Genomic DNA, 72,089 nt, shown 5'->3' on the forward strand with positions numbered 1-72,089 from the left:
AAAATGCTTGGTTGGAACGTTTATGCTATCGTAGAATCCTTCATGTAATGGATCTAGCATAAAAAGCTTAACAGTCAATGATTCATCGCAAGAAACTCACACTTGTGGGTCTTCGCCTTTTAGCATTTAGGAGTGGGTTATATACGTATGACCAATTATAATACTTGCAATGACTACCTCGTCTCTATGGTTGTTCTGTATGAAATAGCACATTCTCCTAGTGTTGGTTTCATCGCATGAAGTTTTGTTATTCACTGCATCATTCCATAATGTCTGCCACTTTAAACATAACGACTTTCGATTCTAGATCTAAACAGATTATCCCAGATATGCAACAAGTTGTGTAACGGTCCCCGTCCTTCGACAATATGTTAACATCGCACCAGCTGGTTTAGATCGATAGAAATCTGCAAAAAAATGTCTTAAAATATAATGTGTACGAAAACATTAGACAGAAAAAAGTATTATCTTTTTGTTGAGACACGAAACAACGTAACTTTCAGCCAGAACAAATCTTGTAAATTTTAGATGTCATAAGTTCAAGTGAGACATAATACTTTTTGATAATAGGTCTAAGCAGATTGTTTCAGATATGCGACACGTTGTAACGGTCCCCGTCCTTCGACAATATGTTAACAGCGCTCTCCACTCCATCGAGCGATGTCAACAGTCTGCTGATGAAGTCCTTAGCGTGAGAACGAAAGCTTCAGGTTAGATTTTCTCCATGTTGTGTTTGTCGTTGGAAAATTAAACACATTGTCAAATATGTTATGGAAGATGGAAGGGCTTGTCTCAGATTTTGTCCATCATGTAGCGTAAAAAAGTACTTTTGGTTGCTCAAGTTGTCATCGAAGTTTTTCGGAGATGGACGTAGTCTAGATTTTTAAAAATAATTATATTGTTAAAGCTGGATGATACTCTAAGGCCAAAGTAAGGTATTGCGTGTGGTTTAGTTATTTCAACGTTTTCTATTTGGGTTTAAAACAGCCACAAAATGCATGGTTTGGATGGTTTAACCTTAATTTGAGAGCATACTGTATCAAAAGCATTTCTTTACGGTGTGATAAAGGTGGCTCGTTCGCTTCAGCGAAAAGGCTTTTCAGAGGTGATGTCGTAAATGCTCCCAGAGCGAGTCTTGCTTCTAGATGATGAATTGGGTCAAGTATCTTCAACAATGACTTTCTAGCTGAACCATAAACAATGCAACCATTGTCCAGTTTGGAGCGGATACATGTTTTTTTTTTAAACTTGAGGATGATTTTTCAATCAGCGACCCAGTCAGTGTGCGTTACCACCTTTAGTGATCTTGAGAGTTCAATCATTTAGCTGTCAAGTTCTTTCTGTGTGGTACGAAGGTTAGTTTTTGGCAAAGATAATACCTAGAAACATTGCTTACTCATTAGCTGGTATATTTGTTCCGTCCAGCGTGAGTTTCGGTCGTCATTGTGTCTTCGTTACTGAAACAAATGCATGCATACTGTTTTGATCAAGATCATTGACCCAAGTTTGAATCTTGTTTATATTTTGCTGTAGCTGTCTTTAAATTGCATGCATGTGCTTTGATCGATAACCTATTAGGAAATCATCAACGCAAAAAGAACAATACACACTAGGAGCACTTTGAAAAACTATTAATTTTGATTTTGAAAAGCATTACAGATAAAATACTGCCCTGAGGTGCATCCATCATTTGCATATCAAAGAGGGTGGAACCCACTAGGACCTTGAATTCACAATTTCAGAGAAAGTCCCATATAAAGATTCAGATGGCATTTTAGACCCAGATAGTGCAGGTCATTCAGTACTCTGTACTTCCATGCCGTATCATAGGCTTTTCCTAACTCAACGAAAACCTCTATTAAATGTACCCTTTTAAAAAAAAACATCGCGGATAAATATTTCCAGCCTATCTATGCGAGCATTAATTTTACAACATCTTTTGTGCCTCTCCCCGTTGTCTAATGACTTCTTTATATTCTTTAGTGAACCAAGGGTTTGGGTTTCCTTTAGAGTTCAGAGAGGACTGGGAATAGATTCTTCTCCAATGTCGATTAAAAAAGAAGTAAACTGTTTAATAGGGTCACTAACATTTAAAATATTATCCTTGTCACGCCTAGTGTGAGAAAGGGTTTATCCAGGCGGCCTTGTTTAAATTCCGTTACGGAAAAACTTCGACACTTGTAGAATTAATATTCCTAAGGGAGATTGGAAAGTGATCACTGCTGTTAAGGTCATCAGCGACCTTGCAATCATAGTCCAAAAGCAGAGAAAGAGACAAATTGTCTTTATTAACTCTCTCACCTTTTTTATCTTTCTCCTTGTATCACTCTTGATACCACCGTTGCCCCTATATTCTATTCCTTTATCTTTCCCTTTTCCAAGTCTTAGAAGACTTCCTAGAAGGCGATGACTTAACGGGTCAATCGGGGGGTAATTTTACCGACCCTAGAAATTGGCGACTTCAGGGTCAATCAAAGGTAATTTTATCAACTGAGTATGGCATCTGTGTATCCCTGGCACTTGAAAAGTGTCCCCTTGTTGGGTTCCTTGGTGGGCGGGGAGCACGGGTGCTGAATTTTAATTTAGCCAAAATGGATATTTCCAAAAAAATCAAAATAAACGTACGAAACCTTTATCTGACTCGGATGACGAACCATGTAGTGTGGACTCATTTCCACGCTTCATGGTGATACAGTCTAAAGATGCCACAAAATCCCTTGTTTCACTCTCTCCGTTTGTGATAGAGAAAACTATAACAGGATTGATTGGTGCGCCAAAAAGCGTAGAAAAGATGAAATCGGGTTGCCTTCTTGTGGAGTGTGAGCGACGAGGTCAGACAGACAATATCAAGAAAATAAAAACTTTCTTCGATATTCCAGTGACCTCATTCGCTCACACCACACTCAATACATCCAAAGGTGTAATTCGTTGTCGCGACTTGGCTGGAGTCAGCGACACAGATATCATTGAAGGAATGAAAAATGAAGGTGTCACTGCAGTACGCAGAATACGTATTAAACGTAATAACACCCTACAGGACACCAACACCATTGTTCTCACCTTCAACAAGCCAACAGTACCCAAAGTGGTCAAAGTTGGCTTCTTACAAGTGAAGGTTGAGATATACATTCCAAACCCCCTTCGATGTTATAAGTGTCAACAATACGGCCATCACGAAGACCGCTGCTCAAAAACCAAATATGTGGCCGATGCGGAGAAAATTCTCATCAGGAATCTGATTGTAGAGCAACTCCGCATTGTGTCAACTGTGGGAAAGAGCACCACGCAAATTCCAAGGATTGCGATACCTGGAAACAGGAGAAGGAAATTCAGAGGGTAAAATACATAAATATCCCCTATCCAGAAGCTAGAAAACTTGTACAGGCGAAAACAGCCCATCCTGGCCCATCCTTCTCCACTGTAGTGAAGAGCAATCCTAAAACAACGAAGGACGCTCAAACACAAACACAAGCACCCGATTCAACACCAAGCTCAAACACCCCTCATTACCAATCACAGAAAAACACGGCATCTACAAAAACTACTTTCAGCAATACCCAACAACCGAAATCACCAAAAAACAAAAACAAATCTCATGGAAACAGGTAACAAAAGGGGTCAGCTGACCCCATCAAACTTTATAACAGGTTTAGAGACATCGAGAGCATGGATGCAGAAGAAACTGCTCCATGCGCCCAAGGGAACTCCAGACCTACAAACAAAAAATTCACACCCGTACTTCCACCAGAGAAATAACCAACCAAATTCCCACTGCGAAAGGTCTAACCTAGCTCCACAATCTTTAATTTAAATTTATAATGAAAAACACTATCATACAATGGAATTGTCGAGGACTTAAAGCAAATTACAATGATATTCTCCTGCTTTTAAACGAACATGATCCTGCGGTACTATGCCTTCAAGAAACGTTCTTGAAAGATACGGACAATATCACATTTAAAAACTACTCCCTGTTTAACACCTGCTCTCCAAATGTTGATAGGTCATCAGGAGGAGTTTCTGTAATTGTGAACAACAGAGCTCCTCATAGCTTCATTTATTTAAACACCAATTTACAAGCCATTGCTATAATCGTCACTCTACATCGAGTGAATACATTTTGCTCTATTTACTTACCACCAAACACTAACCTAGTACCAAACGAACTCGACAATCTTGTTCAACAGCTTCCCGCACCCTTTGTTTTACTCGGGGATTTTAATGCCCATAACATTTTATGGGAATCAAATCATATAAGTGACAGAGGTCACAAAGTTGAAGACTTTATTTCTAGACACGATCTGTGTCTATATAACGCCAAAACACCGACATATGTACACCCAGGCACGGGCACATACACATGCATCGATTTGACAATTTGTTCTCCTTCGCTGCTTTTGGACTATGAATGGAAGGTCGCTGATGACCTTCACAGCAGCGATCACTTCCCAATCTCCCTTGTAAATCATACTCTACAATTGATGAAGTAATTCCACAATGGAATTTAAAGAAGGCCGACTGGGCCAAGTTCGAAACACTCTGTAAAACTAGGCTGAATGAGGATACAGTTTTCAATGTTAACGACCCCATTCAGCATTTTACATCTATTTTAACCGACATTGCAGGAAAATCTATCCCCAAGTCCTCAAAAAACTGTAAAAGAACCCTAACACCTTGACTCACTAAGGAATGTAAGGAAGCCATACGGCAACGCCGAGAAGCCTTGAAAAAATTTAACAATCATCCGACGCCCGAGAATTTAAGTAAATATCGTATTCTCCGAGCCAAAGCTAGCCGCACAATCAAAGAAAGTAAACGAGCATCATGGATGAAATATGTTTCCTCTTTAAACTCTCGTTCCTCAATTAAGAAAGTTTGGGACACGATCCGCAAAATAAACGGAAAGAGAAAACACAATTCTTTCCGACATCTGAAACTGAACAATAACAATTTTAGCTCAAAACATGACATAGCAAATGTTCTTGCTGATACATTCTCTAAAAATTCCTCATCATCTAATTATTCCGAAGCCTTCCAAAAACTGAAAACTCAGAAAGAAAAGTCATGTTAAAAATTCACATCCAACAACTCGGAAAGCTACAACCAACTGTTTTCACTATCAGAACTTATGGAGGCTTTAGACAAGGCCCATGATACTTCCGCTGGGCCTGACAAAATACATTACCAGTTTTTAAAACATCTTCCAGAATTATCTTTAACATCTCTTTTGAAACTCTTCAATGATTTATGGATTACTGGTAATCTACCTAAAATATGGAAAGAAGCAACAGTAATATCAGTTCCCAAACCCGGTAAAGATAGCGAAGATCCTACCAACTATCGACCTATTCCACTCACAAGCTGCATGTGCAAAACAATGGAACGAATGATCAATTCTCGGCTTGTATGATACCTCGAAACTAACAATTTAATATCTCCTTTCCAAAGTGGCTTTCGTTACGGACGGAGCACCAACGATCATCTGGTTAGACTAGAAACATTCATTCGCGATGCATTTATCAAGAAAGAACATTTAGTAGCGGTTTTCTTTGATATAGAAAAGGCCTATGACACAACATGGAAGTACGGGATACTAAAAGACCTGCACGATCTAGGTCTAAACGGCCGTCTGCCCTCTTTCATATCCAACTTCCTCTCAGACAGAGAATTCAAGGTACGAGTGGGCTCTACTCTCTAAGATTTGCACGAGCAAGAGATGGGTGTGCCCCAGGGCAGTATTGTATCTGTGACTCTTTTCAATATCAAAATTAATAACATCACCAAGTGTTTGACTCCTGGTGTGGATTGCTCACTATTTGCTGATGATTTTCTCATATGTTATCGGTCAAAGCACATGCATACAATTGAAAGACAACTACAGCAAAATATCAACAAGATTCAAAATTGGGCTAGTACGAACGGCTTCAAATTCTCGAAATCAAAAACGGTATGCATGCATTTCTGTCAATTACGACGACACCACGATGAACCTAAACTCACGCTGGACGGAACACCTATTCCAGTTGGTGATGAAGCAAAATTTTGAGGTATTTTCTTTGACAGAAAACTGACTTTTATTCCACACCTAAAATACTTGAAAGCCAAATGCTTAAAAGCACTTGAGCTACTTAAAGTTGTAGCGCACACTGACTGGGGTGCTGATAGAAAAGTCATCCTGAATTTATATAGAACGTTTATTCGCTCCAAACTGGACTATGGTTGCGTTGTGCATGGTTCAGCCAGAAAATCGTATCTTAAAATGCTTGATCCAATTCATCACCAGGGAATAAGACTGGCTTTGGGAGCATTTAAAACATCCCCGTGTGAAAGCCTACTAGCTGAAGCGAACGAACCACTGTTATCGTTTCGCAGAGAAATGCTTTCCACACAGTATGCACTCAAATTAAAATCAAACCCTCTGAATCCTGCTTTTTCGGCTGTTTTTCAACCCAAATACAAAACCTTGTACGAAAATAAACCAAACGCCATACCTTCCTTTGGCATTAGAATATCATCCAGCCTTGACACTACAAATATAGATCTTTCTAAAATTCAGAAAACGTCTATCTCCGAAACACCACCCTGGCTAATTAAACAACCAAAACTACATTTTACGCTACACGATGGAAAAAAATCCGAAACAAACCCTTCTGTCTTCCACAACTCTTGCCATGAATTCCTCACCAAATTTAAAAACTACACAAGAATTTACACTGATGGATCAAAGGATGAGGAAAAGGCTGCTGCAGCCTTTGTTTGTGGAAATCACACAACGCAAGTTCGCTTACCAAATGGAGCCTCAATTTTTACAGCCGAAATCAGAGCAATAGACCTTGCTCTGCAACATATAGAAAAGAACCGTATTTCAAACTGTATCATCTTCTCCGACTCGCTGTCAGTACTCCAGCCACTACACAATAGAAAACTGGAGAACCCATTATTGAAAAACATACTCGTCAAAAATACCGAGTTGAGTGTCTCCCACAATATAATATAATGTTGGTTACCTAGCCATATTGGTATTAAAGGTAACGAAAAAGTAGATCGCGCTGCTAAAATGGCCCTTACTAGAGAACCATCTGATTTTAAAATACCGTATACTGATTTTAAACCTTGTATTAGAAAGTTCTTTCGTCAGAAGTGGCAGGCATCATGGAATGATGCCGTGAATAACAAACTTCATGCAATCAAGCCAACTCTAGGAGAATGGACTCCTTCCTACAGAACCATTCGTAGGGAGGAGATAGTCATTGCAAGAATCCGAATTGGTCATACTTATATCACCCACACCCACATACTAAAAGGTGAAGACCCACCAGAGTGCGTTTTTTGTAATGAACCATTCACTGTCAAGCACTTTATGATAGAGTGCTTTGACCTGCAACCTACGCGCGATCGTTATTACATTGTGCATGACATGAAAGAACTTTTTGATACTATAAACATCACTCGTATTATAGAGTTTCTAAAAGCAGTAAATATTTACTCTAAACTCTAACTTTTATGCTGTCACCTTGTGCAGTTTTATGCAATATATATACCGTCCCTTTTTAATACCTTTTCATCATTTTTCATTAACATACAACATTTACATCCCCCGTTGATCGGGAAGCTTTATTTTGCACCGTTACCATTTTACCGTTTTAATTTCAACTATTTGTGTTTTAATATCGCTGATAGATATGAGACTTATCATAATTTTTAAAAGATTATACATATAACATTTTGTTTGGCGCTAAATAGCCTTACAGTGCTGATGCGCCGTTAAAAATCAGATCAAATCAAATCAAATCTAGCTTGAACAGGCTTTATGGCCTCTGGATAGGGCAAGGGTGGGCAACTACGGCCCGCCAAGGGTTTTTATGCGGCCTAGGCACAAGTCATCATTCGCACTGACTCTGTTTATGTTACTCTGTTTATCAAATAAATGTGCTTCTTTTAAATTTTAAGTTTAAGTTTTCAAATATTAACAACATATTTACAACTGAAAATTAATTAGATGCTATTTAGAAAAACCTTTTGTTTTTGCTATTTCAAATATTAATTATTTTACTTAATGAACTATGCGGCCCGCGACAAGGTGTAAATTTGTGTATGCGGCACTTGCACTGGAAAGTTTGCACACCTCTGGGATAAGGGATGTTAGAATAGTAATTTGAACTTTTTATTTGCTTTTCTTGTTTGCACCTTTCACAATCCTTGGAACTGCCGTGGTGCTCCTTTCCACAACTGAAGCAATGCAGAATGACTCTACACTCGGATTCCCGATGGAAAGGATCTCGGCACCGTTCGCATACTTGGATTTTCAAACATCTGTTGTAATGAAGGCATTATTTCTGACACTTGAAGCATCGAAAAAGATTTAGTATGTATATCTCAACTTTGACGTATAAAAGTCAAATTTTGACCACTTTAGGTACTGTTGGTTAGTTGATGGTTGTGTATAATGGTGCTGGTGTCTTGCAAATTGTTGTTATGTTTGAAACAAATTCTACGAGTGGCAGTGACACCTTTATTTTGTATCCCTTCACTCATTTCGTTGCCACTGACTCCAGCTGAGGTGATTGCTGCGTTTTCTACAAAGAATCTGTATATTGTGCTCTTTGTAATTGTCTTGGGTATTCCTTTAGCAAACGTCCAGTGTTTTGCATCTGACACAGGGGCGTTGATGCTCGCATCCTCTGAACCAGGAATGGTTTGAAATAACCCACCGCATAGAAGTAAGGGGAAACATTTTGAGCTTGTTCCGGCGACGGGTCTGTCACTCAAACGCTTGTGACTATTGTGGGGAACCCAATAAAGTAATCATGTTCTCTCTAAATACATATACTGCACGTTTTTGTTACAAAGTTTGTTCTTAATCATTTTATGGCGAGAGGAGTCCCTTGAGTTGTGCATTCGTCAATTTGTTTTCAAATTATCTTTCAATTTTTACAACCATACCTTGCATAATTCCTTCTTATTTATGGGTTATTGTTACTTGACATAATTGTCTCTGCCCCCTTCGATAGGAAAAAACAACATCCCGTTTTGAAATCCTGCAATGTCGTCGGTTTTGTTCACTGCTAAAAGCCTTGATTTCCATAAATAAAGTTTTCATATAAAAACCGATGTAATAACCTAACCAACACAGCGGTGAAACGAACATTGACAGAAAAGATAATTCCTTAACCCACGCCTTTCTGTGATTGTAAAACAACGCAGTACCATAAATTAAATGTTACATTGTTACTTTCAAACATAATATTCCTCATACTAAAATAGCAACAGACTAAAAATATAATCCATCTGCACGGAGTTGATAAAGAAGTTATTGATGCTTTAAAATGAGTAAATCTCTTGTAAGCTTAAGATGCATTACAGAAATTGATGGAATATTAATCAAAAGAAAACTAATACCGAAAACCAAAATTAGGTAAACAAAGACCACAAAAGCTCTCAATTTTTTTCCTGTTTATTTGGGTGGATAACACAGAAATATTAAGTTTATATCCTTATCTGCGGACGGTCAGTTGACTGTTAAATAAGTTTTTTTTCTGCTTTATAACAACGAGCAGTGTAATGAATTGATTCTCAGAAAACGAAATAAAAAAAAAACATTCCAGTTGCAAAACAAAATAGAAAGCTCGTAGGATAAACGTAAAAACAAATCGAATTCAGTTTTATTCCTATTACCGTTACATCTGCCACCGAAATCTATAATTCTTAGAAGAATCGGAATCCCGTACACAGGCTTTGTCTGAGTAGATAGAATAAAAGCACACGCTATAAAGAATTGAAAGGTTACTTGGTGTTAAAAAATAATTTATAATCAAATCAGTTTGTTGTTATTAATAGTAGTTATTGCAATAGTCGTAGTAGATGTATAGGTAGTTGTACAATCACTCTGTCAACGGTCTATGATTCTTTATAAAAATGCAGACAAACAAAACATTTCCTCTGTCAGTGCGAGAAGGCAGAAAGTTTGAGGATGTCAGGTTAATTATCACGAATGTACTTTACCCAATAATCCATCTTTATTTGCTTATGCACACTTGCAAGCATACCTGTATTGTATTCGTTAAACAACGTTTGCTCTTTTCGTCTTCGCCGTTTACAATACTTGGATATCTAAGTACTTATATATCTGCACCAATTTAACCTTTACTGGATAATCTAGCTATACCACAATTATTGGACTAGTACATTGATTCGAAGAAGAACATAGAAAATATATTACGATGTCAACACACAAAACAAATTCAAGAAAAATTCAAATAAACAATTTTCACAAGAATAAACACATTTAGATACAAAACAAATTCCTTAATATTGTCATTGTTAAAACTTCCACAACGATCCAAGATTCTTCAAGAATTGGAATCACTTCATCAAAGGTTTTCTGAGGAATTGAATAAATAACCCGAATAAAATGCCACAATACCCAGCAACAACATAACGATAAACTTAATGTCCTAATAAAACAAATTCCTCACCATTATAATCATTAATAGTGGTTGTTATTGTAGTAGTACACCTGTGACAGTCATCTATGTTTCTTAACATAATTATAATCTCGTAAAAAGACTGATGAGAATGTAAGAGAAACCCACAACAAATACTCAGAAAAGAAACATAGCTATAAAAATGCGACAGAGATGTCTTGCGCTGGGGCATCATGCCGCAGACATGTAGCATGATGTCCTACCCGGTCACATTACCCTAACACCAGACCAACCAGTCCTAACACTAACCTCTTAATGCTGAGCGCCAAGCAAGGGAGCTGTTAGTACCATTGTTGTAAGTCTTTGGTATGACTCGGCCGAGGATCGAACCCACGACCTACCGCATCAGAGGCGGCGGATGACATTGGATTGGCAGTGCTAATTGTATACCCCATGGTGACACTGGGTACATAATCTGGGTCATTGGAACTGTCACTCTTCTTGCCTAAAATATATATATATATGAAAGTTTTATGTAAACAATAAGATGTAATAACTATGGACCATAACCCGTTGTCGTCGCCATCACGATCATCATGAACTCATTATGCAGAATAAGAGGGTGATTAAGTTGTTTCCAAATTTTACCATTGAACGTTACATCTCTACAAAATAGTATATGCATAAACAGCAAGAGACGGATTTGGCTGTACATATATCAAAACACAGCTTTTAAATATAGGGCTAGGTTTAATTATTGAAGTCGGGTTTCTGATGCACCTGTCGGGTTATAGAAAAACACTGTTGCATTGTCAACATACTAGAGTTCTTGTCGCTGTAAAATGACCCTGTTTGACTATGTATATTTATCCACTTTTCTGATTTGGACACAGGTGGACCAGCTGAGCTAGCTGACTACATCAACCCAGACCCGGAAAGTCGTACTTAAGATGTTTGACACTATCCATCACCGTTCAATAGCACTCGACCTGGGTGCATTTAGGACATCCGCGTGTGAAAGCCCTCTATTTAAGATCCAACCCTTTGAATCCTGCTTTTATGACTGTATTCCAGTCCAAATACGAAACATACCAAAACAAAATAAATGTCGTGACCACCTCTTGCATTAGAATATCTACCAGCTTTTACGACACAAAAATTGACTTTGCAAAAATTCAAAACATCTCCGTTTCCGAAAACCTCCCAGGTTACTTAAAACAACACAAAGTGCTATTAACGCTGCACAACGAAAAGAAATGCGAGATGAATCCTTCCACTTTCTATCCATTTTTCACAACTCAATATAAAGGACTCCTACACCGAATTTAAAAACAACACAACATATATTGATTTTAGCCCTAGTATCAAATGATAGTTATTTAGTAAATGGCAGGTATCATGCAATGAATCTGTGCATAATAAATTCCATGCGATCAAATCAACCCTAGGAGAACTGGCCTCCTTCCTACAGAACCATCCGTAGTGACGAGGTAGTCATTGCAATAATTAGCATTGGTCATTCTTATCTTACCCACTCCTATATATTAAAGGGTGAAAACCAATATGAATGCGTTTACTTTATGATAGATTGCTTCGATCTCCATTCCACACGATCAGTACAATGTGCATTATGTTTGATGCGGTAACTGTGTCTGGTATCTTCCCCCATGTGGGTCTGGGGCTGTATAATTGGCCCGACGTGTCCTCACTACGTGTCATAAGAGTCGATAAGTAGAGCAACCTGTTTGCCGTGGGTTGCAGCCTGTGTCGGGGGAGGAAAGGATCCTGGTAGTTGAGCAGAGGCCTTCCGATGCAATGCACTGCTTTGGCCTCTACTTCTTCTAGACAGGTGGTCGTGATGGGCTCGGTCTCGACTGATCGGCTGCTCACGCCGAGCCATACGAAGTCTTTATTTACTCGCTTACTTTCTTTATATTTCTCCTTTGTATCTCTCTTGATACCACCGTTGCCCCTACAGTCTATCACTTTAGCTTTCCCTTTCCCCAAGTCTTAGAAGACTTCTGAGATGGCGGTCGCATAACGGGAGGGAATTTTACCGACTGAGTATAACATCTGTGCATCCCTGACACTTGAAAAATGTTGCCTTGTTGGGCGCTATGGTAGGCGGGAAGCACGTGTGCTGAACTGTAAACAAGCCAACATGAAACACTTCAAAACAAATCAACACAAACGCATACAAATCTGGATGTGAGTCAAATGACGAACCATGTAGTGTGGAGTCATTTCCACGCTTCAAGGTTATACCATCTGATGTCTCAAAACCACTTGCCACACTCTGTCACTTTGTGATTGAAAAGACAATAACGGGATAGATCGGCGCACCAAAACGTATTAAAAAGTTGAAATCTGGTTGCCTTCTTGTTGAGTATAAGCGACGAGGTCAACCAGAAAATATCATGTGACCTCATTCGCTCACACAACAGCCAATGCGTTCAAAGGCGTGATTCGCTTTCGTGACTTGGCTATAGTCAGCGACACAGGTATCATTGAAGGAATGAAACACGAAGGTGTCACTGCAGTCCGTTGAATACGTATTAAACGTAACAACAATCTGCAGGACACCAACACCATTGTACTCACCTTCAACAAACCATCAGTACCTAAAGTGGTCAAAGTTGGATTCTTACAAGTCAAGGTTGAGGTATATATACCAAATCCCCTTCGATGCTTCAAATGTACAAAATACGGCCGTCATGAAGACCGATGCTCGAGAAACTAGTTATGTGGCCTATGCGGAGACCATTCTCATCGGGAATCCGAGTGCAGATCCACTACGCATTGCGTCAACTGTGGAAAGATCCACCATGTTAATTCAAAGGATTATGACACCTGGAAACAGGAGGAAGAAATACATGGGTTAAGTACACCTCCAACATCCCCTATCCAGAGGCTAGAAAGCTTGTACACGCTAGACCTTCCCTCCCAGGCCCGGCCTTCTCAACTGCAATTTAAAAAAAAGCAATCCAAAAGCAACGAAAGAGGCCAAACCCAAACAATCCCACTTGAATCCCCTTCCAGCTCAAACATTCCGCGTTATAAACCTCTGAAAAACTCAGTATCGACTCAAACAACATTCAACAACACTCCACCGCCAAAATCACCAAACATTTAAACAACCAAAAATTTAAATCCTGTTCTTCCTCCAGTCAAATAAACCGAATATTTATTCGCTTAAGGTCTAACCTAGGTACATCTACTCCGATTTAAAAAGATCCATAATGAAGAACAGCTGCATACAATGGATATGCCAATGACTTAAAACCAACTACATTGACACACTTCTGCTTTTAAACGAAAATGATTCTGCAGTGCTATGCCTGCAGGAAACCTTTTTAAATGACACGGACAACATCACTTAAAAATTACTCCCTTTTTAACACCTACTCAAAAACTGGTGACAGGGCCTCAGGAGGAGTTTTCGTTATTCTAAACAATAGGGCTCCTCATAGCGACATTCCCTTAAATACAAATTTACAGGCAAAAACATCCCTTCCAGGCCCATCCTTCTCAACTGTCGAAAAAACCAATCCCAAAACAAACCAGGACGCGCAAACACAGACTGATCCTCCCGATTCAGCATCAAGCTCTAGCACCCCAATTAGCAATCCCAGAAAAACATGCCATCTACTCAAACAACTTTCAATAATACCCAACTACCGAAATCACCAAGGAATATAAAAAAATCTCAACGAAATAGGCAGCAAATGGGGGTCAGATGACACATTCAAACTCTATAACAGGTTTGCAGACACTGAGAGCATGGATGCAGAAGAAACTGCTCCATGCCCTCAAGGTGACTCCAGACGTACCAACATAAAATACACCCACGTACTTCCTCCAGAGAAATAACCACAGAGATTGCCTCCGCGAAACGTCTAACCTAGCTCTACAATCTATAAGTTAAACTAATAATGGAGAACACCATCATACAATGGAACTGTCCAGCACTTAAAACCAACTCTTAGTGATATTTTCCCGCCTGAAAGACACTGATAATATCACACTTAACAACTACTCCTTGTTTAACACCTACTTTTAAAATGTTGACAGGGCCTCAGGAGCAGTTTCTTTTGTTGTGAATAGAGCCCCTCAAAGCGTCATCCCTTTAAACACAAATTTGTAAGTGATTGGTGTAAGCGTCACTCTACATCGAGTGATTACATTTTGTTATATTTACCTACAACCAAACACTAACCTATTACCAAACGAATTAGACAATCTTGTTCAACAACTTCCCTAGGCCTTGTCTTACTCGGGGATTTTAATGCCTATAACATTTTATGGGGATCAAATTACATAAGTGACAGAGGCCACAAAGTAGAAGACTTCATTTCTAGACACGATTTGTATCTATATAATACCAAATCACCGACATATCTACACCAAGGAACGGGTACATACAAGTTTATCTATTTGACAATTTGTTCTATTTCGTTGCTTTTGGACTATGAATGGAAGGTCGCTGATTACCTTCACAGCAATGATCACTTTCCAATCTAATTTGAAAATATTAACTCTACAACTGATGAAGCAATTCCACAATGGGAGATAATAAAAAAAAGGCCGACTGGGCTAAGTTTGAAATACGTGGTAAAACTCGGCTGAATCAGGATACAGTTTTCAACCTTAATAAACCTATTTAGCATTTTACTTCTATTTTAATCGAGATTGCAGAAGAATCCATTCCCAAGTCCTCACCGAACTGTAAAAGAACCCATAAACCGTTGGTCACTAAGGACTGTAACGAAGCCATCAGATAACGCCGAGAAGCATTAAAAAAATTAATAATCGTCCGACGCCCAAAAATATAAGTAAGTACCGTATTTTCCGGGCAAAGCTCGCCGCACAATCAACGAAAATAAACGAGCTGTACTTTATGGGTGCAGAGGAAATGTGTTCTAAGGGAAATGATTACATATCATAGGTACAGATATACTGTATTCTAAGGGAAAATACTGTGTTTAATATGTACAGAGACATAGACTCCAATGGGAAATTACTGTAATCTGTGAGTACAGAGGTATTGTGACCTAGGGTAATATACTGTACTTTATGGGTACAGAGGCACTGTGTTCTAAGGGAAATTAGAGCCCTTTATAGGTACAGAGGTGTTGTCTCCAATGGCAAACTACTGTCTTTATGGGTACATAGATACTGTGTCCCAAGGGAAATTTCAGTACTTGATGGGTACTTAGGCACGGTGTTCTAAGGAAAATTTCTGTATTTTATAGGTACGGAGGCATTGTCTCCTATGGCAAATTACTGTATTTTACGGGTACTGAGGCACTGTGCTTAAATGGAAATTACTTTTATGTATACAGAGGCATCATGTTCAAAGGGAACTTACGATATATTATGGGTACAGAGGCACTGAATTACAAGGGAAATTACAGTATTCCATGGGTACAGAGGCACTGTATTATAAGGGAAATTACTGAATTGTATGGCCACAGATGCAATGTCGAGGGGAAATTACATTATTTTACATTATTATACGAGTATAGAGAAACTGTGTCGTACAGGAAATTAATGTATTTTATGGGTACAGAGGCACTGTGGCTTAAGGAAAATTACTGTATTTTATGGGTACGGAGACACTGTGACCTAAGGATAATTACTGTATGTTATGGATAGAGACTTAATGTGTTCTAAGTGAAACTGCTAAGTTATGGGTACAGAAGCACTGTGGCCTAAGAAAAATTACTGTATTGTATGAGTACACAGAACTCTCCAATGGGAAATTACTGAATATTATGGGTACAAAGATACTGTGTCCTATGGGAAATTACTGCATTTTATAGGTACAGAGGTACTGTCTCCTATGGGAAATTACTGTATTTTATGGGTATTGAGGTAGTGTGTCCTGTGTGAAATTCCTATATTTTATGGGTGCAGAGATACTGTGTCCTAAGGGAAATTACTGTATTTTATGGATACAGAAGTACCTTCTCCTGTGGGAAATTACTATATTTTATGGGTACAGAGGTACTGTGTCCTATTGGAAATTACTGTATTTTATGGGTACTGAGTCCTATGGGAAATTACTGTATTATATGGGTATAGAGATACTGGGCCTAAGGAAATTACTGTATTTTATGGGTACATAGTTACTGTGTTCTAAGGGAAATTACAGTACTTCATGGGTACTGGGGCACTGTGTTCTAAAGGAAATGACAATATTTTCTCAAATTATTTATGCACCTCTAATCCATGCCAATTTTAATAAAATATTTTCCTGTCAATTCTGGAACAGAGAACTTGCACCTGAGATAAAGATATTCAATTTCTTTTACTTATAATGAATTTACACTTGAAAAAATAATGATTTTATATTTTTACAGGCAAATTCAGTATAACTGCATGAATGATATATCAATGAAAAAACCATCAGCACTAATAATGAGATTTATCTAATCTTTCTGCTTTAGAACAATAACAATAATAATAACAGTACACTCCCCCTAGATTTAGCATGCCCAGATAACTCAAAAACCTGCTTACAACATTGTGCAGGAGTAGTCCCAATTTTTCCTATAAAAATAAAAACAAAAAATTGGCCCTGTTTGTTAAATACGAATAAAACTGTGATTAAGATTGGAAAATTAAACCTTCATAGTCATTCATTTTATCATCAACAATTATGGTTAGTACTCACAAATTTGAATCAACATCCACAAATGAGCAAATTTTATTAAGCAATTATTTCTTTTGTTAAATATCGTTTCTAAAAATATTGTAATACACTGTAAACAATGATATACAATACTGATCAATTAAAATGTCAGATAAGCCTACTGGTGAGAGCAATTTAATAAATAAATGCCATTTAAACAATTCTTGTTGAATTTAATTCATATTCAAGCTTTTTCTTTCAAATCTGCATCAGTGCAATCATCATACATGTGATATGCTACATTGTATTCAAATGTCAAAAGTGTCAATCGATCATCAGTCATTCCAATTAGCATGTCTTTGAGAACTTAATTAAGTACCTTCTTTGTTTTGATGACCAATGATCTGTGTAACTATTTGTTGCATCTTTATTATCAGTTAAAAAGTATACCCACTTTATATTTTCACATTATGTCTTTTGTGTGTCAAATGAAGTATAAAAAATGTAGAATAACAAAGATAAAAAGCAGGCAAATCCTATCTGCAAAGGAACTAATTGTCATGGTCATGTGTCAAGTTAATTCATTTCAACTGAGCAATCAAAAATTATTTTAAATATTATTATGTAGGCAACTTAATTAAGTTATCTAATATCAACCAGTGGCTTAGCCTACTCATTCACAAATTTGATCAAGGCAGGTAATGGAACCGAGTTAGAGACATACCTGGAGCATGCAAACCTTAGTTTCACAGATAAAATGTGTCATGAAGAATCAAATTCTAAAGATTTTAGTGAACTAAACGTTTCTGAACACTCAAATTTTCTCAAAAATGAGTAGAAATTTAATGTTACTTGCAATGAAACATCATCAATATTTTACTCAAAAACACTTTAAAAAAATAGAGTTTCAAGATTGTTGTTTCTCAAAATAAATGGCCACTCTATTTTGAAGGGAAAAAAAAATCATTCTATTGCTAATGCTATTAATGATTTTTCAGAGATTTATTATCACGAAAATAAAGGTATCTGGACCAGAAAATGAACATCTTCATTAACAAAAGCAATTTATTGACACATATTTCGAATGCAATTATATAACAAATATTCAACCATTTCCCACCCACCCATCCCCACCTCCATATAATATCAATGTCCAGCCCATTCTTCATTTTTCCTAGTCCCTAAGTAACTCTCCCCTGCTTCTGCTGCCATCTAAATTTTTTGACCATAATGTGTGCAAGTTATCAAGGAGACATTTATATATGTACATATAGGGTACAATGGCAAAACATCATAATCCTGGCTATATAGAGTTTACTAAGCACAAGTATCATTAAGAAAAAGCCATACAAAACAAAGATAAATGCAACAAAAAAGTTTAAAATCCTTTTAATACAATGTCAAATTGTTTAACAAGCTGCTCTCTCTCTCTCTCTTTCTCTCTATCTCTCTCTCTCTCTCTGAAAAATCAAAGACCTTCTCAGCTGGAACATCATCATGTGAGGCATCTCAGAGCAAAAATGTCACACACACCACACCCCACCCCACCACACCCCACCCCCAATCAGCTGCCTCTCATGAAATGCAAGAGGGTACACAGGGCCTATTCTACATCCCTGCGCCCACAGATGGACAATAATGATTACAATAACAATGGTCAAGACAATGACAATGAATTCTCATGTCAAGACAGCAAGGTATCAACAACATCTGTTTTGGGTTATATTTATCTTAATTGGCATTCCCTTCTAATAAAATCCTAAATCAAGATCATGGTATGTCATCATTTTGTACGTCTTGACAAAAAATAATTATATTTAAAAATGTATAAAACAAATGTACACCAGTCAAGAAAGAAATGGGGAATCCAGGGAGTCCCTGCATCTATTGAGACAACACAAAATACAGTACACACATAATGTTGTATGGATTGCCCACTCTATCCAGTGGACATGTACAGAAGGGCAGGGGATTAAGTGGACACTATGAGTAGTAGAAGACGTTATCCACATAAATAAAGCTAAAACCAAATCGATGTACAAAAACCGGACACTACTTTTCATGTGCAGCAAATACAATCATATGTACTGCAGACACTCAAACTAAGTTTGATTAATAATCTGCATTTCGGTTTAATTGCAAAAAAAGAGGATGATATAAAAGATGTATAGGAGAAATTAACTGTACTGCAATTTCAGGGAAAAAAGTCCATCCGCACATATTTACTGGCCCCACCTTTCTTTTTATCATGTGTACCAGCATACCATCAGGCAGTTAACCTTTATTATTGCTTTTATTTGTACAAGTCCAATTTTTAAAATGTTTATTTTAGTTAAGTTTTGGTTAGCAAACATTCAGTGCCATTTGGGTGATTATGTGTATAATTTCTGAAAAATTTCACATAATGGCCTTATTGCTAAACCCTGTATAAATACACACTGGATCAATGTTCTTTGGAATAAATGCTTTATCTGTAACACAAACACTTTTTAACAAGGATAATTGGGTCAAAATGTAAAAATTTGTAACTAAACTGATAAACAATATTTGCTTGACATTTGGGGTACAGTTTGCAGTGTTTTTCATGTGTGTTGAAAGAATTTACTGTACCAAATAAACTGCACCTGGATTAGCAGAGAATAATATCTCCTATAACAAATATTTAAGTGATTACATTTTCTCATCACTTTCAACCATTATTTTTTTAATATTACATATAAACTCATCAGATGACCAAACCAGCAATCCTAAATATATTTAAGCTGTTGTTAAATAGAATGCAGCATCCCATGCTTCATTGAGTCCGCATAAAACAGATATGCAGAAAAAGTAAACATGTTTAGTTCCTGATAAAATGTGTCACAAAGACATGTATATTTGGGTCACAAGAACTTTACAGGCTGGACTAGCAGAAGTTGTATATTGGATATTGGTGTTAATATTCATTATGTAAGATCATCTTAAGCAAATAATGTAAAAGTGACTGGGAAAATAAAAAGGTAAAAAACTGCATTTCTTGTCTTCATTTATTTTAAAAACAGAATGAAACCCATTAATGCTTATGTGATTTATTTTAATTTTTTGTATGTTTAAATCGACTATCTCTCTCTCTTTCTCTCTCTCTTTAAAATTAGCTTGTATATTTTGTTAAGAGTCAACATAGCCTGCTTGCTTGGAAACTTATCTTTTATCTTTTGCAATACATGTAAATGCATTTTAGTGAGTGAATCTTTGAATATTAGATAGTATTATGTACAGCATTCTGCACTGTGTACTGTAGCTGAGCTGACAGGTAAGCTCCTCGTGATGAAGTAGACATCCATTATTACATAATTTTTTTGCTGTGATTTTCTGATTGAAGCAATAAAACTTAATCCATCCACTATCAGCTGTAATGTGGACAACCACTAGATCCAGTCCATGTTGGAAACAGCAAGTAACGATTAAGGTCTAAAGTGGGAACATGGATTTTCCATAAAATGAAATGTGTACTGTAAGCTAGGTTATAGGTTAATTTTGTGATGTTTATCATCACACAAAAAAAAAACATGTAAACAAATTGGCAAATTAGTTATCACTCCTCATTCAACTATTCACAGCCGATTTCATTAACAAGAGATTTTTTTCAAACATGTAGACCACATCCTCCCAATATCACAGAATAACTACTATACAATTTATGGCCAACTTGATGCCTGTTCTACCTCAAAAAGTGTATTTAGACCCAAGAAACCCAAAACTGTCATATTAAAAAAGTACATTTTTACAACCTGGTGAAAATATGTCTAATTTTCAAAACACTGGTGTCATTGTTAGTGACTGAGCTTATTTTTTGGTCACAAAAGAGTGACTTCTCCAAAATTACAGCTAAACTGAACAAGTTGGGCCAATCCTTATGGTAAGACAAACTGAAATGGATGATGTGGGTGTACGTTTTGATGGTAAGACAAACTATACAAGCAATACAAGCCAAAGAGGACAATCTGGGTTGATTTTTATGGTAAAACCAGCTGAACAGGACATTCTGGGTAGATTCGGACAGTAATACAAACTGAACAGGACAAACTGGCTGCATTCTGACAGTTATGCAAACTGAAAAGAACAATCTGAGTGGATTCTGACAGTAATACAAACTGAACAGGACAATCTGGGTGGATTCTGACAGTAATACAAACTGAAAAAACAATCTGAGTGGATTCTGACAGTAATACAAACTGAACAAGACAATCTGGCTGGATTCTGACAGTTATACAAACTGAACAGGACAATCTGGGTGGATTCTGTAGTGTAATACAAACTGAACAGGACAATCTGAGTGGATTCTGACAGTATACAAGTTGAACAGGACAATCTAGGTGGATTCTGTCGTGTAATACAAACTGAACAGGACAATCTGGGTGGATTCTGACAGAAACAGAAACTGAATAGGACAAACTATGTGGATCCTGTCAGTAATACAAGCCGAACAAGATAATCTGGGTGGATTCTGTCAGTAATACAATCTGAACAGGACAATCTGGCTGGATTCTGTCATTAATACAAACTGAACAGAACAATCTGGGTGGATTCTCTCAGTAACACAAGTTGAACAGAACAATCTGGCTGGATTCTGACAGTGATACAAGTTGAACAGGACAATCTCGCTGGATTCTGTCAGTAATACAAACAGAACAGGAAAATATGGCTGGATTCTGACAGTAATACAAACTGAACTGGACAATCTGGCTGGATTCTGACAGTAATACAAACTGAACAGGGCAATCTGGCTGGATTCTGACAGGAATACAAACTGAACAGGACAATCTGGATGGATTCTGACAGTAATACAAACTGAACAGGACAATCTGGGTAGATTCGGACAGTAATACAAACTAAACAGGACAATCTGGCTGCATTCTGTCAGTAATACGAACTGAACAGGACAATCTGGCTGCATTCTGTCAGTAATACAAGTTGAACATGACAATCAGGCTGCATTCTGTCAGTAATACGAACTGAACAGGACAATCTGGCTAGATTCTGTCAGTAATACAAACTGAACAGGACAGTCTGGGTGGATTCTGACACTAATACAAACTGAACAGGACAATCTGACTGGATTATGACAGTAATACAAACTGATCAGGACAATCTGGGTGGATTCTGTCAGTAATATGAACTGAACAGGACAATCTGGCTGGATTCTGTCAGTATAACAAACTGAACAGGACAGTCTGGGTGGATTCTGACAGTAATACAAACTGAACAGGACAATTTGGCTGGATTCTATCAGTAATAAAAACTGAACAGGACAATCTGCATGAAATCTGACAGTAATACAAGCTGAACAAGACAATCTGGCTGGATTAGGTCAGTAATACAAACTGAACAGGAAAATCTGGGTGGATTCTGTCAGTAATATGAACTGAACAGGACAATCTGGCTGGATTCTGTCAGTATAACAAACTGAACAGGGCAATCTGGCTGGATTAGGTCAGTAATACAAACTGAACAGGACAATCTGGGTGGAATCTGACAGTAATACAAACCGAACAGGACAATCTGGGTAGATTCGGACAGTAATACAAACTGAACAGGACAATCTGGCTGCATTCTGACAGTAATACAAACTGAACAGGACAATCTGGCTGCATTCTGACAGTAATACAAACTGAACAGGACAATCTGGCTGGATTCTGACAATAATACAAACTGAAAAGGACAGTCTGGCTAGATTCTGACAATAATACAAGGTGAACAGGACAGTCTGGCTGCATTCTGACAGTAATACTAGCTGAACAGGACATTCTGGATGGATTTTGTCAGTAATACAAACTGAACAAAACAATCTGGGTGGATTCTGACAGTAATAAAAACTGAACAGGGTAATGTGGGTTGACTTCCTCAGTAATACAAGCTGCAGTAAATCTGGGTTAATTCTGACAGTAGTACAAGTTGAACAGGGCAGTTTGACTGGATTCTGTCAGAAATACAAACTGAACAGGATAATCTGGAAAGATTTTGATAGTAATACAGGTGGAACAATCTCAGAGTTGGCTTTAAAAATAAGATAAATGTTTAAAATATGTTTAGCTCATCAAATTAATGCATGATTTGGGAAGAAAATTCATAAAATTACAAATCAATTAACAATATAAATTTGTAGAAACTGCTTCCAAAATCCATGTAATTTTCCACAGTTTTTTGAGAAAGTCTATCACGAAGGGAAGCAGGGACAGAAAGTGAGAATAAAATCAGAGAAAATTAATAAAGACTTGCAATAACTAAAGATTTGACAAAACTTTCATTGCAAAACTGCTTAAAATTACACATCACATGTTCACTGTAACACTGTATCACCCAACACTTCGTATACACTATATTACTCAATACTACACACATATATTGTATCAGTGTATCACTCAACACTTTACATGTACAATTTATCACCCAGCACTTCACATGTACACTTTATCACTCAACACTTCACATGTACACTGTATCACCCAACACTTCACATGTACACTTTATCACCCAACACTTCACATGTACACTTTATCACCCAACACTTCACATGTTCACTGCATCACTCAACACTTTACATGTATAATTTATCACCCAACACTATTCATCTACCATAAGGTACCAATTTGAATGTAAAATCATTCTCTCATAAATACAAACACAGATAAATGTCGAGTTGCTGCCTGGCTTCTTGCAGCACTAAAATCATAGATGCAGAATAATACAAGATCCAAGTGTTAATCTAGACTCAGCTAGGATGAATACACTGGTAATGGATGCCCTTCACTGTTAAAAACAAATCTATCCAGTGGTATTAAATTAGGATCATCACTAAACAGAAGATATAAATATTTCAGAGTTTCTGCCAAGAAAAAGCTTTCCAGTTTGTCTCTAAATCCAGGGCTTCCTGGATTTTTCACATTATTAATTGAGGAGAAACCGGCTCCTTCTACATTTGTGTGCTTCATAAAAGCTTGAAAAATTCTCCATCCCCACTCCCTGTATTTCTCGTCTTTAGTCAATCGGTACAGGTAAAATATACTTTCCACTGTCTTGGGGCGCAAAAGGTTGTGTGCATCCAAAGGCTGCAATGAAAATAAAATGTTATTAAAGTTATCAAATACTATAGTGTTAATAAAATTAAAACCTAGATACTTGCTTAATCACCCAACACTTGGTCTTGCATCATTGCTAATATATATTCTAAAACATAATTCTCTTCATCTTTCTCACCCTAAAACCTCAAACACAATCTGTGACCTTGAAGTTGTAACCCAAAATAAATTATATATGTGTCCTCCTTCAGGAAATGCATGTACAAACTATTATCAAATTGGTCGGTTTATTTTAGTGTCACTGAAATTCCAATTTTTTATATCTGAGCTATGACACCTGAAATTTACTCCATTCTCACAGACTGTCAGCAGATAGGCAACATATGTATAAATTTTGGTGATTTGCCACCCAGCAGTTTAGAAGGAGTGCTTACAGACAAATGGACAGACCAGACATTACTTCTTTGCTAGTGTGGATAAATTAATTTACAATAATTGAAATGTATTTAGCCAATTTAATGAGGCTGATTAGCACATAAAGTGGGACCACTTTATACTGAGGTGTTCTTATGGTAAGAGTCCAACGCATGCTAAGGCAATGTTAGATCTCTTTGCCAAATGATTCCAAGCAAAATAATGCAAATATAAACAATGTGGAATATTTGTAAAAAAAATATATTTTATGCATGAAAGAAACATTTTAACTAAATTATGTTTCTTTGAGAATACTTACCCAACCACATTAACATTAGTGACATAAGACTGCTATCTTCTGAATCCAGCCCTACTAAAAAGATGAAAATTCATCTTTTCCATTTCACATAAACAAGGGGCAATAACTCTTGTCAATTACCTCCATCAGATGTTGCTAGTTTTAAAGCTGAGTGATATACCAATGAGGAAGCTCACATGCCTTTGTGGTCTGGAGGGCATCTGTAGTAATCTTTCAGGTATGTATTCTCTAAGAAGCATAATTTACTTTAAAATTTGCTTACTACATCATATACATTTTCTGATCACATTAAAGTTAGGAGAATATGTATCATTAAGAACGAGTGCTAAGCATGCCTCAGGAATCATTCTATTGAAGATGGATTGTATTTAATATGTGAATGGTAACCCACTCTCCTACATAAAGCAACACAGAATATGCTGAGATGAACTCTGACCAATCTATCAGGTTAAGACGATTATAGAGATCTTCTTACTGAGAAAAAATCACTGGTCAATACAGTGAAGCAAAGAGGTTGTGTAGGTTTTACTGGGTCTGGTGGTCATCTTGGCCACAGAGATGGGACCCATCAGATATAGGTTTTGTCTCTACAAAGCTAAATCCCTGAGATAAACACTCAGGAAGGTTGATACTTCATGCCTGCCAAAAGCTTCTCTGTCTTTGATCAAAATGATGCATTTGAATGCAATGCTCAGAGAGATCACTTTTATTTCATCAGCTGAAAATTCTCATGAGGCAACTCTGATCTTTTGAGAATCTCAGTATGCCGATCATACAACCCACTTAAGCCACAAAGATTACGTTTCTGTGTGCTTCGCTTGAGGGTATTGTATGACCACTGCTTTCGATTTATCAACAGATGAGAGAAAGACGACTCTCCAACTACCACTGATGGTGATTGGTTCTTGGTGACATCTGATTGAGTCGAGAGGATCACCAAACCATCAAATCTGAATTAAACATAGTTTGGGTCAATTTAAAAGTCACTCAACCTGCATGTTGAAGTTAAAACTATCAGGCAACAAGTTAGTATAATAACAGATTCAGCCTACTTGCTCTTAAGAGCCTGTCCACAATCAAAGGTCTAAATTCTTTCTCTCGCATTGCTATACTAGCTGGAGACATGAAAGAGACAACAGTCTAGACAGGAATGTAACACTTGCAACCATGGTTGCTTTAAGAGATTCGGTTTGACCATAACATACCTAAGTAGGTTTATTAGAGAAGGGAAATTAAAATTATCTTGCAATTCTGACCACCTATACTGTTTTTTTCTTTCGAAGTGCATCCAAGCCCCAAGCATTGGGGTCCAGAATCCATAAGATAAGACGGAGGTGGCCCATTTGTGGTACCACCTTGTTGCAAAGGGTTGATGCCCCCAATCCGACAAATGAAGGAACCCTTTCTGTATGGACAAACTGACCCATTCTGGGGAGAATGTCTACTAGGAAAGTCAGCCGGGACATCGAGTCTGCTGGACATGGGTCTGATTAGTATGTTGATCTGAGGTCTGTAGCACAGACCAAGACACTACCAAACTAACATGCATAGGGCAGGCAATTTGGTGCCCGCACCCCAACTGGTTCAGGAAATAAGTCACCACTATGGAGCTGTCCAACATAACCAGAACGGACTTCTGAGTCTGTCCTTCTAGAAATGACAATCATTTGTGACAGCATTCATATGAAGGTTGATGGGAAGAGGCAATTCCCCCCATCTGCCTTTGCTGCTGACCATATTCAAAGCTTTAAAACAAGTGGGCCCACCAACCATATGTACTGACATCTGTACATACCATCACTTAAGGTTGGGGCTTCCAAGAGGAAATCCTGTTCTGAGTCAACAGTGGTTGAGAACTGACATGGGAATAATTATACTTCATTTATAACATTGATGTTTTGATTGAGTGGACTGGAAAAGGGTACCATTGGGCCAGCAAAGGCAACCTAGCAGAATAAAATCTACTGCCACATTGAACAATTTGAGGATTTGCAAGAACTCTCTCACTGAAATCTCCATCCTGTTGGAAATAACTGTACAAGTTTGACAATCCACATCTTGCAGATACGAGGGAAACATAAATGATCGAGAGTGGTTATAACCTCCATACCCAGCTGGACAAACACTGGGATGGGTGAATGTTGGATTTTTCCAAATTCATGAGAGAAAAAAAGAGCTGATTCAAAAAGAACAAGAAGTTGCTTCAACCTTTTAGGAGAACAGAAACTACCATAATGTTATGGAGGAGATCATCCAGATACGCCACCATGGCCATATAGGAAGTTGTTGTTATTGTTGTCATTGTTGTAGGGTTTAAAAGTCTTACATCAGGTGAGAAGGATGGATCTATCCCCCTGATTGCAACTGTATGTAGCTTTAGACATGTTAGGGTGGCTAATCTATCATTTCTGTAATAACTGTAGAGATATGAAGGTACAGGTCTATCACCAAGATCAAGGCCAAATCTATCATTAATAACTCCATAATTGCTCAAAGATGGAAGCATAGACCTGGTAACACAGATGGATCTTTCAGTAAGATCCCCTGATTGTAAAGCTTGACTGGGTGGATGTCAGGTTCAATTGGTTGGACAATCATGGGTGGCTTTAGATAACTATATGGTAGTAAAGATAGATCCACTGGATCCATTACAAACCCCATGCACATGAATTAAAGGCCTGAAAGCCATGCTATGTTATACAGAGGGACTGACTAAAAATTGGGGTACACTCCCCCATTGGATCATAATTAATTGTAGGAGTTTTAAAATTTGCATCATCATCCTCTTTCTTTGCCTTCGTTAACTTTTGCAAAACTAAGCCTTTAACTATCAGACAATATAGCGCACACACTAAATGGCAAGGTACATTTTGTACACACAAGGCATGACTCATGTAAGTCTATCTTAGCTATGAACTTGTTATATTTATTACACTTCATCAACAGGTTTCACTGAAATGACACGATAAAACAAAGCAAAATATATATAGGTTAACAATGCAGTATGTTAATAAATTGATAAAACATCACCCATTACTGACTGGCAGACCAAACAATAGACAGTGTATGCAAAACCATGAATAGCAACATGCATCAAAATGACAGTGAGTTGTGATCTAAAAATTGCAAAGTCCATAAAAGTGTACAAATGACACAAAATATTCACAAAATTTAAAATATTATATTTAGAACCTGCTTAGGAATGAATATTAATCCAAATAAATCCAAAATTCTGTATGACTGGTTTGAAATTAACATAAATTTGGCTACTGGATTCATGGAAGTTATCTTGTATGATGTTGTAGAGAGGTGAAGCATAAAAACTAGCAGCAAGTGGTGGAGGCAAGGGGAGGTAATGGGCAAGAGCAATTGCCCCTTGTCTATATGACATGTACAGCAAAGACGAATTTTCATCTTTTTAGTATGGCTGGATTTAGGAGTTAGAAGGCTTATATCCCTAACATTAATTGATCCAAGAGCATATTTGAAGGAGAAAGCAAATTGATTAACAAGATCAGGCTTCAGAATAGAAAGTGAACAATATAAAGATACCTGTCTATAATAGTGTGACAACAAAAGTCTATTCTTTATGGAGTTTTCCTTTATATTGTAGGGCAGATAGTCTAGACATGTAAATTTTCAGTAAATGAAGTTTCCAGAGTCTAGTGTTAAGGCAGGGAGGTCAGCACTGTCAACATCCAATCATCTCACTAATTGTTTTCAATAATATCTACCACTGCTCAATGCTAAGCAATAACTGGCATGATTCCCACTTACATTTCATGCATTTAATTTGATCATAAATAATCCTTTGCAATTTTAAATTTATTGTTTTATTTTACAAACTGATAATGTAACTTCATTCATCACTATCAGCATTATATGGAACATTTCAGTGTTTATCTCACTGAATGGTTGCTTATTATATTTACTATCATCTACACCAACATTAAATGTACACACACTTAGTTAATGCTTTTGGTAACCTAGCTTTTCCAATTACATTTATTACTTAATTAACGTTTAGGTTGCTCCTGAGAGTACATGGTTGCTGAAGTTTCCCTGTGGTTGCTACCCACCAAACATAATTTTTCCTGCTTAGCACAGAACTTTTCTGGGGTATACAAGCAGAGGTCAGTATTTGTGATACAACCCGTTTGGTTTCCAAGGTCATGTTGGAGGTTCTGTGTAGTATTCAGACATTCCATGGAAATGTTGTTGCTATTACCTTGCAATAAATTCTGTACAAGGCACTGTGCAAGGAAAAGATAACTCTTTTGTTTATTATCTTATTGTTATTGTTGTTGTTGTTGTTGTAACGCCATTTTTTAGCACACGATAGGCTATACATGGTGGCCAGTATTAATGGTGGAGGAACAACCCGGGAAAACCCCAGAAAGAACCACCGACCCACGAGAAGCTACTGGCATGCTTTCTCACATACGCACATTAGCCGAATCCGAGATTCGAACCCACGCAGACAGAGGTGAGATGGCAGTGATCCGTAACAGAGAGCACTTTAGACCACTCTGCCACTCAGAGCCTCTTTATTATCTTACTGTGAATAACAATTTACAATTGTTTCATATCTTTACAAATAATTTGCAAGGATACAGAGCATATTTATAATTAATTGTGGGCAGGTAAAAATGTAATAACTGAAATCCCATATCAATATAATCTAAAATGTTCAGGATATTTATTACTTCCCCTGCAAGTTTCAAAATCTGCAATTTAAGTTTAAAATACCTTCATAAACATTACAATCATATACAGGCAATACTTTTTGTGATACCTTGTGGTGAAGGTAAATTATTTCTTGAAGAATATAATATGATAATAATACTTATTTTAGTTCAATTGGAAATTGGGGTATAACAATACAAAAAGTGTAAGTTTCATCATATAACTGACTGTGTTTCTCTTGGCTTTGTATATAACTTGTCAGTTATTATTGTTAAAAACAATGAACTTTTTTTTTTAAAAAGACTGTTCTTAAAAGTGTTCCCTGCATTGCAACAGCTTTAAATGCCCACTTTACCTGAGAATCAAAAACCTCTTAGATTTGAGGTCAAATTTCTACTATGCCTTTATTCTAAGGTGAGTATATTGACCACAAAGTTTACTGTGAGTTATAGAGTGGTCAACAAGCCAGCACTTTGCTTTAACAATTTTGAGGTAAAACTGATATGAAAAAAATTAACAAAAGGGACACATGAACAGCATTATCTTAGAAGGTGTTTTTAGACGGAGATGACCGCTATTGCAGTTTTCACTTCACTGAACTTCATATTACAAATGTTTTTATGTATGATTCTTATAATTTGGCAAAATATAATAATTAACTTCTTTTACCAAAGATAAGGAGCAGTAACTGATTTTAACCTAGACATCAGAACAAGTGTTATTTTCACTTATAAAAATGACCAAAAAGCTTAATTTAGTTGAAAAAGATAACAACATTGTTTCCACCAATGTAAACATTATTTGTGACCTCCCATTCACACAAGCACACACAAATATGTGGCATCTGCCATTTCTTAATGGCACAGGTCAAAGCAAACTCACCTTAACAAAGAGAGCCTCTTGGGAACCGGGAGCTTGGTTAAAATAGACAATTTCTGGACTAAGGCGAGTGGGCATCCTTTTATACATCTCATAGCATGTATTTGTGAGATTTCTGGCCAAGTCCATGTACTCAGCTGGCAGACCATTATTGGCTGCCAGGGCAAGAGTCCCTCCAAGGTAACACACAAGGTGATCCGGTGCAAGAATGCAATATTGTTAAAGTATAAAATGCTTCATCTATAAATTAAAATTACATAAGTGTTCTTGAGCTAATATACACATGAGCCCATAGTGTAAGGTATAAGTGTGCTTTTAACATATTCTTCTCTTTCTGCTACATGAAACATTAGTGACCTTTTGCAGCAAAAGAAAAGAAGGAATATCTCAAAGAAGATTGTCTCTAAGAAATATCTCAAAGAAGAATATCTCAAAGGAATATTTCAAAGAAGAATATCAAAAGGAAAATCTTAGAGGAATATCTCAGTGAAGAATATCTCAAAAGGAATATTTCAAAAAAGAATATCTCTAAGAAGAATATCTCAAAAGGAATATCTTAGAGGAATATCTCAGTGAAGCATATCCCAAAAGGAATATTTCAAAGACGAATATCTCAAAAGGAATATCTTAGAGGAATATCTCAGTGAAGAATATCTCAAAAGGAATATGTCAAAGAAGAATATGTCAAAGAAGAATATCTCTGAGGAATATCTCAATGAAGAATATCTCTAAGATGAATATCTTAAGGAGGAATATCTCACATCTCCATCAATTTGATCTGTAGAAAAGAATTCATTTGGCATCTAGCATTGAAAAACTACCCAACTGTACATGTGATGATCTTTGCTAATGAAATGATGAGAACCAAGGCTAAGAACTCATAAGCATTAGTAGCTGTATAATATACAAAACCTGTCAACTCTAAAGACACACAAATGATAGCTATATGCAAGACCTGTAAGGCAATAAATAGTTTGTAGTAAATTAAACTAAATTTCAGTAAGTTAGGCTCATTTTGAGTAAGTCAGATTAAATTTCATTAAGTTAAACTAATTTCCTGTAAATCAGATTCATTTTCAGTGAGCTATGCTAATTATCAATTAGACTAATTTTCAGTAAGTCAGATTAACTTTTGGTAAGATGGACTATTTACAGTAAGTTAAACTAATTTTCAGTAAGTAGTTGTTGTTGTTGTTGGAGGGTTTAATGCCATTTTTCAGCACATGATAGACTATACATGGTGCCAGTATAACTGGTAGAGGAAGAACCGCGGAAAACCCCAAGAAGAACCAAGGACCCATGATAAGCTACCTGCAAGCTTTCTCATGTACCCACGTTAGCCGCGCCTGAGACTCGAACCCACGCAGACAGAGGTGAGATGGTAGTGATCTGGAACGGTGAGTACTTTAGACCACTCAGCCGCCTGGGGCCCCTTTTCAGTAAGTTATAATAATTTTCAGTCAGTCAGACTGATTTTCAGTAAGATGTAAAAAATATAAAGTACTGGCAGCAACTAAAGTTTTGACAACTGTCCCAATTCATTTCCATTTTTTAACTTGCAGTATACAGTTACTGTTGCAACTGGTAATGGCACTTTTGTATTTTCGGAGAAACTCCTGATTAAACTTCATTTTTAAGAATTATTCTCCCTACACTTTAATCACTATGACTGCCAAAATGTATCAACTAACATAGATGACATGGATTTTTAATTGTTCCTGTAACAAGTGAGAACTTCCTCTCAAAATATCCATTATAATATGGAACACTGAACACTGTTTTCATGGACAACAATTTGTATTTCAACTGGCCATCTGCATCCTTAAGTTGCCTGACATGATCCCACTACTTGCCAACTTTTTTAATGTTTAAGATCTCAGGATTCAACTTATCCACTTGATAACTGAGAAACTCTTCTTCAAAATTACTAGTACTTTCTTTTTTCCTTTTTGTGAAAAGAAAGATGAGGAAGTTTATCTTTTGTACTGGAGTGTGTGGTATTATAATATCCATCAGACTTGTTGTGGTGTCAACCTATTTTAGACTCTTTATAAGACTTGCTACCTTTGGTTTCAGTCTATTCTAGACTCTCTATCATACTTACTACCTATAGTTTCAGCCTATTTAGACTATCAGGTTTGCTACCTTTAGTTTCAGCCGATTTACACTATCAGGCTTGTTACCTTTGGTTTCAGCCTATTTAGAAAATCTGGCTTGGTTTCAGCCTGTTTTATACTTTCTATCAGACTTGCTACTTTTGGCTTTTGTCTGTTGGCCTCTATCTTCTTTCTTGATTTCTTTCTCAAAACAACTTTGTAAACATTTCCACTGTTTCAGTTGTTTCCTTGTACCTTCACCAAGTGACAACCATCTTACTACACAATGCTTCAATAGTTGTTTCTCCTCTTTTCCTGTGTCTCTGAAGAACTTTCAATTCCATTGGTCTATTCACAATTTTATCAGAAAAATATTTAATGTTCACTAATAAGTCATCAAAACTCAGTTTACTGACCTCCTATTTAAACTGTTAAATTTTATCAAATTGCATGAACATACGTTTCTGTACACTGAGGGATTCGCTGCTAAATGTATCAAATGACATGTTGTTATTGTTATATGGTTTAATGCCATTTTTCAGCACAAGATAGGCTATACATGGCAGCCAGTATCAATTGTGGAGGAAGAACCCAGGAAAACCACAGAAAAACCATGGAACTACGAGAAACTACCAGCAAGCTTTCCCACACACCACACTGGCCGAGCCCAAGAGTTGAACCCATGAAGATCAAATGACATCAACATACACTTTGTACATGGAGAGATTCACTGCTAAAGGTATCAAATGACATCAAACATACACTTAAGTACATGGAGGGATTCACTGCTAAATGTATCAAATAACATGAACATAACGTTTAAGTACAGTGAGGGATTCTCCCTAGTTTATGTCCAAACACACCATATAGCAACTTGTCATCACTGAAGCATTGTCAGATTCAAATGAAATACAGTTATTCCAGCTAACATTTCTCATTTTCAAACCATCATCCAATAATGGGAAAATATTTTCACCAGTAGAGGCTCCATCACAACTTGGCTTCAGTTAGAACCTCTTCTGTGTCATCAACTTTGGAAAAAAATCCAAACTGAAAAGATAGAGAGGAATAACATAGGTAAAACCTTTGTAAAATACATTTACATTATTGAGTGGAATTTGTCATAAACAAATTGACAACTTAAAATATGTCCATTTTTATGAAACAAAATCCTTTTAATATCCATAATGCTTGACATTTTCAAACCACTCATATGATTTATTAAAGAATTTAATTATAAGCCACATACTGGTATGATAATAGTAGTTAAGAATAACCTGTGAAATTTACTGAATGATGCAACTGATCACATGTCAGTTGTGTGGCAAGATCATAGGTAGTTTAAATAACCATGATCTATTACTTGATACTGAGCAAGTATCAAAATGTTGGCTTGATCAAAGGGTTAACATGTGGGTAAATAAAGAGGGTGCTGCTAAGGGATTAGGTAATAAACTGCACAGAAAATTCTAGAACTCTACTTGGCACTTAACAAGTGTCAAATCTGCAACTCGATCTAAAGAATTGGCAACTTGACAACAAAGTGAATGTTGCCTTTACAAACCATGGACTTATCAGGCCATGTGCACTGGCAGAAAACCCGAGAATTATGATTTGGATCTTTTACATAGCTATAACAATTTTTCAGTCATATTGCTATGATGTCTGACATGTGGCAGCTTATAGTGATGTCTAGTACCAGGACATCATGCCACAGACATGTAGCATGATGTCCCACCCAGTCACATTATCCTGACACCAGGCCGGCCAGTCCTAACACTAACCTCTTGAAGCTGAGCGCCTAGCAAGGCAGCTGTTAGTACCATTTTTAAAAATCTTTGGTTTGAGTCAGGGTTGCTCTAACCACTAGGCCACCAGAGCTGTCATATATAGGTGAACTGGTGTCTAGTGCTGATGACACAGTCAGATGTATATTAGTACAGATTAACCTTGAGTTCAGTCCATCACATCTTGTCTTTGTGCTCTTGAACCTACTGACTAAACCTATGTGCTAATGTTTCTATATTACTGTTTTTTTAACCATTGAAATACAGGCAAAACATTTTATCCCCTTAAAACATTGTCAATTTTTTTTAAACAGGAATGTGTCTAAGAATAGCTTAAAGGCACAGAAAGCTCATAACTGTCTAGATATTAAAACATTAAGAAAATTTAATTTTATTACCAGTCAAGGGGCAGCATATGGACTGTAATTGATATGCATGTTTCAACTGAACACAAGTGCTACATATTTTATTAAAAAGAGAATCTCTTATTTAACTGAACATAACTAATGTGGTTGTAAAGCATACCATTTTGGGACTAAAAGTTCTTCCAGCTAAGAGTTCTCCAAATGTTTCTTCATGCCACCTATAGCTTCCACAAAGTCATCCTTAAACCTGAAAATAGTAACCAATTAATAATAATAATATAAATATCTTTGAATAACTTTAAAGACTTACCAGTGCCAATCCCCAGCTTTTCATTGCATATTAAAACATTTAGCCCAACCAACACATGGATCTAGCAGTGATAATTCAACTCATCATACAAGTATACATGATGCAATAAAAAACACTCATCCCTACCTACACATGGATCTTGCAGTGATAATTCAACACTCATCATACAAGTATACATGATGCAATAAAAAACACTCATCCCTGCCTACACATGGATCTTGCAGTGATAATTCAACACTCATCATACAAGTATACATGATGCAATAAAAACCACTCATCCCTACCTACACATGGATCTAGCAGTGATAATTCAACACTCATCATACAAGTATACATGATGCAATAAAAAACACTCATCCCTACCTACACATGGATCTAGCAGTGATAATTCAACTCATCATACAAGTATACATGATGCAATAAAAAACACTCATCCCTACCTACACATGGATCTAGCAATGATAATTCAACACTCATCATACAAGTATACATGATGCAATAAAAAACACTCATCCCTACCTACACAGGGATCATGTAATAATTTGACAATTATTTTGTAGTGTTTATTTTCCTGAAGCTTGTTGTTTTATTTGTAATTCTTTATCTTTATGTTTTACACCAAATACCATTAAAACTACATACATGCATGCATGCGTCTATGCATTCATACATCCATATAATAACTGAACAGACCAGCCTGGGTCAGCTAGCATACTGTGTCCTTTGGTAAGGCACTTTACTCCAATTATCTTGGTACAAATAGCCAAGATGTGTTGCAATGCTTAACGAACTAAAACAAACATACAAAAAAAAAAACAGAATGCAATGTCATCTCTGCTTCAAAGAGGCATCTTCCAAATACTCAGAAAAGTCATTTGAGCATGAAAAGTAGATCATTGTGACCTACTTTTGTCTCTGATGAACAGCATGAGCCATGATGAATATATCCAATAACATTAATGACTGCACATGCAACAGTGTCATACAAACTTAGGGCTGACCCTATGTAAACAATAACACAATCAGAAAAGTGGCACCTATGTCTCATCAATGCATTGCAGGCAAGATCAAAACAGGGGATATGAGAAATATTTGGATAAACATAAGTATGGAATTTTAAGCCTGGCCACAGCTCTTTCTTATCTGTGGATTTCTCTTTTAAACATTACAATAAAAACATTTTAGATTTTTGAAGCAGATGTAGGATTTGTGATATGCAGCAGTTTAGGACTGGAAATAAATACAAATCTGCAAATTCCGTTATTCTAACTTAATTCTTATAAAAGTTACTATCAGCAGTTTTGGACTTTCCACTTCATAAATCATACTGTTAAAGTTTGGAAAACAAAAAGCCTTGGTTACTTGGTTACATAATATCTCCACAAAAAATACAAGACCTTGGTTACATAATATCTCCACAAATACAATACCTTAGTTACATAATATATCCACAAAGAATACAACACCTTAGTTACATAATATATCCACAAAGAATACAAGACCTTAGTTACATAATATCTCTACAAAGAATACAAGACCTTAGTTACATAATATCTCCACAAAGAATACAATACCTCAGTTACATAATATATCCTCAAAGAATACAAGACCTTAGTTACATAATATCTCCACAAAGAATACAAGACCTTAGTTACATAATATATCCACAAATACAAGACCTTAGTTACATAATATATCCACAAAGAATACGAGACCTTAGTTACATAATATCTCCACAAAGAATACAAGACCTTAGTTACATAATATCTCCACAAAGAATACAAGACCTTGGTTACATAATATCTCCACAAAGAATACAATACCTCAGTTACATAATATATCCACAAAGAATACAAGACCTTAGTTACATAATATATCCACAAAGAATACAAGACCTTAGTTACATAATATCTCCACAAATACAAGACCTTAGTTACATAATATATCCACAAAGAATACGAGACCTTAGTTACATAATATCTCCACAAAGAATACAAGACCTTAGTTACATAATATCTCCACAAATACAAGACCTTAATTACATAATATCTCCACAAAGAATACAAGACCTTAGTTACATAATATCTCCACAAATACAAGACCTTAGTTACATAATATCTCCATAAGACTACAAGAACATGATTACATAATATCTACACAAAAATTACAAGGCCTTGGTTACATATTATCTCCACATTGGATACAAGACCTTAATTACATGATATCTCCAAAATTAAAACAAGGCCTTGATTCAAACAATGTCTCTTCATCTTTTAGACAAATGTTAAATATAGATCAGGCATCAATTTCACCAGAAGAAGTTCATGCTTCAGACATTTGATTCGTAAATTTCAAGTCAAATTTAAATTTCAGATAATCGGATCACTGGATTCTAAATTTAAATTTACGTCTAGACCTAAGTTCTGATGGTGAAATGGAGGCCAGGAATTTCAGCATACAAATTTGTGTGGTACATTTAGCATAGAATCTGCATTTGCTGAAATATTTTTCACTAACACACATACAAGATTAAATTATATATCAGTTATTCATGAAAATTAATTGAGTCAGTGGATCTTTTTAATGGCTGAGAAAATATAGCAATTTAGCCAATCTCTGAGTGAGACTGACAAAATAAGTGAGGTCAAAATTTACCACTTAAAATATCACAACCTCTTTAGTTCTGCCACTCTGAACATATAAACAGCATATATCAAAATTTCCTTCTTTCGAACAAAATCTCAAAATTTTACATCAGCAAACACAAAAAATGTTATAGGGTCTTACAATTCCAATATGATATACTGAAACACAATGATTCTGATGGATAATGTTAAAATAAATCACTGCTACTGTACTTACATGTTATTTGTCTTCCCAGTCTGAAGCCACTGTTTCAGGAGGTATTCGTAGTAGCTGTCTCCACGAGCTCTACAACTGATGGTCGCTGATTCACGGAAATGTCCACTCTGAGCATTGATAAATATGGGAACAAGGCCATCGTTCTTTGGCAGACCATATACATGCAATGAGACATCATGGGCTGCTTTCTGTTCAAAGAAAATACAAGAATAATTGAGGGAAAAACATTAATCCGAAACATGTATTTCAATCATTTATAGAAGGAAAATGCCATGTAGTCGAAAGGAAATGAGACTGATCATAAAGATATTCTCAAAATAATGTTAGTTATCTCATTTATCTTTTATTCTTATCTTTAATTAACTGTTTGAACCGGGTATAAAAAGTATACTGTGCATCCTATCACTCTGACCCCTTCATCTCTCCATCGTTACAACACACTTCATTACAGCACAATTCTGAATATTGCTATAGACACCATTACCACATTTAAACATTTATAGTTGAACTAGTTGATCAAATTTATCCCAATCTAGACTGAAAGAATATGAGGCTCAATACTATATCTTTATTTCCTTTTTAAAAATTATCATGTGACAAAACTTGATAATCCCCACTTGGTATGATATATAAGTGACTATCTGTGTTCTGTTTATACTGATGTTTTAATTATACTGTGGTTTTGTACCCAACAAAATTATTGGTCACAGATCCCAACAATTGCATATAAAAATAGAGAGCTGCTATATGCCTTCTTTATCCCCAATGTCAATGAATTAGTTTTTCTAAGAAGTGATATGACCATTGTATTCCAAAAAGATGATAGCGTAAGGTTCCTTTCTTTCACTTCTAGTGAGCATTCTTTTTTTAAAAAGAGGATGTCAATTTTCATGGATTATGTGGTTGCAATAAAATCAAATATTTACAGAACCAATGAAGTTTTACGCTTCTGTTAAAACACTAATTCCTCAGTCTGTGTGGAAACAAGGGGTTCTATTTAAATATGCCAACAGGTACCCAGATACTCTCCCATTGATAATAACCTGGATAATAAAATAAACGACCAGGTACCCATAAAAAAAAGTTTTCCAAGTTCAGATTGAGACACAGAATAATGAGTACAGTTCAAGACAAGTGTCATGTGTGCATTTATTTATCATCACAGGACCTCATATGGTTGCTTACAATTTACTTGTCATACATGTACTATATAATAATACAGGGGAGGACACTTCTCTCCTTTCTCACACGACCTATTTAAGAATCAACACTAATATTTCGAGCTATATCATTCTAATTTCATGCCTGTCCATGGTTCATGTGCCATTTTCTCGTGACTTAAGCACGCTTTTTGGAGATCCTGATGACAACTGAGTCAATACCTTTCGTCAAAAGCGATGGTAGGTACTGATTAAGAAATATTCCATGAAATAAAATTGAAATTCATACTACAATTCAAGTAAAAGAAAGCACAGTAGAAAAGTCTGGTTTAACTAATGCCATTTTTGCCTCAAGTTTATGGCTCTGGAGTGAATGTTAGTCAGGGTCGCTGTTACTGGACCTTTTTATTAACAGGAAACCCTAGAGAGATCTTTTTTGCCACAGCAAAAGTTTGGTCACCGTAACATGCACTTCTTATACCATGTTAGGAAAACATTAACAAAATGGACAAGTATACAAACGAAATTTTTCACTGAAATATTTAAACAAAAGGGGAAAAAATCTTAGTTTATTAATAACATTGGAAAAGAAAACCTCTAATAAAAATTAATGTGTGTAAATGTGGTAATTTTCTGTGAATTTTACATGCTTTCCAAGAAATTAGACAGGTTTCTTGACTGTGAAACCACTTGACATAGATTGATTCTATTTTGACACTATACACATAACAGACCAGTCTATATTGAAAATAAATGGCACCAGATATCTTAAAACAAAAAAAATCAAAAAAAGGAATATATCGATGTGACTGATGGAATATATGCCTTAAAAATGTTAACAGAGAATGATTTTATTAAATTTAAAAAACATGTCGCACCAGACCATCATTAAATGACAAACCATGGCAGGTCGAGGATAATACAACACTCATCATTTGTGGACTTTATGACTATTTGCGAAAGTTACTGTAGACATGTATAAATAAATAATTTATCCATTTCTTTTGTGTCTATACTCTTGTACTAACTACTAATCTACAACAATTTAACCGATCTGTGACAAAAATTTTAACTGCAGATCCAGGTAAGTAGCAAAACTAAAAAAGGTATGTTTTTATTCAGTTTTCTGTAATTATGGCATGTAATATAGAGACTGCTCTTTTTAAGCTCAGATTACACTTTTTGTCACTTATATTAGTATAGTTACGCTTAAACCTCTCTTGGATGTTGACAGGTGTGAATCTACAACAACAAAGCAGTTCAGGTTGACATTTAATACAATATCCCTTTGATCATGTAACCGATCGCATTGGACTGACAGGTACCCGGTAGAAATTTCCCAAAATTGTGACATCTCTAATTCAATGAGAAACTATTGTGACCCATTTTTTTCTGTGGGAACACTGCAACATTTTCTTCAATCCATATGGAAACCCTGGGACCCATTCCTTAATATCTCAGGAAACACTGTCACCCATTCTTCAGTCATGTTAAAATGCTAGGACCCAATCTATTCTATGCAAACACTAAGACAAGTACTTAAAACTATGTGGAATCACTGGGACCTAATCTCTTTTGTGGAAATACTGTGACCCATTCCTCAGCCCATGTGGAAATACAGTTACTCAGTCCCCAATTCATGTAGAAGCAAAGTAATCCACTCCTTAATACATTATAAAACGTTACCCATTCCCCATTCCATGCAGAAATACTGCAATCCATTCATCATTTGATTTGGAAACACTGTGACCCATTCTTCAATCCATGTAGAAACACCATAACCCATTCCTCAGTTCATGGGGAAACTGTGACTGATTCCTTGATCCCCATGGAAACACAGTGCATATTCCTTAATCCATGTGGAAAGACTGCAACCCATTCCTCAATCCATGTGGAAACACTCTGATCATTGCTCAGTCCATGTGGAAGCAATGTGACCCACTCTCAATCCATGTGGAAATAGTGACACATTTCTCAATCCATGTTGAAATACTGCAACCCATTCTTCAAAAGATTTGGAAACACTGTGACCCATTCATCAATTCATGTAGAAACACTGTGAGTCATTCCTTAATCGACACAGAAACACTGTGACCCATTCTCAGTCCATGTGGAAGCACTCTGACCATTTCTCAATATATGTGGAAACAGTGACACATTCCTCAACCCATGTTGAAAAACTACAACCCATTCTTCAAAAGATTTAGATTTAGTGACCCACTTGTCAATCCTTGTGGAAACATTGTAACCCATTCATCAATTCATTTAGAAACACTGTGATCCATTCCTTAATCCACATGGAAACACTGTGACCCATTTTCAATCCATGTGGAAACACTCTGACCATTTCTCAGTCCATGTGGAAACACTGACCCATTCCTCAATTCATGAATACAAGTGTCAATGAAAATGCCATTTTTATAAAGCATACAAATTCTCACATAAATAAATGAATTTAAAGTATCATAAATAAATGAATTTAAAGTATCACTAAAGTTCATCTAATTGTCTCAAAAATAAAACTGATATTCCACTAACCTCATATTTAGGATTTCCAGTAATCCTGCTGAGATCCCTAAACTCTAGTTGTATTTTGGTGACTTCAGAGGTACTGCTGTCAGGGCCCCACTGGGGGGACAAGGGCTATTACAGTCTTCAGGTTTACATCAGAAAATGGTACTAGGGAAGACGATTTGAAAAAGGGGAGTAATCTGTCTCCAAGATCTCTCTGAAGAAAATAGGGGAATGGACTTTAGTGATAACCAAATTCAAGAAAATAAAACCAATCTACTACAAAATATGATATATGAAAATTCTGAGCAGAATAGGTGATTTGCAAATAACATGACTTTACAAAACATTGTACTATGAGTAATTTCTGTTCCTTCCAGTAAAACAAAATCATCAATTCTTTCTTTGCACATACAAACAAGCAAAACGTTCAGTTAATTTTTATCCAATGAATACCATGGCGAGGCGACAAAAGTGCAAAATCTTTAAAACTACGACTATTAAGACAGAACTGTAAATTTACAGACAGACATAGAAAGTAGCCAAATTTCATCAACTATCTCAAAGGTCATCAGAGGATAATTGCTGAAAAGGGTTACAAAACTGTGAAGTGACCTTGTCCTTGAAGATAAAATCTCAGTTGTGACACACGAGATGGCATGAAACTGAGAAGCATATATCAAGGCAGTACTTTAAATAGTTTTAATTTTTTTAATTTATTAAATACAACAGTATATAAAAAAAACTTGAAATGCTGATCTCTAACCTTGACCTTAAAGATAAAATCAAAAACATTCAATGCAACATGCTGGCTTCAAAGATAAGACTGCAAGTACAAGTTAACAATGATTAATTATACAAATTTTCAATCTTTAATCTAAATGGGCTATAAAATTATATAGGGAAGCGTGATTTAGGATGTAAAACACAAAATACTGAGCTGTAACCTTGACGTTCAAGACTGAACACCAGTATGGTACATGATATACCTTCTTATATGAATACATCCCTCAATCTTAAACAGTTCTAAAGTTAATCTTAAAAGTAGCTAAAGTCCCTAAAGTTACAAAGACCATAGGAAATAGTGCAGGAAAAGTAAACTTTATAATATAAAACTAAGAATGTGACCTTAAAGGCAGGAACCCTTTTTTGTCACATGACATACCATCTGGTGTTTATCTGAGTCTACAAATTTTCATGCATGGATCTCAGATGGATGAAAACTTTTTCTGCACAAAACTAAAAATGATATTTTGCTTTTAGAAAAATTATTTAAATATATACAGAGAAACAGAAAAGTATAACAGATGTGGCTGACTGCACCAATAAAAATTATTAGTTTTCATGAAGAATTAGGCTGAAAATGGTTTATTTCAAACGTTGTGTACATATCACATATTTAGACATTATCTAGCAAAATGGGATAAAGGACAACTTTTTGTGGGTAAAACTAAAAATACTATTCCGTTTTTAGAAAGTGACTACTTTGTGGCAAAAATCACTACATTATTTACACTGTGAGTTATGACTGACTGCATTTCTTGAAAGATTTCAAATTATTTGCAACCTACAATGCTTCTGCTGTTTGTTTACCACCATAGCATCAGGACAGAATCAAAATGACTTTAAAATGTTTCATGAATGTCAAGAAGAGATTTGAAAGTTATAAATTTTAGGAGGGAATGACAGAAATGCTATGTTTCTTGTCAGCGACAGAAGTGAAAAGTTTCTATAAACTCTTCTAGCAAACTTAAAGAAGTCACACATTTAAGTAAATAATGTGCTTTAGAAGTAATTTTAGACTGATATAAAACAAGCGATTCTAAACCTTTCATTATCATTCTGGATATGTTAATGGCAGCAGTGTGTGTGTGTGGGGGGGGGGTAATCACAAGTCTAGCTAATCTGGAGACATCAAAGTTTAATCAATTAACATTAGACCATGCTGGAATATTGATATACTGTTGTGTGGGACCCTGTTAAACTTACAAAGTGACATTTCAAATAAATTCATTGATACATAGCCACTGCAACTGACCACACATATACAATTACTCAATACAATTTAACAGAGAAATTTCTTCTCAGACACCAATTCACTTACAACTGACTTTAATGATTTCTGGAGGTCACAAAATCATAGCAAATAATAAGATACAGTATAGAACAAATATTTACAGTGGAAAACTCTGTTCAAGGTAAAAAGCATTTCACCGGCTTGGCTTTTAATAAGCATGTACCATAAAACAACTGCAAAAGCTAAATCTGTCAAAGTCACTCTCTTGTGAACTTAGATCAGAATGAGTATCTGGATGAAATTGAAGGTATTGTTTCTTTCAGCATGACTAACCGATTAATCCTAATCTCTTACCATGCAAACTGAGACCTGCAAAAAGAAAAGAAACAAGTGATATTGATGTACTTTTAAAATTCAGTGAAAACATAAGAATTTCAGAAGAAACTGTATGTGTATTGTCAAATGCATGAAACTGCCACTCAATTTTAACCTTTTCCCCCTTTGTTAACTGAATCTAGAAATTTCAAGATATATGCATAACACTGAAACATTGCCTATTATCACCCAAGTGTGAGATATGAATCTCTTACGTCAACTTCACTTAAGAATGCATGTTGACATGTCATGCAACTGTAAACTGCCTACCCTTCTGCACATGAGATTCCCATGTGAGATCTAACTCAGGTTAGTCTCATGTGCAATTTAACACGCAAATTAGATAGAACTCACATGAGCAAATATATTCTAATAAGAAAATCACATGTGCAGGAATTGTTAACAACAGCAAGATCTTGCTCACGTGAGCAAGTCTGCTCATGTGAAAATGGCATGCTTATGAGCAAGATCAGCTCACGTGAGCGACATCTTGCTCACGCATGCAAGATTTTGCTCACGTGAGCGGCATCTTGGTCACATGAGCAAAACAACAAAAACCAACTATCGTATTTAGTTTTTATTGAATACATACATCTTTTACAAGAATTAAACAGAGTAAGATCAATATTCAAATCTAGAAATCATAAGCATATTATCTGAGTTCAATTAGTGATCTTTTAATAAGGTAAGACAACTAGTGTATGTATGTATGTATGTATGTATGTATGTATGTATGTATGTATGTATGCATGCATGCATGCATGCATGCATGCATGTATGTATGTATGTATGTATGTATGTATGTATGTATGTATGTATATATATATGTATGTATGTATGTATGTATCTATCTATGTATGTATGTATGTATGTATGTATGTATGTATGTATGTATGTATGTATGTATGTATGTATGTATGCATGTATGTATGTATCTATGTATGTATGTACGTACCTGTTATATTAATACATCACATTTATTCTGCAAACTCTAAGGTCATAATGAAAGATACTGCTGGAAATTTGCTTCGCATGAAGACCATTCTTCACTGTTCCAGATTATTCAAAGCAAACAAAATGTGTAACTCACATTCCTGCTTCTGAATTTCATCATTTGCCAGTATGAAACAATATTTTCACTTGGAGATTGTTCTCCTTGAATCAATGCATTTCCTTCCTGTTGACCACTGAATTGAAGTTAGCAGGTTCAGTTTTGAACTGTTGAAAAATGAACCCTGAAATGGAAATGAAAAAGTTGGTAGTTTTTTGTGATCACAGCATTTGAGACATTCTGTAAGTTTGATTTTTGAAGATTTGTTTGACAAGGTAAGGCAAATACATAATTGTAGTTTTGATTAGATGGCACTTTAAAACAGTGTCTATCTCACACTGTGAAAATAGAAGGCAACTGTTTTTTCAAGGACACACTTACGCAGCCGACCCAGTCTCAAAATTCATCCTTTGGACTATGAGTCAAATTGCTCTACCCACAGAGCTACCATAGTTCTGTAGCAAGCATATAAACTGCACTATTGATGAGATACCTGCAAGTCACATTGCATATTTCAAATTTGACTACTTCTGGATAAAGATGCCAATGGGTACCCGGGTATTCTCCCATTGATAATAACCTGGATAATAAAACGAACACTTGGGTACCCATTAAAAAGAGTGTTCCAAGCTCAGATCAAGACAGACTAATGATTACAATTCGAGGTTTGTGTCGTGTACGCATTTATTCATCACAGTGGCTCATATGGTTGCTTATAATGTACTTGTCATACGTGTTCTTTAGAATAATACAATCCTTTCTCGAGTGACCTATTTAAGAATCAACGCTGATATTTCAAGCTTGACCATCCTAACTTCATGCCTGTCCATGGTTCATGTGCCAATTTTTTCAAGACTTAAAACACTCTTGTTTTCAGATCCTGGTGACATTATCTGGGTCAGATAAAATTAAGCCCAATATGAATGTCTGGTTTAACTTGGCTACTGTAACATGCACTTCTTATACCATGTTAGGACAAAAAATGAATGAAATGGACAACTATACAGACTGAAATATTTAAATATAAAGGATAAAAAAATTTTGCTACTTAATAACAGTTTTGATCTTCTGCATTAATTTTACATCAAACAGTTCCAAGAAAACAGGCAAGTTTTTGAATGTGAAACCATTTGCCATAGATTCATTCTATTATGATACTACACACATGAAAAATGAAAATAAATGGTACCAGATATAATTTTTTTAAAAACAAAGACAAAACAACAACAAAAATAACCAGGGATGTATTAATGCGACCGATGGATGTTATGTGACTGAAAAATGTTAGAGAAAAGGGATTTTATTAAACTTAAAAACATGCTGCACTGGACCGTCGTTATGGGATGAACCATGGCAGTCTGAGGATAACACAACAATCATCATTTATGGACTTTACGATAATTTGCTAAAGTTACTGTAGACATGTACACTAATCGAAGTGACTGCATGCACAAATAATTTATAAATTTCTTTTGTGTCTATTCTCATCCTTACTACTAATCCACGTGAATTCAGCTGATTTGTGACAAAAATTTTAACTGCATATAAATTTTTCATACAGTTTTCTGTAATAATGGCATGTAATTTGTACTCTTGATGTGCTCAGATTATGCTTTTTGCCACTTATATTAGTAATAATTATGCTTACAGCTCTTTTTGGGGTTGGAACATGTGAACCTACAACAAAGCAGTTCAGCTTCACATTTAATATAATTTCCTTTTGATCGTATACTCTGGTAACCAATTGTTAGGAATGATGGGTACATATTAGAAATTTCCAAAAACTTTACATCTCTAGATGTTGGTATTGGTTTATATTTTTTAATAATGTCCACACTCTTGCTGTCAGAACTTTTTAAGAGCAAACAAGTTGCAGGAGAATATTAAATAACTTTCTTCCTAAACAGCGTGGTCCTTGCTAAGAGAACATGGCCCGTGCGCAAATTTCTGTCTGTTCGGTTTATAAGTGCTATTCTACATGTACACTGTAGGTCAGCATGCAGCATCTGTTGACTTCATTTGAGGCGCCATAAAGGGTGAATTATTAGTAAACATTTTGTTGTACGCATAGGGGCTTGTATCATTGATTACAATAAAAATGTCAGTCATACATGTAATATAAAAATAACACTTTTATTATTTTATACTACTGTATGACTGACATTTAAATTGTAAGCAACGATGCGAGCCCTTGTGGGTTTATACTCCTTTGTACATATTTACTTGGGCATTTCTTAGTGTTATATTTTATATATAAAATAAATGATATTTTATTATCTGATGTTTCATAAAAACTGAGCTATAAGTGAGTTCATATCATTAATAAGTTAATTAATACAGACGTAGTTAATTTTGATGTTTTCACAGTAGCTTGTGCCGTGCCATGCCCCGTAGGACACTCTAATGGTTCTAACAAGCAGATTCTTCCACCATGTACTCTGATAACCTGGGTCACAGAAAAGTTAACAGAAACGTCAGTGATTTGTTTTGTGATTATTTCAATAGGAAGCTTCTCTTATAAACTTTGAAATGACACGATCAAAACATTTAAAAGGCTGCAAATAAGCACGATTTTCCATTGCCAAGAATATACACGTGCGAAACAGTCCGAAATAGCTCCACAACCAAACACGACTGGATTAGGCAGTTTCTTACGGATTTATTAAATTTTATGTACAGTACATATCGTTCAATGGCAATGATAATTTAGTGTTAGCATTAGTGAATCCACTGACAGCTAATAGAGAAGCTGGATTCTCGTTTCCATACAATAATGTCACTGAAAAAATAGACTAACGGAACACATTGTTGCCAGTAATAGAAATGGCATTTATGTGGGAAAACCTCAGATAGAAATGATATTTATATGGTCTGAATAGCCTCAAACAGAAATGACATTTGTGTAATATAGATAGCCTCAGATGGAAATTATATTTATATGGTCTGGATAACCTCAGATGGAAATGGCATTTATGTAGTTTGGATAGCCTCAGATAGAAATGACATTTATATGGTCTGGATAGCCTCAAACAGAAATGGCATTTATGTAGTCTGGATAGCTCAGATAGAAATGGCATTTATGTAGTCTGGATAGCCTCAGATAGCAATGGCACTTTTCACCAAGAAAATATTTGCTGGATATTTATATTAATCATTATAGTAGCCACAAAATCTATGAAATTACAGTATGTCTTAAAATGAACCCACAGTATCATAAAAAATGGAAACATTTTAATCCAAACCTATATAACTATGCAATTGCATTATTATAATTCAAGTACACTCTGTAATGGGACTCTTATCATTTCTCTGCTACTCCTTCTAATTGTAAAGTCATATCTCCATGGGGGCTTTTGTCATACAACTTCTTAAAGTGTCTACTTGGTCTTAAATAAAATTTGTGCCAATCTGATATCCAATATGGCTGGCATGTTTCATGGCAAACATTTTTATGAAATGTTACTCTTAAGAATGATGTCAATAACTTATACATGGATGATAAGAAGTGATCATATGATTTTCAAAATAACCACTATGATGGCCATACTGGATGCCTAAAAAAATAATTTTCATCTAGGACCAACTTGACCTTGTGCTGAATGTGTGTTTAAAGTTTTATGGCAATCTGCCAAGTAGTTTGAGAAGCAGTAACTTGAGCTAATTGACAAAAGACACCAGGCCATCCAATAAGCTCTTCAGTTCTATGATCAGTAGAGATAGAAAAGTAAATAAGAAAAATGTGTCATCAGGGATTGGAAATTAAAAATAGCTAAAATTTCAGGAGTCGAATATACTGAAATTCTTAATTTACTAAACAAAATTATGGCCTACCTTTGTTTTTCAAGGTTTTCTCTAAGATTTTCTAGTTCAGACTCCAGATCCTTGTATTCTTGTTCCTGTAACACATACCCTGCAATCATGGCCTCCTGGTTCCAGCATTTCTCCGTCAACATACAAATGATCCGACCATAGAAATAATAAGAATACAAAATATAGTCATTATTTATTTTAATAAATCTGCACTGTTACATAGAAATAAATCAGTATTTTCAAAACTAAAAGCACATATAAGGAACTGATGTCTCCAGTTTTTCTTAGGCCACTGGAGAGAAACGTTTTATTTTAAAAGGGGCCTCTTTGACAGAGTGAAAGGCAGAGATGTACAAGCCTATCAGATGGATCAAGAGACAGCTGGATATACTGAAAGAAGGATGGAACGAAAACATATTGACAGAAGAACAGAATGATGGGGAAAAGGAAAAAGAAAGAAAGAAAAAAAACAATGTCATAACTCAGGGTGGTCCATCATCTTCAACACTGAGGGCCACATGCATCCAAAATGTCAAGTTTGTGGGTCATACATGATAATTTTATCTTTTATCCATTACACTCATATAGCCTTATTTTTTTATAAGAGCGCAGGCCAAAACAAAATGACCCGCATGCCTGTTGTTGGACCACTCTGGCATAATTTGTTTAATACGACCCACATTTTCTATGAAATGCCAGAATTTGTGTTGACTACAGAATGGCAGTATTGACACATGTACATTTTTAACTTATAGTTGATGTTAGATTTTACTGAAACAGCAGTTAAAAAGAAAACCGACTATATAAATAAATTACATTCTATCTGCCTGGAAATAAAACCTGCACTGTGATAACATCAAGATTATATAAAAGGCAGAATATAAATGTTGATACAAGCTGCTGGCAAAATACAAAGAAGTCCTGTCTACACAAAAACAACCAACTAGATCTTGTGTTTATAAAATGTATATGTCCTTACTGCAGACCTAAGTGGTTTAAGTCCCCAGTATAAAGAAAATTGCGTAAGCAAATAAATACGCAAATACTTAATTTTTCTATCCTGAAGAGTTTATGAAAACAGCTGAAAGTGTTTAAGCTGGCTATTTTTTTCCAAAAGTTTAAATATTGCTGCATTGATCTGAAAATCTAAACAATTCATATTAATTAAAAATAAATATTCTAACAAATTTCATTTTGTTTTTCTTAATCATGCTAAATGGCTTGTGTCAAAAAATGTCCAAAAATGTGTGAACTATCAGAGATTTACTTTAATGGCCTGAAAATCTAATCAGGTAATCTGCCAGTATACAAATATGTGTATCAAATTTTATTATTTGTACACCTCGGGTGATTTTCATTTAATCATGATAAAGTATTTTATAAAATCCAAAGTGTTCTAAAATTTGTAAAATATTCAAAATATTGCTACCATGATCTGAAATTTAAATCTGGTAATCTAATTATGACTACAATAAAGTATGCAAAATTTAATGACTCATGGCTGAAAACTGTTTGTGCTAAACTAGAACATGCACTTACAAAGATAGGTTAGGATGCTTAAAGTTTATTACAATGAAAACTTTTACTCTAAAAATAAGTAACAACTGTAGTTGATTCTAAATAAGTTTTCTGATTATGAAATTCAAAATAATTTCAATTAACCTATTTTAGCATTAGTTACCTCCATTCTATTGCATTCTTAAATAACAAATTCTCATGATTGTGTAGGAATGCAAAAACTTTTTGTCTGTTTTCAAGTAGCTCTGATACAGGTTACCTTTTTCTACAAACATGCAGCTCACCTTCTTAGTTTCAGGCACAGGTGCCAAAATGAAAATCTGAATATTTTGTACATTTAAGAAATTATTAAATTTTTTGTCTATGAATAATACAATACAAATGTTGACCTAACAGATAGTGTGCAAACATCAATTGGAAAGGGAGAAAACTATTGCACTAATAGAAATTATTTAAATACTGTTTTCTTTCTTGGTAAGTTTCCAGCATTTCAATCTGTTGTTTCTGTGTCTTTTCCTTAGCTTTTAATTCATCATTCTCCTGAATCAGTTCTTGAGTCTTGTCAGATATTTTAACAAGCTGAGCATTGATGGAAACATTCTCACGGATTGTTTGCTTTCTTGTTTCAGTCATCTGTTTGTTTGACACTCTGATGCAACTAAGTTCACTCTTGTGATCATTTCCTTTTTTAGCCCGATTTAAAAAAATAAATAGACCACAATTAGATCATCACATATTTGCTGAACATTAGTTCATAGAAGACATTTTTTCCAATAACTTAATACGAATTCCATTATAATATTTATTATATGTCTATTGTTAAAAAAAACAAAAGAAAACAAAACGCACAACAAAAAAAGAAAAAACAAGGCTTACTAATATGTGCTGTGTGGGATAGGGAAACCCCACCCAAGGGTTTACAATTTTTGACCTGGAGGAAGAAAGCTTTGACAAGTTTGGGCCTACTAATTTTGACCACCTGGATAAGATATGTTACACACTGCTGGTTATTTTCACCTCTTTATTTGATTAAAAACTTGTGTGTGAAATCAGGGCAGTGCAACGTGTGTGTGGGCAGTGTATTTGCACAGGTGCCATTTTCAGAGGGGTGCCCAATCAGAGAAGAAAAGGGGCAAAAAAATCAGAAAAGGAGCTAAAATGAAACAAAACTTTTGTTTTTTCTTCATGTAAAAATCCTTTTATTTGGTAACAAAATGTATCAATTTCTTATGAGCTTTCTTATCAGCAAATATTTTAATTACAATGGATTGGGGTTCAGGGTGCCAAACATCTGTTTTGCACAGGGCTCTACACTGCCTCATGTTGTCCCTGCAAAACATAAATGACACCACTTGGCACAAGTGTTAAAAAGGTCAAAACAAATGTAGCTATTGAAATTGTTTCAAAATTACAAAACTGTGCAAAACCTTGGTTTGCACAATGAAATCTGTAGAAACATTGCTAATAGCCATGATGTCATGGATGCAATCTGTTCACAAAAACCAACAATTTGCCAATTAAAATGCTACTCTGACATCACTTGTGGTAGGACAAATCATGCGAGTTTTGGTATGAATAAATTTACTATGGAAAATAGTCCTACCAATGAAAGAATGCAAGTAAATACTTGGAAAGTCAAAGAAATGCCCCAGCTGACAAGGAGCCAAAGAAAAGCACTGGAGGACCTATATAATTGGTCACTGTTCTTTATTATACATGATGGGACTGGGAGCAGACCTCAAAATTGCAGCAGTACAGAGAGTCGGTTGCCATAGCATTAACATGGCTTCATATGCAGTTCTATCATAGTTTCATTTATTGTGGTTCATTTGATGGTCTTACTAATGTAATAGTAACAATTCAGTTTAGTATTTTTATTGTACAATATAACTCTCCCATTAAATGTTTCATCTAAAATAATTTTGAGGAGAATAAAACACTTAGTATTTAAGAGCCATTTTATTTTAGAAGATCAGAAAGTTCCTGAGAATTTGCAAAGTCCCCTTTGGCAGTAGACTTAATTTATACTTACACTAATTCTTAAATGAGGAAAACTGTTGGTAAATTACTTGTCCTGCCAAAATTGAAAAATTCCATGCTGTTGAAATTGTGCAAGATACTTAACAAATGTTAGCAACTAGCATCTTTAAAGGTACTTTTCATCAAGGCAAAAAAGAAATGGACTCACATGTCCATGTCAATGACAGCTTTTCTCTCCAATTTATAGATCTCATCCTTGTGTTCTTGCTCTTTTCTGGCCAATTTGTTCTCCATCTCTGCAAACTTGGCCATCAGTTTCTCCTTCTGGACCTCGAATTCCTCCAACAAGGCCAGCTTTCCACCTGTAGACAAAGGTACAAACTAGTTCTGGGAACACAATTCAATTTCATTACCAACTGTCACTTTTCCATTATGTATTGCCACAGCCAAGACGTTTTTAAAAATGAAATAAATGTAATGGAACAGAACCGAATTTTGACAAAGATCTATTGCATAAATCATTAATTAACTGACAGCGTCAACGAAAGAGACCAATTTTTGTCCAAATCAATAAATTTGACTAGCACAACTATCAACTAACTGATGTACAGTTCAAAACAAGTACAGTTCTAATTTTCTAATTAGTTACTCATTACCTTTATCATTAATTTATTCCATCACCTTCCCATAAAAACATTAACTGAAACATACATAATTATTTCACAAATGCATTATAAGATCCCAATATATCAATCTCTGAGATATACTGTTATCTCATATAAAAAATTGGCACATGCAGCATACGTTACAAAACCTTGGAACTTCATGTTTGAACAAAAGGTTTGTACATTAGTTATACTTCAAATCAGCTTCACTGGGCTCCATGTCTACAGTTTTAAAAGCTGTAAACTTATAGAAACATAAGCACATGGAAACTTGAGTACCTTTTAATATGACTGATAATATTAAAGTTTCAACAAAAAAGAGAATGAAAGTAACAAACATTAAGTCTGGCATATGAAACAGTGTAAAAGACTCTAACACAGGTTTCACATCATGCACACAAGTTTGTGAAGATCCAGGTTTGATAATCTATATTTTGATGTAAATAATTACGAATCATTTGTTTTACTAAATTACTGTGGATACATTGTCCTTTTAAGATATCAGCTTTCATGGTTTTTGCAGAAAATAACATTTTTCTGGGTATCTAAATAAATTGTGCCTTGTATATCTCTTTTTACGCAGAACACGGCTTACTGCACTTGTAATTCAAGCTTTTTAAAGGAATCATAATTCTTTTTTTTTTAATTTGGTACATGGAGAATAGAAATGAATTGTCAATATTACTTAGATTGTGAAACATAATTCTTGTTTGAGTTATTTAACATTATGCAAGCAAGCTATAAATCCTTGGTTCTTTTGATAGAGGATCGGCACCAGTTACCACATGGAACCAGTTACTGCATGTAACTAGCACCACATGGAACTAGTCACTACATATTTGTTGTCTACTTCTGACTGCATACAGTATATTTTCAGGCAGCAGAGGGATAAATTAGCATGAAATGCAAGGCACATTTTGTGTCGGAAAAAAGCAAAAATGTTGAATAGAATTTAGAAGCAATTAACAGTTGTGCAGCAAATGGTTACATGCGGTAACTGGTACAGTCCCATAATGTGAATTATAATATAGCAATATAAAACAATATATAAATCTATTGAATCAGGCATACGAAAAGAACAAGAAAAAGTCAGAACACTGATTTTTCAAGATACAGGACACCTGCTTGAAAGGAACTTTTATAACATGGGTCTTGTATAAGGCAAGCATAAGGCTGGATTCCTTTCCAGGTACAAAAATTATATATCTCATTTATTGCACATTTTAAGGCAGTATAATCTGTGCCATATCAATGGAAAGCATAAATGTGAAGAAACACTGTCCTGTGAGTTCCCTGTTTTTTGTGGGTTTCAATTTTTTGGATTGTATGGTTCCTCCCATACATTTAACGACCTCAAAAAAGACTAAAGTTAAGCCAAATATGAAGTACATGTACATGTAAATATAGCAGGCTGGATTTTTACCATTTGCTGGACAACCTTATCTAACCCATGAAAATTTATGCCCATAAAAATACCTGAGTCAATATATAGTACTGGGTTCTCAAACTTGAATCACTATGAGGGTCACATGAGGACTAAGGTGCATTGGCCTGAGAACTGCATCACTGAAACCTAAGATTTCATACAGTGAAAGTAGCTCATATAAAAGGTAGCCAGTTGAAATGTTGGAAACAAGAAGGAGATGATGTAACAATACAATTTTTATGAAAACTGGCTGGCTGTAAAAAAAATCATAGCCATTATTAATTATTTTAAAAATTATGGGTGTCATTGTCTGTTGCAGGAAATATCTCCATGGACCACATGCTGTGGGATTTAGACTCATCTTCTGTTTCAGCAGGTTTTGATTCAAAGAAAATGTTCTGAACTAGGGAACTGAAAATGTGATAGAACATATATGCCATCTGCTGAAATAAGGCCTGTGTACGAATTTCACATATGCTGCATTGTTTTTAAGATATCGTAGTCATGTGATATGATCATGATATTGTCAAAGAAATCCATCAGTATATGAATTTTATTTACACATAAATTACAATGATGCAATTGATTTTTTCTTTTGATACTGACTTGCAGTATAACATAGAAGCATCCACATTGTTATTTTAGGGGGAAAAAAGCTTTCTTTTTCAATCTGACTGCACCCAACCATCTGTTAATAATAAGAGTAAATCCTGCATAGGTAAAGTATATGAATCTGTGCCCTTTCTGTAGTAATAAACAATGCTATTTTAATACTTACAAAACCGCAGAAATAAAGATTTACATACAAGTAAGAAATGTGAAAGTGTATTATTAGATTTGTTTAAATAGGACAAAAAGAAAAAGAAAACATACTCAAAATCATATTTTCTGATGTCAGCTGATCCTTAGCCTCCTGGAATTCATTTCTAAGTTTCTGCAGTTCACTCTCATAATTCTCTTTTTCACCGTCTTTGGCTTGTTGTAATCCAACGAGTCAGTTATTCAAGTCTGTGATCTCATCATCTGTCAAGATAAAAGGCACAGTAAATAATTGAAATGATCTGATTATAATGATTTTGCTATTTCCATACATGAAAGTGGGTGTTTGATAATCTCATTCAAATTTCCATTCATCCATAACAGATGGCAGTACCATATCTACTCATGTACATACTGAGTCTAAATACAACCATTATAGACCCTGATCCAGCATGGTCTTTATTGTTTATTGTATGATTACTCCACACAAATGCAATGCATCTGCCAGCATATGTGACAGCAGATTTGAGTCTACACATTTCGCAGTTGGCTCCAACTTAGATTCAATTATGTATGGTATATCAGCTTTTGCTCATTTTTCTTGTGTACGCTTATAAATCTGTATGGAATTCATTTATGGTTTTCTTAATATGTATGTTCCTGTATCATTCTAAATTCAAATCTATGTTCAAAGAAAAGCGTCAAAGTTATTTTCATGAATCTGTGACCCGATATAAACAAAACCTCAATTTATTATATCCATATGTAGGAAACATACTGACGTAATTCTGATCATTACTTTAGCAAAATCATAGGTTAAGAAGATTATGGTAGCATCTTAGTTTACCAAATGGTATGTAAAATTTTGGAACTGATTGCAATATACCACAGCTATTTTGTTTGATTATGTAAAACACAAGACAATATTTATGAAATTTGTAAGACAACAGGAATATATTTAGGTCTTAGTCTTCAAGTGAGAACATATTTACATCATAACTGATAATCAGAGTCCAAATTTGTCAAGTTAAATCACTAAATAATCAATTTTGAATAATTTCTTGACGAGTGCAGAAATGAGACTTCATACAGCATGAAAGTAACTGCCCAGATGGACCCACAGAGTTTGATTGATTGATTAATTGATTGACTGATTTTTAACGGCGCATCAGCATTGTTAGGCTATTTAGCGCCAAACAAAGTGTTATTTGTATAATCTTTAAAAACTTATAAAAGGTCCTATATCGACCAGCGATATAAAAGAACAAATGGTTGAAATTAAAAACGGTAAGATGGTAACGGTGCAAAATAAAGCTTCCCGATCAACGGGAAATGTAAAAAAGATGAATAGGTATTAAAATGGGACGGTATATATATTGCATAAAACTGCACAAGGTGATAGCATAAAAGTCAGAGTTTAGAGTAAATATTTACGGCTTTCAGGAACTCTATAATACGAGTGATGTTTATAGTATCAAAAAGTTCTTTCATATCATGCACAATGTAATAACGATCGCGCGTTGGTTGTAGGTCAACGCACTCTATCATAAAGTGCTTGACAGTGAATGGTTCATTGCAAGAAACGCACTCTGGTGGGTCTTCACCTTTTAGTATGTGGGTGTGGGTGATATAAGTATGACCAATTCGGATTCTTGCAATCACTATCTCCTCCCTACGAATAGTTCTGTAGGAAGGAGTCCATTCTCCTAGAGTTGGCTTGATGGCATGAAGTTTGTTATTCACGGCATCATTCCATGATGCCTGCCACTTCTGACGACAGACCTTTCTGATACAAGGTTTAAAATCAGTATATGGTATTTTAAAATCAGATGGTTCTTGAGTAAGGGCCATTTTAGCAGCGCGATCTGCTGTTTCGTTACCTTTAATGCCAATGTGGCTAGGTAACCAACAGTATATTATTTTGTGGGAGACACTCAGCTCGGTATTTTTGAAGAGTATGTTTTTTAATAATGGGTTCTCCAGTTTTCTTTTGTGTAGTGACTGGAGTACTGATAGAGAGTCGGAGAAGATGATACTGTTTAAAATGTGTTTCTTTTCTATATGTTGCAGAGCAAGGTCTATTGCTCTGATTTCGGCTGTAAAAATTGATGCTCCATTTGGTAAGCGAACTTGCGTTGTGTGATTTCCACAAACAAAGGCTGCAGCAGCCTTTTCCTCATCCTTTGATCCATCAGTATAAATTCTGGTGTAGTTTTTAAATTCGGTGAGGAGTTCATGGTAAGAGTTGCGGAAGACAGAAGGGTTTGTTTCGGATTTTTTTCCATCGTGTAGCGTAAAAAGAACTTTTGGTTGTTTAATTAGCCAGGGTGGTGTTTCGGAGATGGACGTTTTCTGAATTTTAGAAAGATCTATATTTGTAGTCTCAAGGCTGGATGATATTCTAATGCCAAAAGAAGGTATGGCATTTGGTTTGGTTTATTTTCATATAAAGTTTTGCATTTGGGTTGAAAAACAGCCGAAAAAGCAGGATTCAGAGGGTTTCATTTTAATTTGAGAGCATACTGTGCGGAAAGCATTTCTCTACGATGCGATAACGGTGGTTCATTCGTCTCAGCTAGAAGGCTTTCACATGTTTTAAATGCTCCCAGAGCCAGTCTTATTCCCTGATGATGAATTGGATCAAGCATTCTAAGATACGATTTTCTGGCTGAACCATACACAACGCAACCATAGTCTAGTTTGGAGCGAATAAACGTTCTGTATGAATTTAGGATGACTTTTCTATCAGCACCCCAGTCAGTGTGCGCTACTACTTTAAGTAGGTTAAGTGCTTTTAAGCATTTAGCTTTTAAGTTCTTTAGGTGTGGAATAAAAGTCAGTTTTCTATTAAAGATTATACCTAAAAATTTTGTTTCCTCAACAACTGGAATAGGTGTTCCATCCAGCGTGAGGTTCGGTTCATCGTGATGTTTTCGTAACTGACAGAAATGCATGCATACCGTTTTTGATTTCGAGAATTTGAAACCGTTTGCATTGGCCCAATTTTGAATTTTATTTATATTTTGCTGCAGTTGTCTTTCAATTGTATGCATGTGCTTTGACCGATAACTATTAGAAAATCATCAACGTATAACGAGCAGTCCACACCAGGAGTCAAACACTTGGTGATGCTATTAATTTTGATGTTAAAGAGCGTCACAGATAAAATACTGCCCTGGGGCACACCCATCTCTTGTTCGTGCAGATCTGAGAGGGTAGAGCCCACTCGTACTTTGAATTTTCTGTCGGAGAGAAAGTTGGATATGAAAGAGGGCAGACAGCTTTTTAGACCTAGATCGTTCAGGTCATTTAGCATCCCGTACTTCCATGTCGTGTCATATGCCTTTTCTAAATCAAAGAAAACCGCTACTAAATATTCTTTCTTAATAAATGCATCGCGAATGAATGTTTCTAGTCTAACCAGATGATTATTTCTGCTCCGACCATATCGAAAACCACTTTGGAAAGGAGATATTAAATTGTTAGTTTCCAAATACCAGACAAGCCGAGAATTGATCATTCGTTCCATTGTTTTTGCACACACAGCCTGTGAGTGCAATTGCTCGATAGCTGTTGGGGTCTTCGCTATCTTTACCGGGTTTGGGGACTGGTATTACAGTTGCTTCTTTCCAGATTTTTGGTACATTACCAGTAATCCATAAATCATTGAAGAGTTTCAAAAGAGATGTTAAAGATGATTCTGGAAGATGTTTTAAAAACTGGTAATGTATTTCGTCAGGCTCAGCGGATGTATCATGGGCCTTATCTAAAGCCTCCCTAAGCTCCGATAGTGAGAACAATTGATTATAACTTTCCAAGTTGTTGGATGCGAATTTTAAACGTGACTTTTCTTTTTGAGTTTTAAGTTTTCGGAAGGCTTCTGAATAATTAGATGATGAGGAATTTTTTGAGAAACTGTCAGCAAGAATATTTGCAATGTCACGTTTTGAACTAATGTTGTTATTGTTCAGTGTTAGATGTCGGAGAGGGTTTTGTTTTTTCTTTCCGTTTATTTTGCGTATAGTGTCCCAAACTTTCTTAACAGCGGAACGAGAGTTCAAAGAGGAAACATATTTCTTCCATGATGTTCGTTTACACTCTTTGATTGTGCGGCGAGCTTTGGCCCAGAGGATACGATATTTACTTAAATTCTCGGGCGTCGGATGATTGTTAAATTTTGTCAAGGCTTCTCGACGTTGCCATATGGCTTCCTTACATTCCTTAGTGAGCCAAGGTTTTAGGGTTCTTTTACAGTTTGTTGAGGACTTGGGGATAGATTCTTCTGCAATGTCTGTTAAAATAGATGTAAAATGCTGAATGGGATCTTTAACATTGAAAACTGTATCTTCATTCAGCCTAGTTTTACAGAGTGTTTCGAACTTTGCCCAGTCGGCCTTCTTTAGATTCCATTGTGGAATTACTTAATCAATTGTAGAGTTATGATTTACAAGGGAGATTGGGAAGTGATCGCTGCTGTGAAGGTCATCAGTGACCTTCCATTCATAGTCCAAAAGCAGCGAAAGAGAACAAATTGTCAAATCGATGCAAGTGTATGTACCCGTGCCTGAGTGTAAATATGTAGGTGTTTTGGTATTATATAGACACAGATCGTGTCTAGAAATAAGGTCTTCAACTTTGTGACCTCTGTCACTTACATGATTCGATCCCCATAAAATGTTATGGGCATTAAAATCCCCGAGTAAAACAAATGGCGCGGGAAGCTGTTGAAAAAGGTCGTCTAATTCGTTTGGTACTAGGTTAGTGTTTGGTGGTAAGTAAATAGAGCAAAATGTGATCACTCGATGTAGAGTGACGCTTACATCAATGGCTTGTAAATTTGTGTTTAAAGGTATGATGCTATGAGGGGCTCTGTTGTTCACAATAACGGAGACTCCTCCTGAGGCCCTGTCAATATTTTGAGAGTAGTTGTTAAACAGGGAGTAGTTTATAAGTGTGATGTTATCTGTATTTTTCAAAAATGTTTCCTGAAGACATAGTACTGCAGGATCATGTTCATTTAAAAGCAGAAGAATATCATGGTAGTTGGTTTTAAGTCTTCTACAGTTCCATTGTAAAATGGTGTTCTTCATTACAACTTTATATTGAAGATTCTGGAGCTAGGTTAGACCTTTCGCGGAGACAATCTGTTTGGTTATTTATCTGGAGGAAGTACGGGGGTGTATTTTTTGTTGTTAGGTCTGGAGCTACCTTGAGTACATGGAGCAGATTCTTCTGCATCCATGTCTTCCAAGTCTTCAAACCTATTGTGCAGCTTTATGGGGTCATCAGACCCCTTTTGCTGCCTATTTGTTTGTGACTTTTTCTTGCTATTTGGTGATCTTGGTGGTGGAGTACTGTTGAGTGTTGTTTGTGTTTTTCTGGGTTTTGTAGTGCGGGATGTTCGAGTCGGAATGGGACTCAGGTGGGTTTGTTTGAGTTTGAGCGTCTTTCATTGCTTTTTGGCTGCTCTTCACTACAGTTGGGAAGGATGGGCCGGGGAGTGAACTAGCTTGAACAAGCTTCCTGACCTCTGGATAGGGGATGTTGGACGTGTATTTAACCCTCTGGATTTCCTTCTCCTGTTTCCATGTGTCGCATTCCTTTGAACTAGCATGGTGTTCTTTGCCGCAGTTGACGCTTTACGGAGTGGCTTTGCACTCTGATTCCCGATGGGAGGGGTCGCCGCATCGGCCGCATATTTGACTTCTAGAGCATCTGTCTTCATGATGACCATATTTTTGACATTTGTAACATCGGAGGGGATTTGGTATGTATACCTCAACCTTAACTTGTAGGAATCCAACCTTGACCACTTTAGGTACTGTTGGCTTATTAAAGGTGAGTATAATAGTGTTGGTGTCCTGCAGATGGTTGTTTCGTTTGATACGAATTCTGCGGACTGCAGTGACATCTTCATTTTTCATACCCTCGACGATTTCTTTGTCGGTGACTCCTGCTAGGTCACGGCAACGAATGACGCCTTTTGATGTGTTAAGTGTAGAGTGGGCGATACAGCTTACTGAAATATCGTGAAAGGTCTTAATTTTTAGGATATTTTCAGTGTGTGCTTTGCGCTCACACTCTACAAGTAGGCCGCCTGATTTTAGCTTTTTTACACTTTTCGGCTTGCCGACTAATCCAAGTATAGTCTTTTCGACTATAAATGGCGATAGTGCAGCAAGTGGTTTAGTCTCATCTTTCGATTGGATGACCATGAAGCGAGGAAAGGATTCCACACTACATGGCTCATCATCCGACTCTGATCCAGTTTTGGTACGTTTGTGTTGGGGTTTTTTTTAATTATCCATGATGGCTTGAATAAAATTTCAGCACCCGTGCTCCCCACCCACCAAGGAGCCCAACAAGGGGACACTTTTCAAGTGCCAGGGATACACAGATGCCATACTCAGTTGATAAAATTACCTTTGGTTGACCTTGAGGTCGCCAATTTCTAAGGTCGGTAAAATTATCCCCCGATTGACCCGTTAAGCCACCGCCTTCTAGGAAGCCTTCTAAGACTTGGAAAAGGGAAAGATAAAGGAATAAAATATAGGGGCGACGGTGGTATCAAGAGAGATACAAGGAGAAAGATAGTGGAGGTGAGAGAGTAAATAAAGACTTCCTAGGGCTCGGCGTGACCAGCCGATTTGTCGGAACCGGGCCCATCCGGACCGCCCGTCTAAGAGAAGTAGATGCCAAAGTAGTGTATTGCAGGTAAAGCCTCTGCTCAACTACCAGGATCCTTTCCTCCTCCGACACGGGACGCAACCCACGGCAAACAGGTTACCTCTACTTAGTCGCCTTTTACGACACGTAGTGAGGCACGTCGGGCCAATTCTACAACCCCGGACCCGCAGGGGGAGGACCCACAGAGTGCATCACACCAACTTACATTGCACTACATGATCCTTTAATGCAAAACAACAGGGGATAGCTTCAAATAATTTTCAATAAAAAATTATGACGATCTTTTTAATTTCCATGCCATATAAATGAAATGGTAAGAATGACTAGGATTGCCAATTATCATCTTTGTTCATCTATGGTAGAATCAAACACATGACTCTCAGCAACAAGAATGTTCCACTGATATTTGTTTCAACAGGACCCAGCCATTGCACTTCATTTTTATAATTTATTATTTGCATGAGAAACTTGTTCAAACTGTAATCTCAGTATCAGCCACGACTATAACATGTTAACTGTATGGAATCCCTGCTGTCTTTGGGCAGAAGCACCTACAGTTATCAATTACTTTTGTCCTGTCAAATGTGCATGTTAATTGCATGGAATCCCTGCTGTCTTTGGACAGAAGCACCTACAGTTATCAATTACTTTTGTCCTGTCAAATGTGCATGTTAATGGAATGGAATCCCTGCTGTCTTTGGACAGAAGCACCTACAGTTATCAGTTAGTTTTGTCCTGTCAAACTTCCATGGTTGAGATTAAGCAAATTATAAATACATATAATAATCATAATAGCATTAAAATATCTTCCTAAAATATATTAATTGATAATCATTTTAATATGTATTTGATAGATTGCCTGATTATTCAATAAATCTCATTAGCCCCAGATGACTTAATCTTCAACTCCCAGAGTGTTACTTCTGACCCTCTCCCCAAGATATAATTTGGTATTTATAACTATTTAGCTTGTATACTTGCAATAAGTCTGTTATTTCTTATTCTGCCTAACAACAATACCCTCCTTGAGTATGAATAGTTCCTTAAATTTCCTTGTGGTCTAATGGCCTTTTCCATTTCATTTTTTATTGATCATACACAGGATCTGTTTGTATATATGTCTACTCACTCTTTTGTTCAATTCGCTTCTTAAATAAAGACACCAGATCTTTCTTCCCCTTGTCCATTTGATCAAATGTTTCCTGGAAACTGCCATTGCTAACTTCTAGCACATCGCAACACTTCTGGAATCTATTTGAAACAGAAGAAGAAGAAAAATTATTATGAAATAGTATTAAAATGATGAAATGCTTTCCTACTATTTATGGACCTTTTATTTGGTTTTAAATGTTTTGAAATTAAAACTTAGAACTAGGTATTCAGGGTTTTGAATTTAGAACTCGGTATTCTAGGTTATAACTAGGTATTCTAGGTTTTGAACTTGGAACTAGGTATTAACCCAATGAATTAACCCAATGAATTTTGATCCAACTAAAAAAAATATAATAGAAAATGCAGCTGTGAATATGTAAAATAAAATGTTAACATTAAAAATTACAAGAGAAGTGTTTCAGTCTGGAGATAAGAGACCCCATCTGTATATTACTATAATCTATAATGTTGGAAAGATGATGCATCACATAATTTTTTTTAATTCTTTATTAGTTAGGAACAATTACATATGGTTTAATTATCGTCATTTACATCATTGATTATCCAGTTTTTGTGTTTGCATGCAGTACTTTATATACTCACCTACAGTATGAGTCCAACTGCAAACTGCAGTAACCCAGGTCTGCTACTGCATAATGTGTCTATGCAGTTTGTTATGCACAACAGAACACATATAATAAATTCTGATCTGTCACCACATTATGCAATGGCAGATTAGGGTCTATGTTGTTTGCAGTTGAACTTGACTTATATCCTGGTATATACAATAAATACATACAATAGAAAATTTTCTTAATTGCTAGTGAAAAACTGAGGTAACTTTTCTGTGTCAATGGTACCACATATATATTTAACCTTATAAGAGTTTGCATTGGACCTTTTATATCTAAATTTTCCTTAGTTCTTTCAGGATTTGCTCTGTGGCAAGATTTCATGGATCTTATGATTAAGTTCTTATAGATTTTTTTTTGTGTCATCACTTCATCATTACTTAAAATGCTCTGCATGATCATATACTGACTTTTAAAAAACAGGTTAATTAAAAAGCTTGATTTGATCATATGAGAGCGGATAACACTAATGTAAAGTTAAATTATTTGCATAAATTAGCTGTAATAAATAATTTGGAATCTCTAGAGCTGCAGTTACACATACAGTTTTTAACAAAGAACTTAACAATCTATTTCCATACGTATCAGTTTCACAGGCTGTATTATAATTGAATTGTACCAAAACTAGAATTACCAATTACCAATATATATCACTCTATTATCGACAAGACAAAATATCAGGAATGAGATTTTATGGAACACTCAAGATAACTATTTTCTGAGTGGCAACTGTTACAGGCCCTCTACAATTGGTTATATGTAATCTAAGACAAGCACTGTACCACAACAGTTAGTAATTTCATCTTATTATTTTAAGTACTAAACATAACATACCTGACTAATATTAAATTATTAAATCTATTTGCAAAATAATGACTTGGAAAAGCTTGGATTGATAGGACTGCATTATATTTTTATATTCTATGAGAAAAATAATGATGACTGTTTGCATCCATGTTGAACTGCAGGAAGTCAGTGTTCTGGCTGCAAAACACATAATTAGCATATGAAGTGCTCGATAGCACAAGTCACATGAGTCATGTATGTGTATTTACTCATTTTAAATTAAATATAAATTGTTCTATTAAAATTTAACACTAATTTTCTTTAACCAAAGTATATTCAATCCTAATTATTGAATGCCATGCACCTTAACTGTCATCAAAAACTTCCAGATGAAAATTAGCTATTACTATGGACTTTTACACTGGTGGCCATGTACTAAGCAGCAGGGAAGTCGTACAGACCAGGTGGCTCAGATAAATTTAACCCTCCTACCAAACATTTATCCGTAGAAGCCTCAGAAAGCAGAAATAACGCCTCCTGCGCAAATTAATCCGCAAAATTTCAACCCAAAGTGCATTTTTAGGCATAAAAAAAAACAGCAATTTTTGGGGGGGGGTATTGTAAAATTTGTTTGCCATAATTGAATTATGGTGCAAATTCCGACTGCGGATACTAATTTTATTTCACAATAAAACAATATTGTTGAAAATAAGATGAGTCGAAAAGTTAGCACAGTTGGAGAACCTCATTCGGCCAGATTAGCACGAGAGCAATTAGCGACATTAAAGAAGTTCATTCCGACAAAACAATTATTTAAGAGAAATGTTCGTGATTACGAAGATATGCAACATGGAATTTCAGAAACTTCGGCAAAATGGTTGAAGCCAGTGACCGGAACAATTGAGCAGGTTGTATATGGCGACGAAAAAGATCCAGATGCTAGAAAACGTGGAATCTTTCCTATGTTGAAAGGTATTGAGGATCAATCACGAACATTACCCGAGCGATTAGCAATAGCAGCAGCGGCGCAACAACTTGCAATTACTGATGGAGGAAAACCTGGAGATGGAAAACCGGGAGGAAGAAAAATCTCAATGATAAAAGGGAAGTTTAATATCGATAATTTAAGAGAAAATTTCACCGATGAGGGATGGGAAATAATATCGCAGCCCCTCTCGACATTGTATAATATAGATGAGATTGGCCAATTTGCGGAGGAATATTTTAGTAGTCGAACTGAATTTTTGACTGCAGTGGGGAAAAAAAGATATGCAACTCGCGATAGTTGGTATGATATGGTATATAAAATTTACACACAAACAACATCAATAAGGAAGACAACGGATCCGCGTTACAGAAGGTTTTTAGGAACAGCAAGAGATACACAAAGAGATATTGCACAAAGGGAGAAAGACAGAAAACAACAGGAGAAAGACAGAAAACAACAGGAAAAAGAAGAAAGAAAACAGCAAGAGAAAGAAAGAAAACAACAAGAAAGAAAAGAAAAAACTAAAACACGAGGAAGAAAAGCAGCACCACAGGAAGATATTCAACCACAGGAGCCAATATTTCAACCAGAGGAATTAGGAGCTAGACCAAAGGAAGATATTCCACCACAGAAAAAAGAAAGAAAATCAAGAAAGAAAAAAGATCAGAGTGATGAACCGATAATTGTTCCCGAACATGTATCATCACCGGCTATTAGTGTGTTTAGAATTAATCCTAATATAACAGCGGATAATTATTTGGATAGCTCGCTTTTGCATTTAACCAGAGATTATAGATCAAAAATTATGGTGGCTGTGGATGATTCTCCGGCCAATAAAAGATTCATTTTACGCAAAGATATTGATGCTGATAACGTCGGTTTTATGGATTGGCATGCAATAATTTATTTCGGTAATCCAGGAAAACCAGTAAGATATGCTGATGAAAAATTTTTAGATTTTTTATCGGATGTTTCTAGGTACAAAACAGAGTTATCAGAGGGAACGGCAAGGGCAGCATTTTTAGAAACACATAAAAAGGATATTCCTGCATCAGCATACCCCCACTTCGATCCATACCCCATAGATGTTTCTACTTTATCACTACCTCTTCCTCCTCGCCCCACTCCCTTTTCATTACCTACAGGTAAGAAAAGTTCGCCACCTAAAAGTTCGCCACCTGAGAGGAGTGGTACTCCTGAAAAAGCTGAAATAAGTCCTTATCTTACTATAAGGGAAAAATATCCTAAACAAGATAGTCCTACAGGGGATTTGCCACCAAGGTCATTGTCAGGGACATCTTCAACGCTGTCAGGGTTATCGTCGTCAGGGACATCTTCAACGCCGTCAGACGATTTATTTTACGTAACGCCATTGGAATCTCCAGAAACAAAAAAGGAAAGAAAAGGAAGTGGATATTCAGTTTGCCCTGACAGTGTTGTCAATGATGTATCTCGCCTCGAAGTATTAATCGGAGGAAAACGAGCCGGAAATAATTCCCGTGAGATAGTCAACGAAGCATCAGATATTTGTCAGCGATTATTCCGTGGTGGTATCATCGATTCTCACATTTATAAGGAGTTTGTCGATGAGCTTATCGATTAAAACAACATAATTGAAATAATATGATTATTCACAAAAATCAACGCAGACCAACACTGGTTCGCGTAGTAAACTCTAGATTGCCAGTATATAAATATGTTCACGGTAATGGATTCGGCGATATCGTTGGAAGTCTTGTCACGCGAGTAATACCTAAAATTGGACCCGTGATTAAGCAATTTGGGTTGAAAGCGATAGGAAAGATCGGCGAGACTGCCATTTCTGGTATCGGTAATTTGGCCAGTAAAGGCTTCAACGCTATCAAAGATAAAATATTAAGTTTAGTACGTAAAAAGCAACCCGTCAAATTACCCATTACCAGCGAAATGCCACCTGAAGTCAGTAAGGCCATAAATGATGCGGCAAATAAAAAAATAAATGATCTAGCACAGGAAGCTGCTATAACAAATCTAGCGCAGGAAGTTGCTAATACAAATCTAGCGCAGAATGTTGCTAGGACAAATCTAGCAAATACAAGTTTTGTTTCAGGTGATGGTCTTCGTTTTAGACGATATTATTAATAATAAATGTTCTCACAAGTGTCAAATGAAGTATTTGACATGGATGAACCAGTAGGTAAGGACACATCATTGCGAGATTTTCAGTATTTCTCGTACGAGGTAGTTGAGCCAGATTCAAGAAATCGAAAGGAAATTCAAGTCCACGATACAACAAGATATTTTCTTCCATCTGAGGCGTATATCGAATTTGTTGGAAGGCTTGTTAGGACAAACGATACCAATTTTGGAGCAGATTTTGAAGTTGGGTTTGTTAATAATGGAATTATGGCACTATTCAAGAGCTTCACTTACATGATCGACGGAAAGGAGATCGAATCAATCACAAATAACGTTGATATAGCAACGACGATTATAGGATTAGCAAGATACTCTGATGATTTTACCAGATCGGCCGGTCCTAGCATGATGTTTGCGAAGGATAACTATGATCATCCTGGTAATAAACAATTTATCAAGAGACAACCAACTAATCGCCAAAATCCAGCTGGTCTCAATAATGATGTTGAAGATATGATAATTGACCTTGATCCCAATTACAACCTTGGATTTGCCACACGAAATAAAATGTTAAAAGACGCCGAACGAAGATTTTCCTGTGCAATTCCGTTATCTCATATTTTTGGATTTTGCAGACATTTCAGAAAAGTTATTTACGGAGCGAAGCATACGATAGTTTTTGTTCGAGATTCCAATGATGATAGAGCCATCTGGCGAGATGCAAGTGCAGATCCCCTTGATATCGGCAAAGTTGTCCTTGAAAGAATTACCTTATGGATGCCAGCAATAACACCGTCGATGATCATAGAAGAAAAATTATTGTCATTTATGAATCAAGGTGGAAAATCCGTCATGGCTTGGCTCACAACTATGACTGACTCTTGTGATGTTAATATTAACGGAATATTTACCTGGCGAATTGCCTCACAACAAGGATCCTCCGCGCCAAGACATATCTTTGTTGCTCTCCAAAATATGAATAAATACGATCAAGAACATAGTCACATGATATTTGATCAATTCGGGGCAACAAACGTATCATTAAGAATAAATGGCCAACAGGAGCCAACCGAGGAAATAGCCATCGATTATGCCACCAATTCTACGGCACGCGCGTATCATCGATTATTAACTTATATGGGTCGCGATCAAAATATTGATACCGGATTGCAAATATCACAATTAGATTTTAATAATCTTTATCCTATCTATTATTTTTCCCTGGAACATCTCGATTTAGTAAAGCAGTCGGTTGTCGATATTCATTTCAAAGCCAGAATTAACACAGGAGGAAACGCAAGAGCAATTGCAGTAATTCTCAGTGATAGAACAATGATCCTGGAGGGTATCAGTGGTAGAATGAGAGTCATCGATGCACCCGTAGAGAACATGTAACAAATTCTAAATTTAGATTAAGTGATTATTAATATGCCATACGATCACGTTAGTGTAACTCTGACCCCCGGTCAGGTGAAAAAACTTCAATCAGCAACAGCAGCGCGACGAGGTTTAAGTTTAACTTTGAAAAGTAATCAACTTCACGGTGGACCTAACAAACTATCGTTAACTAAAAATCAACACGGACATTTCACCAAAGCCAGATCGGCAAATACTGGTATTCGTCTGAATATCTCGATAGGCGCAATCAGAGATATGATCAAAGTAGGCGGTTTTTTTCCATTGGCCGCGCTTATACCCGCGTTAATAGCAGGCGCAAAGGCAGTAGGATTAGGTGCACTTGGTGGGGCAGGTTCTGCAATAGCAGGAAAAGTTGTTGGAAAAATTATGGGAAAGGGATATCGTAAAAAAAAGGGCGGACTTCTCTTACCCCTTCTTCTCGCAAAAATGATGACGCAGCAACAACGACAAGGATCCGGCCTTTACCTAAGACGACCCCCGTACGGATCCGGGTTAAATCGAGCCTACCAACCTCAAATTTAGATTTAATCAGTGAAGTAAAAAAAAAGAAAATAAAATTTTTTAGAGGCGTATTTATGCGAGATCAACTACCGGACAAACCAAATTCAACCGAGACAGGAATAATAAATCTCGATAAAAATTCCGGTCCTGGCACTCACTGGGTTGCGTATGCGATTAATCCTCGCGAAATCATCTATTTCGATTCATACGGATTAGCACCGCCGAATGAATTTATCAAATATGTGTCAAAATTAAAACTTCCAGTTTGGTATTCAACACTTCCAACACAAACACTAGTAGATCCACCAATATGCGGCCGGGAGACAATTAATGTCCTTGATGAAATTTCAAAATCATCCAAACCTTTTCGCAAAATTTTATTTGAATATACCGTAGATAAATATCATGGTTGACATTTACGGTAGGTCTCTCTTTAGGAAAGAAAAAAAAGATGCAGTCGACATCGATACATCAAAGTTTGCAACCAAGAGTGATATTAACAATCTTTTATCGCTGTCAGAAGTTGATCCTGGCGAAGTTGCTGTATTTCAAAATACAGAAGGGCGATTACAAACTAGCAACGTTAAAATAACTGACATAATCAAGCGAGACGAATACCGCGATCACATTAGTCAATTTACTCGCCAATCGGAGATGGTATTAAAATCTATTGCTGATATCGCCGATATTATAGCAAAGTTACCCCTGAAGGCCGATAAAGCATTACACGACGATCTTCAGGATAGAATGACAAAAAGACTTAATAGGCTAAATAACGACCTTAAAAAACTTGACGATGTTTTAGATAAATTTAGCAAAAAATTTGACGAGAATATAAAAACATCCAGTGATACTTCCTCCGCCGCAAACGAACTAGCAAATAAGAAAGCCGATGACGATCTTAGCGAGAAAATAAAAAAAATCAACGAGGAAATTACTAATATTCTTGCCGAAATTAACGAAGTAAATATCTCGATGAGTCAGAAAATCGATAAAACATCAATCGACGATCTCAACAAAAATAAAAAAAATCAACGAGGAAATTACTAATATTCTTGCCAAAATTAACGAAGTAAATATCTCAATGGGTCAGAAACCATCGATCGACGATCTCAACAAAAAAATCAACGAGGAAATTATTAAACTCGGTAATGTTGTTGTTCCTGAATTTACCAGGGGGATTAACGCGATGCAAGGACAAATAAAATCCATCAACGATGAAATTAACGTGGTACGTGAATTAGCGCGTCAAAAAGTCGATACATCAACGTACGATGAAAAAATTCAAGATTTAAACACGAAACTTCTTGCTGCAACAACAAAAATTGATCAATCCGCCGATAAAACTGGTCACGCCACTGACGTAAAGCAATTAGGTAAAGAAATTGACGATATCAACACAAAAATATCGTCAATGAACCTTGAAAGATTATCGCGAATTTCGATACCAAAAAAAGTAGAAATAAAAAATGTTACCTGCAGTGTGCCATTTGTGGTAAATACACATAAAGATATATGGACACCTGGGGTTGACCCATTTTTCCTTCAAGCGCCAATTACGGGTATTTATCGAATATATATTATCTCCAGGATAAAATTTAATGCAAAAACCACTAATGCAATTTTCATTGAATATTATCCTGGTTTTATTATTGTACCCTTAAGTGAAGGGCAAATAATTTATACCGAACTGGTACCACCAGATAGAACCATAACAACCCCAATTCATTTTTTTGTAGTTTTCGAATATTTATCAGAAACATCCCCAGAATTATTCAGAGAATTATATTATATATGAACGCATCGGATTACCGTTACAATCAGGCGAGATCATGGCAGGATTCGTTGCGAAAACAACTTGACGATTATCAAACAAAAATAAATAAATACCAGCGCAAATTAGTTATCATTGATGTTGCAGTGTACGCGGTATCTGCTGTGGTCGCTGGTGCAGGAATAATTCTATCCGCGGTAACAATGATAGCGCCAATCGTAGCAACAATAATAATCTCGTCAACAACAGCAATCGCGGGTGTTCTTAATATCATCGCGAAAAAGATATCCTCGTGCACAAGTGAAAAGTTATCTTCGTACAAAAGTAAACTTGCTAAGATCAATGATGCGTACTCGAAGTTATCATTGTTACTTTCTGAAAGTCTCAACGACGGTATTATATCCGATCTAGAATTTTCTTCAATGATCAGTATTTACTCGGAGATTGAACAAATGAATATTAATAATGTCCGAGTTAGCCCAGATCGTGACAAACACGACACCACCAACAACAACGTTAATATCGCTAAGTTCAACGAAACCAGAGTTTAGTATTAATTTTTCAACACCAATTAGCGTCAACGAGATTGCATTAACACAATTGCGCGTCTACAACAGCTGGCCTAATGTTAGATCGAAATCATTCGGTAATTTGATGCCAAATAATTCACTTGTTTTTGCAAATAAGAATAAACCCGATGGAACACCCGATTGGATCGTTGTTGGTATACCAACGGGCAGTTATGAAATTGATCAACTGAATAATGAGTTTACCACTAGAATATCAAATTTAACCGGCGATGCTACTCCGGGAATAAAAATATCTGCACATGATCCAACACTATCGTCAATGATAGAAGTGAAATCACCGTACGTGGTAGATATTTACCAATCATCGATTAGAAATATATTAGGTTGGCCCGAGGT

The 72,089-nt window shown here is 36.0% G+C and overlaps 1 pseudogene across 1 annotated transcript; it reads right to left on the reverse strand.

Annotated features, from left to right (window-relative positions):
* Positions 1-16,834: 16,834 nt before the first annotated feature.
* On the reverse strand, positions 16,835-42,512 carry LOC149777798 (endoplasmic reticulum mannosyl-oligosaccharide 1,2-alpha-mannosidase-like; annotated as a pseudogene). Its single transcript, XR_016415692.1, has 6 exons — positions 42,495-42,512; positions 41,533-41,722; positions 37,835-38,022; positions 34,824-34,909; positions 30,418-30,613; positions 16,835-24,146 (listed from the first exon to the last, which is right to left on the reverse strand). The product of XR_016415692.1 is annotated as an endoplasmic reticulum mannosyl-oligosaccharide 1,2-alpha-mannosidase-like (transcript).
* Between the last annotated feature and the right edge of the window lie 29,577 nt (positions 42,513-72,089).

The sequence above is a fragment of the Sinohyriopsis cumingii genome, chromosome 17, assembly GCF_028554795.1.
Source record: "Sinohyriopsis cumingii isolate HCF-2022 chromosome 17, ASM2855479v2, whole genome shotgun sequence".
Lineage (NCBI taxonomy): Eukaryota > Metazoa > Mollusca > Bivalvia > Unionida > Unionidae > Sinohyriopsis > Sinohyriopsis cumingii.